The sequence below is a fragment of the Rhinoderma darwinii genome, chromosome 4, assembly GCF_050947455.1.
Source record: "Rhinoderma darwinii isolate aRhiDar2 chromosome 4, aRhiDar2.hap1, whole genome shotgun sequence".
In the NCBI taxonomy this organism is placed as follows: Eukaryota; Metazoa; Chordata; class Amphibia; order Anura; family Rhinodermatidae; genus Rhinoderma; species Rhinoderma darwinii.
Window position 1 is genome coordinate 226,232,297 of NC_134690.1, and position 72,089 is coordinate 226,304,385.

A 72,089-nucleotide genomic window follows, 5' to 3' on the forward strand; every position below is an offset into this window, starting at 1 on the left:
AAAAAACACGCCGTTTTGCGTGCGCAAAAGGCACTTAACAGCTCCGTGTGTCATCAGTGTATGATGCGCGGCTGCGTGATTTTCGCGCAGCCGCCATCATTATGACACTCCGTTTGGATGTTTGTAAACAGAAAAGCACGTGGCTGCAGAATCACATGGCCTATAACGTCATTCTAGGAGGTCGGACTACGCAGAGAAGATGGGAGGGGGGTTAAGTATCAGCACTCTTTTCCGTAGGAAAATCCGCTTGGAAAAAGGCACCACAGTGTAGTGCGATTTTTCAGACGGAAAGTACTGCGGTTTCTAAGGTACGTAATTTTTACGCAGTGTATCCGACCCGTGGGAAGCCAGCCTAAGGGTATGTTCACACAGTGCCCTATGAGTCGCAGGGAATTCTGGCTGAATTGTGTTGCAGTTTTTCGACCGGAATGTCCATTGCGGAAAAATGCACCTAAACAAAAAACCAACATTCATACTTACATAGCCATGGCAATGCGTCCCTCCGCCGTCCTGCAGCCGGCCTCATGGGATGACGTTTCATCACATGTGAACCCTGCAGCCTGTAATTGGATGCAGTGGTCACATGGGATGAAACGTCATCCCAAGGGGCCGGCCTGGACGAAGAAACACAGACTTTTGGGTAAGTATAAGATTTTTTTTTCTTTTCTAAGTTGCGTTTTTTTGTGGCGGAATAGCTGCTTTTCCACCGCAAAAAAAAAAGGAACATCTGCTATTTGTTGCAGGTTTTAGAAAGGGGGGTAATTAGAAAGGCCTATGAGGGAGCGAGGGATGCAGATAGGCAGAGCCTTTTAGTCCCTAGACAACGTCAAGAGGAAAGGGTCACTAGGCTCATAGGTACTTTTGACTCCAAACAATCTGAGATCATGGAAATCCTCAAGAGGTATTGGCGTATCATAGGAGCCGATGCGGACTTGGCGGATCAGATGCGGACTTGGCGGATCAGATAACACAATGGCCTTCAGTCACGTTCCGTAGAGGTAAAAACATCAGGGATAGGGTGATGCAGAGTTGTTTTGATCCAATAATACAAAAGGGTACTTGGTTAGACAGGCAGATACCGGGTACACACAGATGTGGTAGTTGTAGAGCCTGTGATTTCATTCAAAGTGGAAAAAAATTCAAAAGTGTTACCACCAAGGTTGAGTATGATATCCGAGATTTTGTGAACTGCAAAACGGCTGGAGTTGTCTATTTAATCACATGTCCGTGCCCACTGAATTACGTGGGCAAGACGATACGGCAGTTTCGGCGCCGGATTAGGGAACATGTTGGAGATGTTACAAATGAAAGAGATACTTCCATATCAAAACATGTGCATGCAAAACATCAAGGCAGGGCAGAATGTTTAAAATTTCAGGCAATTGAATTGGTACGTCCTCCTAAACGGGGAGGGGATTGGGATAACCCCATTCTGCGTAAAGAGGCCAAATGGATCTACAGAATGGCTTGCGTACATCCTGAAGGTTTAAACGAGCAAACAAATTATACCTGTTTTATTTAATATACAATCCATATCAAGTCATAGGGCTTTTTTGGTGTATTTTCAGGGTAGGTGCTCCTATCGTGGTAGTCCAATTGCGGTCCTGAGCTGATCCGCAACATATATCCAACCTAATAGTGTTATACTCCATCCTTGAATAGCATGAGGCTTTGTGTAGCAAACAGATACTTCTACAGCCTCCCATTGAGTTAGCATGGTCTGTGTTGTTTACATTGTTACTTCCGGGTATGTCAGCTGACAGCCGGGAGTCACATGGTTGAGCATCATGGATGTGCGGGCCAGTGTGATTGGCTGTTTGATGTATGCTGCCGGAGCCAGGGGGCGGAGTATTCAGTTCATAGTGACTCAGAGTCCCAGAGTGAAGCATGCCGCTGACATCTATGCGTGCATGCTTCCGTGTTGTGCAGTAGAATACCTGCTGCTGAAGATATATCGCTGGCATCCTGGCCAGACTGACAGACCCCTGATGATAAGTATAGAAACGCGTAGGGTCGGGTGAAGTGAGGGAATTTTGCGTAGGGGGCTGTGGCATTGTTGTGCATCTGTACATTGGGAGAATCTGGTGCGGTTAACGCAGGCTCCTGTGTGAACGAGGGTCCAAACCACTGCTTTACCAATGTTATACGCTGATTCCATATTTTGATATCTCTGTTTACATACCCAGTCACAAAGGGTTCGCAAACGAACTAGGACTGGGAGTATTGTGTTTAATACGTTTTTAAATACACGGTTGGGCTTTTCACAGTGGTGATTGTACCCCTATTTTTAGATAGCTATGAAATAAAAATTATACATTTTACTCATTTATCACTTCAGTGAATTTTCAAAGGTTTTACCTCCCCAATGTATTCAATGGGGAAAACCTGCAACAAATAAGCAGTGATTACACAAATACAATTGACATGCTGCGGATTAAAGAACTGCACCGCAGGTCAATTTCTGAGCGTTTTTTCCGCAGCGTGTGGATGGGATTTGTTCAAATCTCACCCACTCTGCTGCTACTGTATTATGCTGCAGATTTTCCGCAATAAAATCTGTGAACTTACCCTTCAGTAAATAATGAATTATTTTTAAGTATTATTTATATTTAAGGGGTTGTAACAGAATCAAAAATAATCACCTATCCATAGGATAGGTGATTATTTTCTGATCACTGGGAGCCCCACTGCTGGGACCTCCACCAAACGCAAGGAAGGGGTCCGGAACCCCGTTTCTCCTGACTGCTCGACTGAAGTGAGGAGGACATTGACCATGTGCACTGCTGCTCCATTCAAAGCCTATGGGAATGATGGAAACTCCTTTATCTGTCATTCTCAAAGATATTGAATATAGCAGCAGAGGTGTGCTAGTCCATCGCTCCATTTAAGCTTCTCCTCATTGCAGGGGTGCAGTGAGTAGAAACGGGTAGTTCGGGACACCCCTCTTGTGATTGGTGGGGGTTCAAGCAGCGGGGCTTCTAGTGATCCGGCAATTATTACCTCTACTGTGGATAAGTGATAATTTTTGATTCTGGGAATACCCCTTTAACTTTTGAAATGCAATAAATCTTTTGACACATTGATGAAGTAATTTAACTTACATGCTAATGTGAAACCAAATTTATCAACAGTTAAAAGGGTTTTCCCACAATCAACAATTATCACCTATCCTCACCATCGTGACCACGTTGAGGAGGAGCCGCCTGTATGGGGCAGTAGTTGAGTATGCGCACTAGCACTCCTTACAAACACTGTAGAAGTTACAGAAAAAGCAGAGTGAGAGCACTCTAATACTGACCATAGATATTAAATAATGTCTGTGGTACCAGTCCATATCTATGGTTTCAGACTAAATACCTCTTAGGGACTGTTCACATTTTCTGTTCCAAAGTGGTCTGGTCACATGAAGTTTTGCTAAAGGGGTTATCTGGGTTTTTAAAATTGATGGGCTCTCCTTAGTATAGGCCATCAATATAAGATTGATGAGGGTTCGATTCTGGGCACCCCCCAATCAGCTGTTTAAAGGGGGTGCTGTGCTTGTACGAGTGTTGCAGCCTGCTTACTGTTTACATGGTTTCCTTCTCGTTCGTACTTTGCACGCACCTTTACATCTGTAGCGGCTGTGCAAGGTATTGCACCACTGTTGTGCAATATTTTGCATAGCCGCTACAAATATAACGGCACGTGCAAAGTACGAACGAGTTGTAGTTTTCAATGACACCTTTCAAAACGATATTGTGGAATGTGAAAAAAAAAACAATTGCCCCATTGTTTTTAGGGTTTTGTTTTAACGACTTTCACCTTGCAGTAAAAATGTATAGTTTTTTGTTTTGTTTTTAAAAAAATGATGTTTTACTGCTTTTACAAAATAAAAACTAATTGTTAAGAAAAAAGTTTGTGTTGCCATATTTGCAAAGGCATAATTTTTTTATTTTTACATATTTGGAGCTGTTTGTTTTTCGCAGGGCGAGCTGTTTTCGGCTTTGTTCACATCTGCGTCCAGTTCTGACGTTCCGTCGGAGCTTCCCGTCAGAACGGGACTATGACTGAAACAAACGGAAACCATAGGTTTCCGTTTGCATCACCGTTGATTTCAATGGTGAGAGATCCGGTGCCAATGGTTTCCGTTTGTCACCATTGTGTAAGGGTTCCGTCGTTTTGACAGAATTAATAGCGTAGTCGACTACGGTATTGATTCCGTCAAAACAACGGAACACTTGCACAACTGAGAGAAACGGAAACCATTGTTTTGAACTTTCAATATATATATTATATATATATTATATATATATATATATATAAACAAAGAGAAAAAGCAGCACCGTTCCTTCCGTGGGGGGTGCAAAAGATTCCCGTTCGGACACTTGACCAGTGTCTCAGTAATCAATAACCTCCAAAATACGAGACAGCACTCCGATATTTGTGAAAAATAGGATCACTTTAATGCGACGTTTCAGCCCTGCTCCATGGGGCCTTTCTCATGGGGCCCCATGGAGCAGGGCTGAAACGTCGCATTAAAGTGATCCTATTTTTCACAAATATCGGAGTGCTGTCTCGTATTTTGGAGGTTATATATATATATATATATATATATATATATATATATATATATATATAAAATCTCCAAAAAAATGAAGACCAAAAAAAATGAAGAGGCAGCACTCCAAGGAGATTGGTGAAAAAAAGTGGTGTGTTTATTCACCCCAGGCAGGTAACGTTTCGATCCGTCTCTGTGGGATCTTTGTCGGCTTGACCAATTTCCTTGGAGTGCTGCCTCTTCATTTTTTTGGGATTTCATTAACAAGGGTTCCTAGCCTTAACCTAGGAGGCCTGCACCCACTGCTGTCGCTGTGCTGCTTTTTTCTTATACATTGTAATTAATCTTTAGTAGAGAATTTGCCTAATTTAATCCTACATCTGGCAGTGATTATTCTTTGTACTTCTGATTTTCGCCTTGGGAAAGTAGTTTTGTTAAATGATTTACCTGAATCTATGGATACAGTGATATACCTGAATATTCTTCTAATGCTGTGATGTAGATTTTCACTCGCACATGCTTTTATCTACAAATCCTGCAAACTGGGAATCACATGAATCTTGTACAGAGACAGAGTCCTGATTTGTGATAATTCTTTGACCTCCCCCATTAAAACTGGTTAACTAGAACTAATTGGCTGCTCCCGAGGAGCAATTAGTGGATTTATTAATCTAAGTATGACAGGTGTGAAAATCAGTTAGTGGTCTTTATCTAACCCAATCACCAGTATGTATATCTGATGAGTTGTTTGGGATTACCATATCTCTTAGTACATCACTAGAATGTCATCAACATATCCTGTACATTTTAACTGCCTAGTACACAACTTTTAAATTACATAAATGTATGTATAATACAATGTTGTTAACAAGTTGGTTCATTTCACTAATAAGTTAGTCATTTATTTCTTATAAGATATATTTGACAAATTAATATTATTATTATTATGTGTTGAATATGTGGATTCAATGTTTGCATGTAGTCAATATTTATTACACATTATAAGCTTGCACAAACAAAATCTCTTTTACGCATTAATCGTCTGCCATAGTTACATTTCATCGATTTGTGGCACCTAAATTCAATTTAGATGTTATGGCAGCCAATTCGACTGGGATGTAATGACGGCCAAAATGCTTGCAATTTGGCTATCCCACAAACAGATACAATTAGGGGTGGCTTTACACATTTTGATAATGCATAGAATTCTACAATGTTTTCTAAATTTGGACAGTTGATTATTTTAGTCTCAATGTGTAAATACAACTACATTAGATAGTCTAAATAGCGATCGCAAATCTTCAGGAGTGCTAAAAAATTTGAGCCCAAGATCGGCAAATCACTGTGTGTAAATGCAATCGCTCAATGGTCTTGCAGAGCACCATTTTGACTTTTCTCAGTGCCTCTTTACCATGTCAATACGATTTCAACTTCATCGCAATATCAAATAATCACCACATGTAAAAACGTGCTGTATACTTCCTTCATGATCAGGAGCTAAAGTCGAAAAAGCGCTTGTATCGCTAAATCCTACACCCCATCAACCCTTTCCCTCTAAATGACGAAACTGGTGCAGGTGTCAGATGTGTATCACAGTTGGCATGCTGCTCCAATTGGCAGGAATAGAGATTGCTCTGTTCCTGTCCATTTAACTAGTTAAATGCTGCGGTCAATAGCGACCGTGGCATTTAAACCATTAGAAGGAGTGTGGCCCCATCTGACAGCACATTGGCCCCCACGGTGCAATTGCGGGGCGCCGATGGTTGTCGTGGCAGCCCGGGGGCCTAATGAAGTCCCACAGGACTGCTTCTGCTAAGCCTTGCCTCCGGCATCAGTATTGCAGTGTATTATACCAGCGATTGACTAATAAAAAGTGTAAAAAAGATAAATACATTTTTCAGGAATGTGAAAAAAATAAAAAATATATTAAAAGTAAAAAAAAAAAACTTTTCCCATTTTTCCGGAAGCACATGCAAAAAAATAAAAAAAATATATATTGCAGCGTCTGTAAAACGATTACAATATACCATTATTTAACTCGCACAGAAAACGGCGTAATTTTTTTTTTTTTTTAAAACACCAGAATTGTTGTTTTTTGGTCACCTTAGTGCTAAAAAAAAAAATAATAAAAGGCAAAAAATAAGCCCTCATACTGCTCAATCGATGAAAAAATTCAAACGTTACAGCTCTCAGAATGTGGTGACAAAACTTTTTTTTTAACAAATAGGTTTTTCTTTTTAAAAGTAGTAAAATATAAAAAAAAAACAATATATATTTTGTATCACCAAAATCGTATTGAGCCACGGAACAAAGTTGAGTTGTCATTTTTACAGCACGGTGAAAGCTGTAAAAATAAAACTCGAACAACAATGGACAACTTCCTAGGCTGGATTCTACTTTCCAGCAATCCTCCTCAGTCGTCCAACCAGAGGATCTTGTGCAGAGTAACCAGGCCAAGTTGTCTACCCAGGAGAAACAGCGCAGATGCACTTCTGGACTTTGTTTGTATTGCGGCCTCGGAGTCCATATTGTGGGCCTGTGTCCCCAGAGGCCAGAGAGACCCCATTGCATAGGATTGGTTGGAGAGACAACCCTAAGTGGAACAGTACCTAATAGAGAATTCTGCTCCAAGTTTACTATTCTTGTGACCCTAGTATCCGGCGAGAGGATGCATCGGGTTTCTGCATATCTTGACTCTGGGTCTGCGGCAAACTTCATTCAAGAGGAGCTAGTGAATCATCTTCAGTTGCCCACAGTTCCCCTGGAGACGTCTTTGGCTGTTGCCTCGGTGAATGGACTGCCTCTGCCTGATCCTATCGTTTCTAAAACCAAGCCGTCGAAACTCCAGGTTGGAGTCCTTCATTCTGAACTGATTTCTTTCCTTGTTTTGCCCAAGGCCATCAATCCTGTTCTGCTGGGCCTGACTTGGCTTCGACTACATGCCCCAGTCCTGGACTGGAATTCTGGAGAGGTTCTCCAATGGGGCTCCAGGTGCCTTGGTCGTTGTCGGTTTCAGATCCATCCTGTCCAGCCTCCTCTGCCTCAGTCATTGGTGGGACTGCCCCCCCAGTTTACTCAGTTTGCAGATGTTTTCAGCAAATGGGAGGCTGAGACGCTGCCTCCACATCGGACTTATGACTGCCCCATTGAACTGGTTCCTAATGCCTCTCTCCCCCGTGGCCGAATATATCCTCTCTCCTTGCCAGAGTCTCTATCCATGTCAGCCTATATCAAGGAAAATTTGAGAGGTGTTTCATACGAAAGTCTTCCTCCCCGGCCGGGGGTGGATTCTGCGTAGTTAAAAAGGACGGATCCCTTTGACCCTGCATTGACTACCGTTGTCTCAACCAGATCACGGTCAAGAACAAATACCTGTTGCCCCTAATATCCGAGCTGTTTGATCGCATACGAGGAGCCAACATTTTTTCTAAGCTAGACCTGCATGGGGCTTATAACCTAGTCCGGATTCGCCGGGGTGACGAATGGAAGAAGGCATTGAACACCCGGGACGGGCACTACGAATACCTAGTTATGCCGTTCTGACTGTGTAACGCTCCTGCAGTGTTTCAGTAGTTCGTTAATGATATCTTCCGAGATCTCCTCTATGTCTGTGTTGTTGTTTATCTCGATGATATTTTGATTTTCTCCCCAGATTCGACGACTCATCAGAGGCATGTCCGTCAAGTTCTACTACGATTAAGGGAGAATCGTTTATACGCCAAGATGGAGAAGTGTGTCTTTGAGAGGAGTTCTCTGCCCTTCCTGGGCTACATCATCTCGGCTCAAGGTCTCAAGATGGATCCTGAGAAAGTGAGAGCTGTCCTGGAGTGGCCACGTCCTCAAGGCCTAAGGGCCATACAGCGGTTCCTGGGATTTGCCAATTTCTACTGGCAGTTTATTCCAAACTTCTCATCTGTGACGGCTCCCATCTCTACCCTTACCAAGAAGGGTGTGAACGCCAAGGTGTGGAATCCAGAGGCAGAGTCCACATTTATTAGCCTCAAGAGAGCATTCACTTCAGCTTCGATCCTCCATCATCCTGACGTATTTCGGCAGTTCTCACTGGAAGTGTATGCTTCCTCTGTTGGAGCTGGTGCACTTCTGTTCCAGAGGAGCTCCAAAGGAAAGGCAGTAGTATGTGGCTACTATTCTAGACTTTTTTCTTCTGCTGAGCGCAATTACTCTATTGGAGATCGGGAGCTACTGGCCATCAAATTGGCTCTGGAGGAATGGAGACATCTTCTAGAGGGCGCAGCTCACCCCATCCTGATCTTCACCGACCACAAGAACCTTACCTACCTTCAGTCTGCTCAACGACTGAATCCCTGTCAAGCCAGGTGGTCGCTGTTCTTCACCCGTTTCCAGTTTGTGCTCTACTACCGTCCCGCGGACAAGAATATGAGGGTCGATGCCCTGTCCAGATTGTTTGAGACAGAAGACACGGTGGAGTCCCTTCAGACTATCATAGACCCATCCTGCATTGTCACTGCTAATCCTCTGCAGGTTAGAGACATCCCACTGGGGAGGACTTTTGTTTGGTTGGCAGACAGGAGAAGAATTCTCCGCTGTGGACACAGTTTTAAAATAGTTGGGCATGCTGGTGTCCGTAAAACCCGAGACCTGATTGCTCGTCACTTCTGGTGGCCCACGCTACCTAAAGATGTTCTGGACTTTGTCTCTTCATACACGGTGTGTGCTTCCAACAAAGTTACTCACTCCAAGCCTGCTTCAACCTCTGCCTGAACCCAACGCCACCTGGAAGCACATTGCAATGGACTTTGTCACAGACCTTCCCCCCTCAGCAGGATGCAACACTGTCTGGGTGGTGGTGGACCGGTTCTCTAAGATGGCACATTTTATCCCGCTGAGCGGCCTACCTTCTGCTCCCCGACTGGCGAATCTCTTCATTCAACACATCTTTCGCTTGCATGGCTTGCCTCTTCACATTGTGTCCGACCGGGGGCTTCAGTTTACTTCAAAGTTCTGGAGAGCCCTCTGTAAACTCCTGGATGTGAGATTGGACTTTTCCTCAGCCTATCACCCCCAGTCCAAATGGCAAGTTGAGAGGATCAACCAGATCATGGAGAATTATCTCTGCCACTTCATCTCTTCACAGCACGATAACTGGGTACAGCTTCTTCCATGGGCCGAGTTCTCGTACAACAACCACACAAGCGAGTCCACCACTTCCACTCCATTTCACATTGTGTACAGTCAGCATCCTAGAGTCCCTCTTCCAGTGTTCGCTACACCTCAGGTACCCGCTGCTGACTCTGCATATGGGGAGTTTCTGCAAATCTGGCAACAGACCTGGTCCTCTATTTTGCTGGCAGTCGATCGCATGAAGCGTAAAGCAGATACAAGGAGAAGAGAGCCGCCTCAGTATCTTCCGGGTACCAAAGTCTGGCTGTCCTCTCGTAACATTAGTTTGAAGGTGCCATCATACAAGTTTGCTCCCAGGTTCCTCGGTCCTTTCGAGATTCTGCAACAGAAAAACCCTGTCTCCTGTAAGCTGCGGCTGCCTCCTACCCTCAGAATTCCTAACTCCTTCCATGTGTCCCTCCTGAAACCTGTGGTCCTGAACCGCTACAGCAAGACATCTAGTTCCACAGTTGCTCCCAGCGGTTCTTCTGATGTGTTCGAGGTGAGGGAGATCCTGGACTCCAAAAGAGTAGGAGGAAGGACTTTCTATTTGGTGGACTGGAGAGGGTTTGGTCCGGAGGAGAGGTCCTGGGAGCCAGAGGAGAACCTCAGTGCTCCTGCTCTTATTAAAAAGTTCCTCTCTCGCTCTGGTCCCAAGAAGAGGGGGCGTAAGAGGGGGGGATAATGTAGCATCCATGGCCATGGGCCGTCGGATTTACTCACCTCCTGACGCCTGCAGCCATGGATCCGTGAGCGCTGGTCCCCATCTCCTTCCTAGGAGACGCCAGCGCTTACTTCCGCTCCGGTCTGCTGTGTCCCGTAGGGTGTGCGCGCACGCTCGTGCCCAGCCTTAAAGGGCCAGCGCACGCACAAGTGGACATCATCATCATCAACTGCCCATGATTTCCTGGTCTATAAGAAGGCCCCAGCCCTTCTGATCCTTGCCTGAGCGTTGTTAGTTATCCCAAGTCTGTCTTGCAAATGGTCCCTTAGTGTTTCCCGTTCCAGTTGTTACCCGTGCCTTGTTACCTGTTCCTGTATCCCGTGCTGTTCTTGTTCCTGTGCCTACTAGTGTCGGAGTCGTGTCATATCCTGTGTCATTTGCCACGTCCAGAGGGATTCGCCACGTCTGGCACAACCTGCGGCAGCTGTGTCACCCGCCACGTTTGGCGTTAGCTGCTGCACCCATCTCCATCAGTGCCAGAGCTGCGGCCACTGTCTGGACTATCCAGGTACCTTTGTGCAGGACATTGTATTGCTGGGGTTCCCTGTAGTTTGGCCAGCTGCCTCCCCGCTACGGCGGTACGGCCTAGTGGGTCCACAAACCCGCGACGTGACAATATATATATACTGTATGTGTACTGTACATTGATCAGTCATAACATTAAAACGACTTGCCTAATATTGTGTAGATCTCACTTGTGCCACCAAAACAGTTCTGATCCATTGAGGCATAAACTTCACAAAACATCTGAAGGTGTCCTGTGGTATCTGGCACCAAGACTTTAGCAGCAGATAATTTAAGTCCTGTATGTTGTGAGGTGGGGCTTCCATGGATCGTACTTGTTTTTCCAGAACATCACACAGATGATTGATCGGACTGAAATCTGGGGAATTTTGAAGCCAATTCAACACCTTGAACTATTTGTCATGTTCCTCAAACTATTTCCGAACCATTTTTGCAGTGTGGCAGGGTGCATTATCCTGCTGACTCAAAAACTGCAGAGTTCCAAACCTCCTCTGGCCGTACAATTACGTCCTGGTGTGGGGGTGATGTTTGGAGCGCTCTCACGCGCTGTGCTCGATTCATATGAAGCAGGTGTCAGTTGTGTTTCACTAACGGCCAGAAACAGCTGTTCCTGGCCGTTTAACACCTCAAATGCTGCAGTCAGTCACGACTGCAGCATCGGAGACGCAAAAAAGAGGTCCCGGCTCCCTCCGACAGCTCATCGGCACCCCCACAACCCGATCAGGGGGTTGCGATGGTTGTCATGGCAGCACAGGGGCCTAATGAAGGCCCCCAGGACTACCTTCACTCTGCTTTTACCGATCGCTGGTTCAAGTCCCCTAGGGGACTAATGAAATGTGTAAAAAAAAATAATTAAATAAAGTTTTTAGTAGTGTAAAAAAAATAATAAAATATTAAAAATTCAAAAAAAAAACCTTTTCCCATTTTTCCTCTAAAGTAATGTAAAAAATAAAAAAAGCAAACAAAATTGGTATCTCTGCGTACGCAAATGTCTGAATTATTACAATATAGCGTTATTTTAACAGGCATGGTTAACGCCGTAAAATATAAAACATTTAAACCGCCAAAACCGTTTTTTGGTTAACTTAGCTCTCAAAAAAATTAATAAAAAATTAGCAAAAAGTTGTATTTACCAAAAAATGGTACAAATAAAAACTACAACTCGTCCAACAAAAAATAAGCTCTCACACCGCTCAATCAACCAAAAAATCATAAAGTTATGGCTCTCAGAATGTGGAGAAACAAAACAATTTTTTTTAACAAAAAGTTTTTTTCATTTTAAAGTAGTAAAATAGAAAAAAATATATAAATTTGGTATCACTGTAATTTTTATTAAGCCAGAGTAAAGTTAAATTGTTCTTTTTACCGCACGGTGAAAGACGTAAAAACGAAACCCAAAAAACAATGGAGGAATCGCAGTTTTTTCCAATTTTAGCCCGCAAATAATTTTTTTAGTTTCCCTGTACATTATATGGTACTTTAAATGGTACCAATAGAAACTACAACTCCTCTCGCAAAAAATAAGCCCTAACAGGACTCTATAGACAGAAAAACAAAAAAGTTATGGCTCTTGAAAGGTGGGGAGTGAAAAATTAAAAATCAAAAAATGGCTCAGTCCCAAAGGGTTAACATCCGCACAAAAACTGTACGCCGGGAACTTCATGGCATGGGTTTCCATGCACGAGCAGCTGATGGAAGCCTTAGGGTATGTGCACACAACCTCTTTTCAGATATAATGGAGGCGTTTTACGCCTCGAATTACACCTGAAAAGACGGCTCCAATACGTCGGCAAACATCTGCCCATTGCTTGCAATGGGTCTTACAATGTTCTGTGCTGTCAAGATACGGCGTGTAAAATGACGGCTCGTCAAAAGAAGTGCAGGACACTTCTTGGGACGCTTTTGGAGCCGTTTTCTCATAGACTCTATTGAAAACAGCTCCAAAAACTGCCGTAAAAAACGCTGCGAAAACGCTGCAAAAACGCGAGTTGTTCAAAAAACTTCTGAAAATCAGGAGCTGTTTTCCCTTGAAAACAGCTCCGTATTTTCAGACGTATTTTGTTAATCGTGTGAACATACCCTTACATCACCAAGTACAATGCCAAGCATCAGATGGAGTGGTCTAAAGCAGGCCACCACTGATCTCTGGAACAGTGGTAATTTGTTCTGTGTAGTGACGAATCACGCTTCCCTATCTGGCAGTCTGATGGACAAGTCTGGGTTTGGCGAATGCCAGGAGGATGTTACCTGTATCACTGCATTGTGCCTACTGTAAAGTTTGGTGGACGAGAGATAATGCTATGGGGAGGACTTTTCTGCGTCTGGCAGACAGAAGAAGAATCCTCCACAGCTCTAAACTGGCAGGTAACGCGGGTGTCCGTAAGACCCGAGACCTGATTGCCCGTCAGTTCTGGTGGCCCATGCTGCCCAAAGACATTATGGACTAGTCTCCTCCTGCACTGTGTGTACAGCAAACAAAGTTGCTCACTCCAAACCGACTGGTCTGCTCCAGCCGCTGCCTGTGCCCAGTGCTCCCTGGCAGAATATTGCAATGGACTTTGTGACGGATCTCCCTCCCTCTTCTGGATGCAGTACGGCCTGGGTGGTGGTGGACCGATCCTCAAAGATGGCTCATTTTGTTCTGCTGACCGGCCTACCTTCTGCTTCTCGACTGGCCAACCTCTTCATCCAACACATATTCCGCCTACCTCTGCATATCATGTCTGATCGGGGGGTTCAGTTCACCTCAAAGTTCTGGATGGCTCTCTGTAAACTCCTCGATATCAAGTTGGACTTTTCCTCAGCCTACCTTCCCCAGTCCAATGGCCAAGTTGAGAGGATCAATCATGTCATGGAGAACTACTTACGACACTTCATCTCCAGGCAGCACGATGACTGGGTGCAGCTTCTTCTTTGGGCCGAGTTCTCCTATAACAACCACACAAGTGAGTCGACCGCCTTCCCACCATTCTTTATAGTCTATGGCCAACATCCACGTATTCCTCTCCCTGTGTCTGCTTCGTCCCAGGTGCCTGCAGCTGATTCTGCATTCCAGGACTTTCTACGGATCTCGCAGCAAACCCGGTCCTCTATTCTGCTGGAGGTCGATCCCTAACTCCTTTCACGTGTCTCTTCTGAAACCTGTGGTCCTGAACTGCTACTCTAAGACTCTTAGCCCTGCAGTTGCCCCCAGCGGTTCTGCCAAGATATTTGAGATTAAGGAGATCCTGGACACCCAAAAAGTAAGAGGAAGAACATTTTATTTAGTAGATTGGAGGGGGTTTGGTCCAGAGGAGAGGTCCTGGGAGCCAGAGGAGAATCTCAATGCTCCTACCCTCATTAAGAAGTTTCTCTCTAGTTTTGGCTCCAAGAAGAGGGGGCATAAGAGGGGGATACTGTAATGTTCACGGTCGCTGACCACAAATTCTTCTCATCCTGCCGACGCCTTTCTCTCCAGAGATGCCAGCACATGCGGCCGTCCTGTCCCGCAGTAACCACTAGGGTGCGCGCGCGAGCTCAGTCCAGCCTTCAAGAGACAGAGCGCACACATGTGTGAGATTAAGCGGATTGCTCCCAGATCACTGTGGACTATAAGAAGGGCCCTGCCCCTTCCTTCATTGCCTGAGCGTTGTTTGTACCTTCCCGTGTCAGTCTTTGCAAATGGTCCCTTGAATGTTCTCCATTTCCGTGTTCCCATACCTGCTACCTGTATCCTGTGCTACCGTGTTCCTGTGCTGTATAGAGTTGGAGTCGTGTCGCCTGCTACACCCGCTGTTTCACCGCACCTGTTGTCTGCCTACTGCCAGAGTTCCATCCAAGCCTAAACCATCGCTACTGTCTGTATTGCCACAGGTACCTTTATTCAAACTAAAGACATTGAATTGTACCATTTGGCCAGCTGCTATACCGGTATGGCCCAGTGGGTCCACATAGCCACAGATCGTGACAACCTGGCTTCCTCCCCTTTTTCTTTGCTTGTGAATTTCCTGGTTTCCCTGTGTTTGATCAAGCTACTGACTATACCCGGTACCTTTGGCTTTTGACTTCCTGGAACTGAACGTTGGCTTGTTTCTGGATTACCCCTTGCTTTCTGATTTGGACTTTCTGTTCGCGGCTGGTTCTGACCTCTGCTTTTCCTGACATCCCCTAGCTTTGTGGCTTAGATTCTCTGTTTACGCTCTGGCTGTCTTGTTACCTGTTCTGGTATAGCCTGCATTGCACCTCTTATCCAACACTGAACTCTGAAAAAACAACCTGGGTTCTATGCAGCAAAAACCAACCTGCCTTGTGGTAGGCTCTGGTGAACACCGTAGAGTGGCCTTAGACACTGTTAATCAGAGTTCTGACAGATTTGGGGTTGCGGATTTAGTTGCACGCTCACTCCCGACAGTCTCCAGCAGCTTTTGCGGAGTCACTCATCTAGCAATTCCATAAACTCCCACCCTGGGAATGGCTCAACTAGCGATTCCATAACAGATAGTAACAGTACGTTTTACTGGTAGGGTTACATCATCTTTAAGATCTATATGGACTGACATTTGACAAGTGTACCACACACATAACAGCATTTTTATTGTATTTATTATTTTTTGCATTTTTAAAAACATTAGGTTTTCATTAGCATTCATCCATTATCTGTGCAGTTGAGCTCACCAGGTCATAGTCCTCCTGCTGGAGAACTACTACTTCATGAGGACTGTTATGTTATCCTGATGATGTGTAGATATCACCAAAGATATGCTGTCTACCCTAATTTTGAGAGGTGCTGAAGAAATGCTGTTCACCCGTATAGTATGTGGCCAACAGTTGAAGTCAAAATTGCAGGCAGCTGTTTGAGATGTATGTCTCTGTAGCTTTAGAACTAGACAAGGAGATTTGTATTTCCTGTTTTAATTAAAGAGGACTTTCTCAGTACAAGAATAAAAGAGGATTCTTGTCCCTAAAGGCAAGCATCTGTTTTGCATAAAGCATAAGTGTATTATAAGTGTGAGAAATTGCTCAAGGATGGCAGTATGATTCAGGACACTGCGTGTTCCTGCTTCACAGAGGACGTAAGCCTGTTTTCCACATCGGACTTATGGATCTCACGAATGTTTGTACTCTACCAGAAACAATATGTTAATCTCCAGGGGATTGTTTACATAAGGCTACATAATGTAGCATTTTATCAAATGTTGTTTGCTTTCTTTAAGTCACTGCTCAGTATATTTATGACTGCAAAATGTCACTGCGCAATTCAAAAATAACATATTGCAACTGCTGAGATAAAAACTGAACCATTTTGCCAAAGTGAAAACCTCATGGTGAAAGTTCAGTATAAAGGAAACATATATATCTGAGATATTTGACACCTAGTCAGTACGGACTGATAAATACTATGAAAAATAAAAAGGTAAAGATTCTCCCTAAATCAGAATAGACATTTAAAACAATATGAAATGATTGTCCTAATGGAAATAAGTTTGTATTGTATGAAACAGTACATTACCCTATTGTTGGATGATAGTTTACTCCACAATGGAGTACATGTTTCAAGCATGAATAATAAAGCTAGCTATACCCATTAGATATATGTCAGTGGATCTGGTGATAATCTGAGTCCACTTTACGGCTGTCTTTACACCACATTACGACTTTTTCTGCCGTAACAAATCTACGGCAAAATCTGCATGTGTTGCATGCAGATTTTGCAGCTGATTTGCCACAGGTTTTACCCTATGCATTGTAAAGGGTAAAACCCACAGTGAAAATCTGTGACAAATTCGCACCAGAATTTTAAAATGCTTTTAAAAACGCTGTTCACACCTCTGTTTTTGTTCATTTCCATAAAATATTTATCAACAAAATACATAGAACCGGATATAAAAGGATCGCAATTATTTGAACAAGTTTATGTTTGGAACTTGTGTCACAAGAGGCATTTGTCATCGTCCCTTGAGAATCTTTTGATTAGAATAAAAAATGCGGCAATTAAAATTTTCCTGTACATTGCAAAAACATGCCAGTTTTTTCATCTTTTGCGTCTTGTTATATTAAAGTCAATGGGATAACAGATGAGAAGACTTCATCTTACTGGCTGAAGTGATTAGTAATCGAATGACAAATTAAGACAATTGATTTCTCATCAACGTCTTCAAAATGGATCTATAAAAACTGATGACAACTGATAATTTATTTATATAGCACCAACATATTCCAGAGAGCTGTACACAGATCATAACTCACATTAACGCCTGTGGACAGTGGGGTTCAATCTGATTTCTCTATTTTAGACACACATGCACTGGGTAAGCTCTACTAAGCAAAATACGCATATCTAGTCGTAGAATGCGGCAGATTTATCAACGATGTGTGCCCTTTTAATACATTTCATTCAGTTTCTGCCTGTCTGGTCTAGTGTCATCCTGTTTGCCCCACTATTTTTTTTTTCTATAGGAACCAAATTAAGCTACCAGTTATACCAGCATTTTTTTCTATCTATACGGACACACTCTATAATATCCACACATCCTTATACTGTGACTATATATTACTTATATACAATCCCACCTTTGTTATTTGGCCTATTATGTGGTTTTACCTATTTTAATTCATAGATGAGATTTGCCCCCACATTCCAGCCAATATAACAGAGATGCGAGTGCTCGTGTTCTCATTGACAGTGATGTATGCTTATGTCAGCACTCTGATATACTTAGGCCAAGCCATAGAAAGGTGAAAACGAGGATAATAGCTACCACTGTCTGCATTTGGAAAGTCAGAGGAAATAACAGCAAGAGAATGCAAATGAAGATGGATGATTTAAAAAGGGATGGAAGTGATATGTCCTGAGGAGTGGCAGATATGGACGAATGGCTCCTATTCTGCCTGAACTGTTTTTTCTCCTTATGCTGTTTTGAAAGGGCAAGGTTTCAGAAAAGTACTTCCTGGCGGTGACCGCCGCGCACAACTTTGTAAACTGCAGCGTAGGGTCAGATACAGGTCAGCATAGGCAAGCTCACCTATGTAATAAATAACTAAGCCTAGATTCGGGATTTTACAATCACGTTGAGTTATATCTTGTAAGGCATAATCTTATAAAATAAGCATCTGACCATGAGACTATAGGATTATTATCTCCTTTATTGTACTTTGTCATGCAGTATATGTTAACAGCGTTGTGTTAAAGTGGCCATAGACAGGCAGATCCCTCATCCAACTAGCATTTTAATTTTATTTTTTTAAGCTGGTCATTAAAGGGGGTGGAACAAATCTCCATTGTTCTGAACTTTGTGTTTCAGTACATAGAATTTACCGTTGCAGTCAAAACTTCAATAATGATGACTTTACAATTATTTAAAGTGTGTAAATAGTTTTATCAAAATATAGGAAAAGTCATAACTATAACTAACTTATTTTTAAAACACAAAAGAAAATGTGCTCTACCCATGCACAAGTAATATGACATTTTAAAGACATTGAGATAGGTATATCAATGCAAATGTGCCATTTTATGAAGCGCCTGCTCCACAATTCTTTCCAAAATGTGCAACGTTACTAAATTTTGATGAATGTATGAGACTTATTTACTAACTATTTCTGACACTTTCTAATTAGAAAAAAGGCATAGAATGATAGCGCATGGTTCACTAGCATGCACTACATTCAGGCGTGTGTCATGTTGGGGACAATGGAATACACAGCACTGCTTTCCCACACTAGCACACCCTCGACACCAACCAGTGACTTTGAAACTAATGTATAGTGTAACATCTAGCATTTATTTTTGTTATTATTTAAATTAAATATAATTTTTTTTGCTATTGTCCTGGAGAACAGAAGTTAAAGGGGTTTTCCCATCAGAGAGATTTATGACATATCCACAGGATATGTCATAAATGTCAGATAGATGCTTGTCCCACCTCTGGGACCCACAACTATCTCTAGAACGGGGCCCCCTAAACGCTGTTCTACCTCTCTGTGTTGCAGCTGAAGCGTGTGATTTCAGACTATAAAGAAGAAAACAGTGTGGCATAGAACTGAATGGTAGTTACAGAAACAGCATAGCTCGCATGCTACGCTGCTTCTGTAACTGTCATTCACTACTATGCGAGCTACGCTATTTCCGTAATTTATGGTCGGAAATCACACGCTTCAGCCGCAACACAGAGCGGTAGAACGGGGTTTAGAGATAGGTGCGGGTCCCAGAAGTGGGACCTGCATCTATCTGACGTTTATGCCTTCCCCGGCGGATCTGTCATAAATGTCCCTAATGGGAAAACTCCTTTAATCCAAAGTGTTTTCAATATTCTCCACTGATACATTGTACAATAATAGCTCTTAAGTTTAGCCAGACCAAATTGCAGACTACATTAAAGCTGTGTGCAAACATATGCTGCTTCTGTGGACAATTTGTCTATCTTAGATCCCAAAATTGCATTTGTGTGTAGAATGTCTGTGACAGATGTCATACTCTATGCAGGTATTGAGGAACCACACCAGTTGATTTCAATGGTGTAAGGTTTTTGGCTCATCTGCAAGGGGTTAGACATATCTAGTCATTTGTAAAACATGTTCTAAACATTATGAAATTATTGTTCATTTTCTATAACAATTTCATATCCTAAATTTTAAATAGCAAACCTCTTACAACTACTTATTGTGTATAGTACACTATTTTATATGCTTCTCTTACAATGGGGTTTCAATCAATCATGAGTTAAAACTAATTATAACTGAAAGAACCTCAGGGAAACATTGTCTTTTCTGCTGGTCATCCGCTCCACCAATTCTCACATGTACAAGGGTAATAGAAAATACTTAGGCTTCCTTCACATCTGCATCAGGGATCCATTCTGGCGTTACGTCAGAGATTTCCATCAGAACGGAACCCTGACTGAAACAAACGGAAACCATAGGTTTCCGTTTGCATCACCATTGATTTCAATGGTGACGGATCTGATGCAAATGGTTTCCGTTTGTCTAAGATGTACAAGGGTCCCGTTGTTTTGACAGAATCAATAGCACAGTCAACTATGGTATTCATTCTGTAAAAAAGATGGAACTCTTGCACAACTGAGAAAAACGGAAACCATTTGCACTGGATCCGTCACTATTGAAATCAAACCTATGGTTTCCGTATGTTTCAATCAGGGTTCCGTTCTAACGGAAGCTCCGACGGAACCCCAGAACAGAGCCCTGACGCAGATGTGAAGGAAGCCTTAGTTGCTCCAGCAGTAAAGATCAGCAACAATGCTTACCTGCAAATCACTGGAGCATAAGAGCTAATGACACTAGTATTGACAGAACTTCTGCATATTAGAAGACAACCAGCTTATCTGCACTTGAGTGTGCAAAACCAATGTGATCATCTTCCCTGGTTGCAGAATATATTCATTAGCAACTCTAAAGGACTTTGTAATGCAGATATATAATTTTCACCAGGTTGCCTTCAGGCCTCATGTGCATGGAAAAATATTACAGAGCCGTGCTGTCATATGACTCCCCGTACTTTCCACAGGAAGCAACGTAACAAAGTTAGATAGGCTGAAAAAAGACATAGGTCCATCATGTTCGACCTTTCTCTATCATGGTATCCATAAAATAACATGTGATGGAATATGCCACCGTTTTTTTTCTCACGGATTCCGTATGTCTAATAAAAAAATTATAATTTGTCATAAAGGGTAGAAAAAGTTTTTTCTTCATCTGGTCAGTTTATAGAAAGATTCAATTTACCATCTTCAACATTGGCAAATAGTTTCTATTTTGATAACATGGCTGTAGTTCGTCAGCCTGTAGAATAAATAACATGGAAAGTATCTAAAATACTGATATTTTTATCTATTGGGAACACAGAAACTTACATTTTTGCAATGAAAAGTCTACCTCTCAGCTGATCCTGTTTGTAAGCACTCAAGTGCATTGACTAACTGTTGGTCACAAGGCCTGCAATTGTAATATATACCTGGCTTTTTTCCTTTGTTCCGGAAGCATTAGTGCAACTTTACTGAAATTGTAATTAAGATAACTGTGAAAGACTGAGAAAAACGTAGGATATCTTTAATTAAAAATAGCTTTAAGCGCGTAAAGTTCAAACATCAAAGCATCTCACATGGGGTATGATGCCCGGTCTCTAATTTTACCTAATATCCAGCATCTGGTGCAGGCTGGCTTGTGGTACGGCAGAGACTAGGAGGAAGTACATTACTCATAGATGAAAGGAGGAAAATCACTGTCTTCTCTAAAAATAGCTTTTTTTGCCAGCCCATATCAGTTGGACATATGATTAAACAGTAGTTGTCTGAGATCAGTAAGGAGACAATAATTAAGCACAACTGTTTCCTCTCCAAGGCCAGACCCAGGTGGTGAAAGTTAAGCATTCTGTCACTCAGATAAGGTACTGAAAGCCGCTTTCCTGTATGTCCTCTTTGACTCTTCTTCGAAACCTAGCTCTCTTGGAGTGCTGAGCTGTGGACAGACACAAGCCAGGCCTGCTCAACACATAGGGTAGGGAAGAAAGGTTTCCTCCACTGCAATGGTAATAACGGGTGGGCAGTTTCACACAAGTGGCTTGAGTTAGGAAAATTATCGGACACTTATTTAAATAACAATTGGTTTAAGAAATGAAGCAAAATAACAAATTACAATTAAAGAGACCCCCCTACCTGTTATCTAAAAAATAATGAAATATGCAGATGAACAATATGTGACTGTGCTTCTACCTTATTACTTAGTTGTTGTTATTATTATTAACATACTTCATTTAATTGGTTAGTTTATTTAAAACAATTTAAGTGGTTATTTTTTTATTACTATTATTATTGTTATAAGATTTTAGTAAATCTCTCCAGTCCAAATTAAAAATATTACTATACATTGCAAATGTAAAGTCAACATAACTAGTGCCATCTTCCCGATCAATCCTGCTGCCGTTCCTGTCCCTCCTTTTTATCTTCCAAAATGGCCGAATTGGTCTCAGACTTGTCTATGAATAGCGTTCTTCAGAAGTCTGAGACACCCCCCCCCCTTTCACTGCCCTCCGATGAGCCAGTGCTGACGATTAAATCATAGGCGCTGGTTCATCAGAGGAAAGTAGAGGGGGGGGGTGTGTCCCACACTCCTAACGAAGCTGCACGTTTGGAAAGATGAAGATGGGGGACCGGAATGCAAGAAAGGAACAGGATCATTCAAGAGTAGGGCAACAGGTATGTTGACTATACATTTGCAATGTATAATCAAATTTGTACTTTTGATAGGTACGTCGCTTTAACCCCTTGCTGCCACAGCCATTTTTATTTTAATTTTCTTCTCCCTGAATTCCAAGAGACATAACTTTTTATTTTTCTGTTGACATAGCCATATGAGGGCTTTTTTTTTTTTGTGACAAGTTGTAATTTTTAATGCCACTTTTTATAGTACCATATAATGTACTAAAAAACATTGAAACAATATTTTGTGGGGTGGAACAGAAAATAACAGCAATTCCTTCATTAGTTTTTGGGTTTCCTTTTTACAGCATTCACCGGGCGGCAAAAATACCATGTTAACTTCAATCTACAGGTCAATACGATTAGGGCAATACCAAAGTTATAGTTACTGTATATATAGTGATATAGTTTTACTACTTTGACAGAGAAAAAACAATTTGTTAACAAAAAAAAAAAGGGTTGTGTCGCTATAATTACTAAACAGGTCAGCATAGTTTGATAACAGATCCATTTTGGCAGTTTTCAAATATAACATGCGTTTTTCATGGCAGTTTTAGTGCCGTTTTTGTTGGCATTTGCCTATGGCATGCTGCACTTGGATTGCCTCAAAAACACCAGAAACCAAAACTCAGCTGTGTGTAGTGAATTTGAGATTTTACTATCGACATCTGGCCGCACTTAAAACAGCAAAAAACACCACACAAAAATGCAGCAAGACGCTGAGTGTGAATCCACCCTTTCAGTTTACATTTTGTTAAGCAATCAATGGGCAGCATTGTTATTACTAACAATAATTTTTTTTCATACTAATTAGCAGAAAAATAACTATTAAAGGGTAGTAAGGAAGCTTAAAATGTGACTGATGTTTTTCTGAGGCACCCAGACTAGTGTTCTGGTGTGACCACAAACTTGTCCTGCATAGCAGGTAAGGAAATACGATGGTAAACTCTTGTTCTGTGAGGGTGTGTGGTTCGGTTAGTGTCTCACTTTTACACATAAGCTCAGAGTAAAGATGTCAAAAAAGCACAAAGCTTGAGGTGAAGTGGTCAGGAAATGTATATAAAGACATAGAGTGTGTCTCATAGTATAGCAACAAAAGCTTAGAGTAAATGGGTCAGTTGTGTGTCTTCTAGATGGCGCACCTCACAATGTTGCGAAGTTTCTTTCTATTCTCTACAATAGTGTAGAAGTAAACAACAGTTAATAAAACAGGTATAGTTCTGCACAACTATTAATGGATTTGGCATAAGATTGACTCAATAAGCCATGTGATATGAAAATGGGATAAAGGCAGTTTCAGAGTTTCTATATTTTAGTCTGTGGCTTCCAAAAATTAAAGAGCTATCCTAATAATCCTAATGGATTGACTTCCAAAATTCTTTGGATTTGACAGTCTGGTCTCTCCCTTTGGCTTAGCTGAATCCCTGCAGATAGATTTTCAGGGTTATATGCTATAATTCCACTGAGGCCAGCTGTAAACTTGTGGCTGGATTTTAATGCACCATTTTATGGAGGATCCTTCGTTGAAAAGGTTGAGACACACTTATGTCAAAAGCTGAGCAAGCAGGCAGCCCTTTTAAATTAGTGGCTTGTGCAGCTTGGTTTAGAAACGGCCTCCTTGCTAACAATGCTTTGTCTGTGGTATCAGCTTGCTCCTCATTTAGAAAGGCAAGTAAAGAGTGATTCTGTGTTTTGTCATTAATGGCATCGCAATCGGGCAGGGGGTTTTGTTCTTAAATGGGGGCTTTGTCTTATCCCTGCTGCGTAAGCCCCAACCAAGCACTCCTCACCTGTCATAACTGTCATACATTTAATTCATCATGCTGCTTAGTCAAAAGCCATGCGCTGATACTATCAGAACAGGAGTAGGAGGTGGTCGGAGATTCTTATAACTTTGGAGATCAAAAGGAGATTATGAGGAAAATAAGATTTTAATGAAGAAAGGGCTGTGAAGAATTTGCTGCTGTTCTCTTCTATTGTATTGCAGAAAAGTTCTCAATTTGGTTGACTTTATAATTTGAATGATTTTGCATAGCTAAAATCTTGGCTATACCTGAACGTTTATTGTTAAATGTAATTTGTGTTATTTATCTTTTTGCATATATAATATCGATTGTTACATGAATAATACAGCAGAGGATGATGATATAATACTAAGTATTTTCCAGTTGTCAAGCTTCACCAAGTGAAACAGAAATCCTGCTGCTATTAATATATCTGACACTTTATTTCATCTGTGTTCTAATAACAATGCGCTCTACTTTTAATGTACAGCAAAGCAAATGGGGGCCTAACAATAAAACAAAGAGTGATAACTATTGTACAGATGATGAGTACTGTGTACAATGCACTACCCACTCACTCAACGTGTGAGGTCTCCGGAATATTGTTATGACTATATCAGGCTAGTTTCACTGGCTTAACTAATGCTACCCACCCCCTAACAGCCAGCATGCCATGCTGCTGGGCATGGCACAGTGTTTTGACAGTATTTATTAGTCAAGCCATATGGATGCCCATGATTTGTGCCAACAATACTCTCAAAACCCCAGGAGGGAATGCTTTAAAATCTGCTCTAATACGGCTGCTGTATTTTGGCTAATTGTAAGCCTAATTACAAGGTTTTAGATTTATAAAGAAAACACTACATGATAAGAACTGAGCATATGTTATTACATGTATGGAATGCACTACTTGTATATGGAACCACTTCCTTGTCTATGAATTTTATGTTTCTGCCTGTAAACTAGCAGATATTCTTTCACTGATAGTGAGCTGCTTTCTCAACCTTCAGTAGGCAGACATATAGATTACTACAACCTGTCCACAAGGGATTGTTCTCTAATTAACACTGCAGAACATCAGCTACATTAGGGTTCGTTCACATCTGCGCCAGGGTCCCGTTCCGATGTTTCGTCAGAGCCTTCTGTCGGAACGGGACCTTGATTGACACAAACGGAAACCATAGGTTTCCGTCACCATTGATTTCGATGGTGACGGATCCGGTGCCCATCCATTTGTCTCCGTTGTGCAAGTGTTTCGTCGTTTTGACGGAATCAATAGCGTAGTCGACTAACCTATGGTTTCTGTTTGTGTCAGTCGGGTCCCGTTTCAACGGAAAGGGACCCTGGCGCAGATGTGAACGAAGCCTTACTTTAGCACATTTGGGAATTTAACCTTTACTAACAATGGTTCTCCAAAATTTAAAGCAGGGCACACAGGAAATATGTTAGCAGGTTATATGCTTCGAGTGACAGGGCTGATGTCATAATGTTCATGGTTAATTCAGTGAAAGAGTTTGAAAAAGGCCTGAACGCCTTTCTTGAGTGTAATAATAATATTACAAGGTATGGTTATTAGATTCATGGAGATGGGTCGTTGATACAGAGATTTATTCTAAATGTGTATTTGGAGTCGGAAGGAATTTTTCTCCTAAGATGAGGAAAATTGGCTTCTGCCTCTTGGGGGTTTTAATTAACATTAATGATGATTTTGACATTAATGGTCATTTTACACTTTTCAGCAGCCATTATTTGGCAGGTTCTTTTTGTCTAACTTTAGGTAAGTATTGTATTAGGTGGTATTTTATTAGAAATGTATTTAATATTCCTGTATACGTGCATTTCCTGTATACATGGGTCTGCTCAGAATCATTCACAAATATTTAATTAAAATGGTGATGAAAAAAGAATCCTTTAAATAGTTCAATATAAAATAAATATTTAAATGTATAGCACTATAATTTCTATAAAAAGTCAGTTCAACATATATTTGCAGGTAAAAGGGTAGAGACTTGGTGATTTCCTTAAGGCTTTGAAGAGGTACGTATTCTCAATGTAAATAAGTGTGGAAGTTTCCACAGCAGCAAAATAAACTGCACCAGAACTGGCAAACTAGGTGAGAATTTACCTCCCCTCTCGGTTAATGGGGTGTAAATGTCTTCATGCGTCCTAATGTGGTGTTAACATGAATCACTCATTACACAGCACTGATTGACTAATAAATACATTCAATTTACTTACTGTTTGACAACTGCATCCATTAACTTTGCATACAATACACATCACACTAATGTGTTTATGTGTATAGAGAAGCTTAAAGGGGGTGCCCGTGATATATAAATAGGATCTATTCGTTTTAGCATTTAAAGTGCTATAATTTTCCAATGCAGTCTGTGTATGAAAGCAGTCCCCTATAGGAGATTTGGTGAACTGGACTGTATGGACAAGCTGCAGATATATCATAGGATGGGCTGTGGCTCAGTGGGTAGTAATGTAGCTTTTAACACTGGTGTCTTAAGTTTGAAACTGATTGAAGACACATTTGCACGGAATTTCTATTTTCTCTCTGGGCTTATGTGAGTTTCCTCTAGATCAGGAGTGCACAACCTTTTCTGGTTTAAGGGTCATATTTTCAGAATGTACCACTCCAAAGACCTGCAATAAAACTTAAAACGTACTTAATCTTAGACATTTATGGTATAGCGACAGTACATGCCATGAATTTCTGTTAGGTAGGGGTTCCACTTCACCATGTTTGGCACCCGCTACTCCACGGAGGACTAGGCGAGGTGGCCATGCATACAAGCTACACAGTGTCCCCCAGTAATGTCAGCCACACAGTGGCCCCTCAGTAATGCGAACCACACCACGATAACAAAGCCAGCCAGTGTTCCCAGCCACTCAGTACGCCTAAACAGTACTAGAAACACAATGTCCTGCATTACTGCCGGACGCACAGTGCACCATTAGTACTTACCTGTCCCTGCTCCCACACTGCATGCCACTCCTCTTGTCTCTGACATTGAAGATATATGTAAGCATCTATATCATTGCAAGACCTGCAATGATATCTAAGCTGAAGAGAGAACGGAGCTGTGGTGTTGGAAGGATGTGGGTATCTTATGATAGTCTTTCTGAACTATTGGGACAAAGCAAGCCTTTCTGTGTCCCAATGGTTTGGGGGCCACACAGAAAGGCATCATGAGCTGCATGTGGCCCGGGCCGCAGATTGTGTGTGCCCCTTTTCTAGATACTCCCTATGTGTGTGTGAGCTAGGGACATTAGCTTGAGAGTCTGACTGGGCACAGATATTGTTGTGAGTGATTACAATCTGTGTATAGTGCTCAAGAATTTGAAAGCACTATATAAATAATAAGAAATATATATTATGTAGTTAAATAGATAAAAAATATGAATAATTCCCAGACAACCCTATGAAGGCATACAGACATCATAAGAGGGGTCTCCTACTCAGGAGAGATCACGCTCTGGAAGAATAAATTAAGGACTCTGGAGGACTCATTTTAGCCTCCTAAACAATATTTATAAATAAAAGAGGAGCATCTTCTGAACCGCTGCCTGTGGCTGCAATACAGGGATTAAGTATGATATTGATAATGATGCATCTGTCAAAAACATCACAGACACAGATCAACTATGCAAAACAAGTGATGTTTTTCAGTGTGCATGTAAATGCAATGGATATATTTTGTGATATTAAATGGTTGCATAACTATGGGCGGGAATCCTATGATTATAATTTAAGTCTAGTGGACCCCTGATCCAGTTTAATACAACACGTCCACTGTTAATAAAGCTGAGGGAGTAAAAGAGTGGAGAGAGTTGCTAAGAGTCTCTAACGACGCGTGCCAAACACGTGGAAGGTAAATCCCCTAATTCAGTCTATTCTTCCAGCATTCTCTGGCTAGCAGCCAAGCTAAATATTTCTGCTGGAAAAAATGCACTCTTGTGAACTGAGCTCTTCACAACTGCAGCTGAGACAGAGGGGGCTTTCCTACCAAGCAGAGCACTTCTGTGTAATCTTGTGTGTCCTGGGCATATTCAATCTGTGTCTGAACACACAGGAGGTAGATGTAGCTTCTCCAGATAAAAAAAAAATTCTCACAACATGCACTAAATTTTGTTTTATTAAACTGAGATTTTCTATTGGCTATGTTATTTTGGCTTTGTTGGCTATCATGCTGTTCATATATCTCTCAAATATATTAGCTATTTAAGCCGCGAAGATGTAGAGATTACAAAATTTGTAGCTGTCCAGAATAAAATACCTTTCCGGAATGTACTTAGCATTGTTTTATTTTATTGTCATTTTAGTTGTGTTTCAGTAGAAGATAAATACTTGTGTGAGACGTAATTGGATTATTTTAATGACCCTAGAATAAAAATAAAAAAACAAATTGGCAAAATGGTTTTGCCCTCCACGTGTGTCATTTTCTGCTGGGATTTCCTGGCTTGCTGCCACCTTGAATCTGCTGAACGTTCTTTAGATAAATCAATTAGAGGGGCTTTAATATTTGGGTGATTGGAACACAACATATGGGCTACCTTGGCTTGTGTCGTGTGCTGCATTCACTTAATTGAAAAGATTAATAGAGGTGTTTTTTTTAATAGGGGTCTCTATTACGACTGAATGTTGAAGGGTACAATCATTTAAAGGTGCATTTTGTTCAGAATATATTGGTTATTAATTAGGAGACATAGATATTTCTGATCTTTTATATGTATTTATAATGAGAGGAGTTCATTTGGTCAGCTGTAGAGTGTCTTGAGCTGGTTAGAGATTCATCATTGAACCCGCAGCTTTACCCCAGACTTCCTTGTGAACATGTATGTTTGAATTGGCCAGCTCTGCATGCTATTTTAATAAATGAATAATCAGCTCCCCCCTAATACCGTGTTTCCCCGATAGTAAGACACCCCCGATTGTAAGACGTATCGGGGGTTTCAGGGGGGTCGGCTAATATAAGCCGTACCCCGAAAGTAAGACATATGTCTTACTTTCGGGGAAACACGGGGGTATTTCTGATGCGCGGCTGCGTGATTTTCGCGCAGCCGCCATCATAGAGATGAGTCTAGTCGACGCCCGTCACTGTCCAAGGTGCTGAAAGAGCTAACTCTTTCAGCACCCTCGACAGTGAATGCCGTGAAAAAAAGAAAAAGTTCGTACTTACCGAGAACTTCCCGGCCGTTGCCTTGGTGACGCGTCCTTGGTGACGCGCCTCTCGACATCGGGCCCCACCTCCCTGGATGACGCGCCAGTCCATGTGACTGCTGCAGGCTGTGCTTGGCCTGTGATTGGCTGGAGCTGTCACTTGGCCTGAATCGTCATCCCGGGAGGTCAGACTGGAGGAAGACGCCGGGAGTTATCGGTACGTCAGAACTTCTTTTTTTTTTTGACAGGTTCATGTTTATTGGGATCGGAAGTCACTGTCCATGGTGCTGAAACAGTTTAACTCTTTCAGCACCATGAACAGTGACTATCTAGAAAATCGAGCAACGCAACGCAATATAAGACATACCCCGAAAGTAAGACATAGTGGGGATTTTGGGGATAAAAAGAAAGTAAGACACTGTCTTACTTTCGGGGAAACACGGTATGTGAATGGCCAGCTTTACTTACCTTGAGTGCTTCCTGATGGTGGCTCACGTTTCCTTTATCAATCTGTATTGGAACTACAGCCACTGAATAGGAATCGTTCCTGCAATAATGGTTAGGCAATCATGAACATGAGCAAATAGCAGTTGCCAGTTTGTGTATGTACCACAATGGAATCTCTGATTTGAAGTCATAGGGGGAGATGTATTAAAATTAGCTTGAGGGGTTGTCCAGTTTCAGCAAATGAATGCTATTTTATTGTATAATTAAAAGTTATAAAATTTTCCAATATACATTCTGTATTAATTCCTTACAGTTTTCAAGAACTCTGCTTTTTGTTATTCAGTGGAAACACTCATTGTTTACTGCCAATGGATAAAATTCTGTCCATGGTCATGTGATGGACACACAGGTGTACGGCTCATTAAAGTACAGTTATCAGAGCTGTGTCTTGTAATTATCCCACCACCTGTGTGTACATCACATGACCATGGACAGAAATTCATGCGCTGGAAGTAAACAATGAATGTTCCTACTGAACAACAACAAGCCGAGATCTTAAAAACCGTGAGAAATGAATACAGAAAGTATATTGGAAAATTGGATAACTTTTAATTATACAAAAAATATCATTAATTTGTTGAGAATGGGCAACAGCTTACATAAACAATTTGTTGCAGTAAGATGCGACACATTTATTAAGAGGCAAACACCTCTTAATAAATGTGTTGCGAAATTTCAGCTGGCCGTACGCCACAATGGTGGAGTAATGACCACTGCCATGTGGCATCCATTCCCCCTTACCAACGGACATAAAATAAAAATTAAGTATACTCACCGCTCCTCTTCTCCCATCCATGGCCCCTAAGCATGCTGCGGTTAATACAAGGTCCTGACACCGAGCAGCCTCATGGCCTTATATGCGGCGCAGCACTAAATGTCAACAGTGCTGCGCCATATACAACGTCCTGATGCTGCCCCACATCTGTACATTTTATGAGCCGCAGCATGTTAAGGGAGCTGAGGGGACCCGGAGGGATGTAGAGAAGCGGTGAGATGAGTATACATATATATACATATATATATAGTTTTGTTTTTTTAATTGGCCGATGAGGGGGTGAGGGGGGAGGTAGATGTAGTCCTACACTCCATAGATTTTCAATATAATTTTCACCAGTTCTCTGGCATAAATTATAATAAATATGTCGGGCCACTGTGGTCCCACTGCTTTTGAAAAGGCAACACAAATTCTGACTTTTGGACTCTTTTGCAACTTTTGTACACCAGAAAATTGGCGTTCAAAGGTATATATATTCCCCCATAGTCTCATGACTAGTACATATACATAGAAAATACTTAGCATCCTTAAAATAAGATTGCTGCACATTATAACATGGAAAAAAAATATGTTACGTCTTCTTTAATGCTGTACAATTTAATTATTCTCTGCAGCAGTTAGTACTAATATTACCCCAGGGGAATATGTATGAATCAGGAAGGAAAATTTGATGTCACAAGTTATTCCTGTTGATAGTTAAATGGAAAATTGATGTAAAACACACATTCTATATCTGGAGTTATACGTGTATTATTTAGGGATGTTTATTAATCAACCATCTATAGTTATATGTACATAACTGATATTACAAGAATATATTAAGTGCAAAGGATGCAGATTTGGAATCAAATATATACACATGAGCCTAGTCGTTTCATCAAACCAGCTGATAAAGTGCACATAAAATCCATTTTACTTGGTACAACTTGATGCGGTTTATTTGTTAAGTAGAACATTTAAGAAGCAAGCTATTGCTGGAATGCCAACAGGTGGCACACCGAAGTGTTCGGCTGTCAGCGCACAAGAGAAAGGGAGGGCAACTTCTGGTACATAGAGGAGTCATAAATAAAAGAAGTTAACAGCACTAAGTAAATAGATGAAAATATATTTTCAGGAAGTTACATAGTTATGCAAAGCACTCCTTATATATGTTTCCAGATTAATTTGCGCACAATTAAAATGTACAAATTACAAATCATATGTGGAGAATAAACCTAAGACCGTTAAAAGATTATAATCAGTCAAAGTTTTCTGCGTTAAATGTCATGATATACTGAGTATATACAATATTTAAGACTTATTCTTATTGAAAGAAATTCTGCATCCCTTGCTTAAAGTTACTTAGTGAATTCAGTGCAACCCATAGATGTCTGTGTCTATCTAAATAGAAACGTGCCAATTTTGATTATTTTATATGGTACAATGGATTTAGACTATTAAAATATTAATGAATTATATATTAAATACGTTTTATTGGATTATAAAGAGGCGGAACGAAGCAGTACTATATATAGCGTTGACTGTAAGAATATAATATATATCTAAATAGAAATAATAAAATTCCTTTAATCTGGCAGTAATGTGACTTGGATTTTTATATAATCAGGCTCAGCAGACAGTGATAACAAATATTCTATATAATATCTAAGCTATGGTTACATGTAGCAATAATTGTTATTATTTGTTTGTTTCAGAATGATTGTAACTATAACAGTCCAGTCTAATGGCACAAAAAGATGAACAATAAACAATAAAATTCATTGCTCAAAATTGTTATCATTAGCAGTATCGGTAAATGTCAATTATATGTCACTGCGATCAAACTGCCGTTTTAAAATAGCGACAAATATGTGATGATTGTACTGCAGAAAATATCCATCAATTATTCATAACAATTTTTCACACTACTGATCAACAATCGTTTGTTGTGAACTGAAAACGATTCCAAACCATCAAAATTTCTATACATAATGCAACAGATCAAAATGCATTAATTGATAGAATATGTGGTTTGTGGCTCAAGTATCTGACATGAACAAACATCTATGTCATGCGTCTAGAATTAAGGGATATTAAACTAAAGACAAAAAAAAAGAATGATTAAGGTCTTACAGAATCTTTACATTAAAAAAAAACCATGTTTAATAACTTTGAAATTCTTAACAAGTTAGTTATTATGAATTAAAAGTGTTAGGAATGTTTGATTATAACAATAAAAAAAATGGTATACCAAAAATATTCCCTAATATCATACTGTAAATGAGCACTTTTAGTTTCCTGTCATTAGATGTATTTGATATTAATATCTTTCATTTAAAATGGCATATAACAATGAAACAACTATTGACCATGTTTTCCAATTAGGACCACTGGTCTACTCCCTCTCCTCAAGCAAACAATCCATAAACCAGATTCATACTCCAAGCTGGGCTTCTATTGTGCTTTTTTTTCTCCTTGCCTTTTCTTCCGGATTTCACTCCGCCTAAGCAAACTGTCTTGCACATCTTAAAACAATTTGGCATTCGGAATTATCAGCCTGGCCAAAAAGAGTTTGTTTTGTTAATTGCTCTTGTTAAGCCTAATTACTAAATGGGGGAGGAGTTGATGCGAGGGGAGGGAGAAGCTTGTAGTAAGGGAAAACTTTAAAATCCTTGAAGCAGTCTGGGAGAGGGTTAGAGTTAAAGAGCCAGTGAGAGTGTGTATACAGCAGACAGTGAACGCGTGTGGGTTAGTCACAGATGTTACGCATGGACTAAAACTGGAATGCACATACTCCACACTGAATACCTGCTGTATGGAAATAACCCAAGGTATACCCTAACATTTCTTCATTCTATATAGATATATATATGTGTGTGTGGTATTTTATTAATAGAAGTGATAATGAGATTTTTAGGTAAAAAATGTTACAATTCTAAATTTGAATTTATAATCCTTAAAAAAAAATGTATGATATTTTTGTGGTAAAGGCAATCCTATGAGAAATGTTATTAGATTTTGATTCGGTAAAATCACTTTTATGATTATAGCAGTTGGGGGTGTTGAAATAAAAGGTGTGGGGCTCCTGCTGGTTTTCTTTGTTTACTAGAGACACTTTTGAGTAGCAGTGTTTACTTTTGTCAATGTTATTTATACTAGTTAATGTACTGTACTAGATAAATCGACTTCCTGGGCTCAGCATTTTAGCCTGGACCCCCGACTTGACAAATGGTTTCAATTTGACACCGTTTTATCAGTTAAGCTTCTGCTGGGTGCTGCTTGCTTCTGCTTTATCACAAAAAAGTGAGTTATCTGAGATACATTGTTAACAGTCTGACAATGGCAGAGATTGATGTGACATACAGTGAGCCAGCTATACAAAACATGCTTCTTATATACACTTGGATACTGAGCAGTCTTGGAGGGAGTCGCTGTCTTATGGCATTCCAAATATTGCTGCCAAAAGAATTAGTGTTAGGAAAAGCTCCTGGTATCAGCAATTTGTCTTCTTTTTGCCTTTTTAGCTGTATACACTGTGTTGATCACTTCCTTTATTATATATTTACACTTTATTGAGTCGTTGTTATAGATAGATAGATAGATAGATAGATAGATATGAGATAGATAGATATGAGATAGATAGATAGATAGATAGATAGATAGATAGATAGATAGATAGATAGATAGATAGATGGATATAGATCAGCTCTTTGAGTCTTGGACAATTTATTGAATGCATTTAAAAAAAGGGTCAATTGATATCATTCTTCCTGTTGACATTTTTTAAGTTTGATGACTAAATCTTTAGCTTGTCAGCCTGCGTCTGTCTTGTTCTCTGAGCTTAATGAAAAGTACATTTTAATCACTGGTGAGCCAAATTGAGCATGATTAGCTGTTATTACAGATTAGTGGACAGTATTGTCTGGTGCTGCACAGTATTGATCTGGATGTGTCGTGGCAATGGTTTTCACCACACTTCTGGCTGCCTTTTTTTGATGTAACAGTGAACTCTGAAAGGAGGGGGTTGGTTGCAGGCAGGCAAAAGTCCAGATGGGGCAGAAGACGGGTCCTGAAAAGACCGTGTCAGGAAGTAGGTCAGGTACTCGGAGAGATTATATGATCCACGCATCATCCCCGTGTGGCAGGAGGCAAGACAAGCAGCACACAATTATGAGGAATTAGAACAGCAACAAGTAGTGGAGATTTATCAGCATTAATTGTCTATTGTCAGGACAGGGCCTTTCTTGCAGATCACGACTGCTGCCAACCTCTTAATACCTCTAATGGACTCTCCATTGTAGGATTAGCTCTTCTAAGAACAATGTCTTTCTTCAAGAAGAGTTGCTTGGGGAGTTAAAACAGCCACTACTGTGCCGTGTCCTTTTCTTTTTGCTCTTCATTTTAAGAGAGGGAGTTAAGAGAGGACTCGGTGTTGCTCTTCTGTCAGCAACTGTATTCCTTGAGGGGACTGGGAGATAACTATTGAACATTAACCGCATTACTCCACCTTCCTCAGTGAGATCCATCAGGAAACAATAGGCTGTTTGATAGTGGTCGAGATAAGCAAGGGCATTATCTTAAGGACTATTTTTTTCCCTAAATTTTACACAGCAAATATCAAGAGAAAGATAGGCTTCTATGTGTAAATGCAAGGGAATACACTGAATTGAATTTCTAGCATAGGAACCAGGTACAAATACGTACAAATATATATATATATATATATATATATATATATATATATATAAAAACACATACATACATACATACCTGTGGTGCTAAGTCATTCTTTTAAAATCACACAGATGATGGATGTCTATGTTTAAATATATATATATTTATTTACATATGTGTGTGTGTGTGTGTGTGTGTGTATATATATATATATATATATATATATATATATATATATATATATATATATATCTAAAATGAATAAAGAGTAAAGAAGCACAGCAACAGCAGTGGGTGCGAGTCCCCTATATATGGCCGCATTTATTAAATAAAATGTGCAACAAAGTGTGTTTGAAAAATTTGCCATATTTATGAAAATGTATGTATTCCATCTTTAATCTTGTTTTGTCACGTTTCCTATTTACTCGCGCCATTTTTAATCAATATAATGGTGTTTATCTATGATAGCCAAGAGGCGATTGTGTCTAGTATGTCCGTAGACGCGACAAATGTATAATAGTTTTATTCTTAGTACACTATCGATAACTGTTTCTATGTCGATGTAGATAATAGATATATATTACTTATTCTATACGAAAAAGGAAAGCTAAGCAGCACGTTGTCCGCGACAGCATAGGTGCAAGCCCTGGGACCCCACTCCGCGTCCTCTCAATCCATACGAAGACAAAAAACAGGCAGCACTCCAATCAAGTATATACGTAGACATATATACCCAAAGTTTACTTCTTTGGGAAATTCTTTAGATCAGCCCTGAATATACCGGTCACAACCAGATACAATTATGAAAGTAGCAGAAGACTGCATGCACCGCATAAGAACTGCTGATTAATGAGGTAATTGAGGTTTTTTTTGGGACACAAGGAAGGAAGAAATTGAGTAAAAAGCTCTGTCATGATTTTCGAATCAGATTCCAGTCAGTGACAAAAGCACGTAGACAACGAATGACGGATAGTGGGCAAGCCAAATTATATCCCCAACACAAACTACGCAGGAGCCATTTGTGCTTATCCCATACAATAAGTAGTCATGTAAAGTTATAGTATGACTGACTGAATACTGCCTGCATTGAATTTTGCCGCCTGAATTTGGTTTTGCTGTGGTTTTCCTCTCAGTGAAGCCGAGACTCTGCTGCATGCTGAGGAGTTCGCGCTTTCTTGTGTGTGGTAAACTATCACCTCGGAGCAGCTCCAGCACAACTAATACACAGTTTTCTATTCTAAACCGTCATTTAACATAAGAAAACAGCTATTTGTGTATGGAGCCCTCCTCCTCCCCCTCACGTTTTCTTTTTATTCCACATGGCGTTATTTTGCTAAAAGGTGAATAAGAATCGTCAGAGGAGACATCTACATCTCAAAGTGACTGACTCCATTCTCTGTGCAGCTAGAGCCACCTTCAGTCAGCTCGCATTGTCTCACTGCACTATTGTGTGAGGCAGCACCTGATTAACCCCTCCGCTCCCTTTACTACCGTCGTGCTTCCTGACTGACTACGAGAAGTAGTGTGTCGCTGTTTATGTCACGCTTGTAAATCCTGGCTAAGAACGTCTCCCTCACAGAGGCGTTGTAGTTTCATGGACCGTGTGATGTCATATACCTGTGTCTCTGTCTGCTGATACTCGCAGTCATTCTGCTGTGCAGAAAGGATTCCAGGTAGCCCCACCCTCCATGTGACAGCACCGTGTAAATTACTCTGACTTGTAATAGGAAACCTGAAACAGGAAGAGAAGGGAACCAGTCAGTCAGTGAGTGAGTGTGGTCACACAGTCATCATAAGCCGTGGAGTAGTACAGGGCAGCCCTGCAGTGTGTCTGAGGCAGCGCTTGTCTGGCAGTATGAGAGCGGTGGAGCTGCCGAGAGCACAGCTCAAGGTGTGGAGTCTCTGGATGTCTCTATGATACACTGACTGGAAGCCACTGTGCACTATGACTCCGGGAGATAACCGCCTCCAATGATCTATTACTACTCGGGGAAGTGTGTGGACTCTGCCGGGGTAAGACTGCTGTCTATGAGTGTGGTGCTGCTTAGAGAGAATCCTAAGGACCAAGTCCGCAAAATATGGATTATATTATATGTGGCACTGTATAGAGCTCTACTGCGCTCACACCAGCCACTGTGTGGGGACAAACTGGGGAACTCTCATGAAACTTGGGGTGAACATAGATGTTACTATAGATCGATGATAGATCGGTAGATGATAGACCGGTAGATGATAGATCGATAGATGATAGATCGGTAGATGATAGATTGATAGATCGGTAGATGATAGATCGATAGATGATAGATCGATAGATGATAGATCGGTAGATGATAGATCGATAGATGATAGATCGGTAGATGATAGATTGATAGATCGGTAGATGATAGATCGATAGATTGATAGATCGATAGATGATAGATCGGTAGATGATAGATCGATAGATGATAGATAGATGATAGATCGGTAGATGATAGATCGATAGATTGATAGATCGGTAGATGATAGATGATAGATCGATAGATGATAGATCGGTAGATGATAGATCGATAGATGATAGATAGATGATAGATCGGTAGATGATAGATTGATAGATCGGTAGATGATAGATCGATAGATGATAGATCGATAGATGATAGATCGGTAGATGATAGATCGATAGATGATAGATAGAGAGAGTTGGATATGAGATAGATCGATAGATTACATTAGATAGATAGATAGATAGATAGATAGATAGATAGATATTCAGTTTGGCTTTATGTTTTATACTGAAATGGTCTTGAATAATATCTTGAAAAACTGAATACAAATGATATATCTAGAATGTGGACAAACGATAATTGTGTAAGCCGATAAGTAAATGTATAAGGTGTCTGTGAGTACGCATATAATGACTATAAGTTGTTTTCTGAGAGTGAAGGAGTTAACAAGACTCCCCCCCCCCCCCCCCCCCCCCCCCCCCCCAAGTCGTCCAGGAGACTTGGTTGCAGCAGGGGATGCTGGCAGGATGTTTAAGCTTTTTTTTTTCTATTTTCTTTAACTTCAACAGGATGACAAAAAAAAATACGTCAGAGGGGTTAGATTGTTTTGAAAGTTGTTTGTGATCTGGAAGCCGGTGGGAAAGTTCAGGCTTCCCCATTCGGAAGAGTCGGCTGAGTTCCTCTCCTTGTAGCGTGCAAGTTCCATTTTTAGCTTCATTCAGACGTAGACAGCAGCTTCTTCCTCTTCCTTTCCTTGTTTGTGACACTTTCTAAGGCAGTGCTTCCAGGTGGACAGAGTCATTTAGCAGTCAGTACCCTTCGCATACTTACAAGGAGCATGTGAGACAGTGAGAAGCCATCCCCACCATTAGTAGTAGCACAGGTAGGTAATACATCTCATGGCTCCTCAATATATGCTTAGTACAGATGTGTTGATTTCAAATAATCAGGAATTTATCGAATTTGCATCCTTTTTTATATTATTTTTAATTTATTGATGACTAATCGGTGTTTAGAAAAGCACACAATGAAGGACTATGTTAACTTAGATGGTCTTTTTCCACTTCTCCAGGCTGCCACACAAGAAACAAGAGTTACAAGTCTTGAATCACCCCCGTCCAGAGGGGACATAGCAGACCATGAAAATGGATGTGGAAGGAGCTGATATGACGCTTTGGCCAGAGGCCGAGTTTGAGGAAAAGTGCACATACATAGTGAAGGATCACCCATGGGACAGCAGCTCAGATGGAAGTAACGTTGTCCAAGCACAAGCTTCTCTCCCCAGGAACTTACTTTTTAATCACGCTCCAGGCTCTAAAGAGGTTAGTATATGTTACTTTATATTAACTTTCAAGAAACTTCTGAAAAGACTTGGGTTCCTGTAGAAAATTCCCTTTTATTGAATAGTTGGATCTATAGTTGGTGCTATGGTTTTCCCAAGTTTCTTGGCCTCGAATAGCTGTATTATGATTTGGCATCAAAGCCTTGTTTGTTTCCACTACATGAAAACTTTATTAGCACAAAGAATAGTGACCTCTTAAAATAACCTTTTAGTGATGAGGTATGAAGCCTAGAAGGAAACGTTGTCTGGTGTCACCCCAGGTGCCTTCATAGATTCCCGTCTACATTTTGAACCTTTTCTCATGTCACTTAGAGCGGTCTCAGCGGGTGCATTCTTTACGTTCTTGTTTTTATACGGGTGGCGAAGTGAGCAACGGCTGTTTAAATGTTTTATAGAAATGATCGTTAGGTGTACGGCTGAAATGATCAGCTGTGTTGTAATCTTAAACACCTTCCTTTGTGCTACTGCATTCCGCAGGTTTCCGGCAGAGCAGCTTCTTAGGATGTTGTCCTGCATGTACTGTAGCAGATCTAATAAAGACATAGCTTTAATATGATGTATTGCTACTAAAGCTGACATCATATTAACGCATATTTTTTTATACAGTCATAATATTTGACAGCTTTGCGTTTAGTGTTTCATAAATCAGTGCTTTCTAATATGATCTATTGCTCATACTGTCTCCTAATTCACACTGGGGTCACTGAATTGACATCAGTACGTATAGTATGTACATATGTTCACGTATAGTATATTCTGAATGCATAGTGGTCGAAAGGGCTATTGTGTATATATATATATATTTTTTTAAATATTATTTAAAGGCAACAATTTTTTGGACTATTTCACTTTAATACGTAAAAATATGAATCTAGCATATCTTGTTGATTCATGTCTATGTTCTATACTATATACTTAGTATGTTTGTATTCCTTATTATGGGATATGCTATCCCAGTGGATGGACGGCAGCATTATAAGACAATAGATTCTTGTTTTATTATGATTAGTGATATTATTTGCCTTTATTCCTTCCTCCCATATCTTTTGGATGTTTGTTAGGAGAAGGTGGGTTACTGTTTTTTGTCTCCTCTGCCGCTGGTTATCAGGCAGCACTCCATGGTTCAGAATAATGACAAAGATTGATTTTTTAAATTGGTAGAGAGGTCATTGATGCTTGTAAAGAAATGGAGTAAGCAAGGAGGGGTGAGATTAAGAATGGACTTGCTAAAAGCCCTCTGCTCCCTCTTCTGAAGTGTTTATAGAAAAGGCCTTGCCCCGGCAATGAATCATAAGGACCTCTGGGCCAGTTCCAGTGGCAGATTCATCCTAGTTTAGATTAGAAGTTATATAATGGATTTCTAAGCACTTAACAGAGCCACGCAAGTAGGGAGCGCGGACCAGGATTATTCTGTGTACAACTTTCAGATATTGTTTGAATGGGATTAGCAGCCAGGTAGTTTCTATCATGTTGCAGATCTGTGGCAGAATGGTAGACAGCCCAAATCATATCATTTGACAGCAATTAATATTGGGATATATTGCTTAATTCACAATAAAGGGGTTGATTTCAGATGTGTAAAGTGGTGTCTTAGATCCAGTCATCTAAGGATTGCTGTGTCAGTGAAACTTCATCACCAGATGTTTTTGTCTTGACTCTTTCAAGTAAGGGGGTTTTCAAGAATGTCTTCCATGTGTACTGCGCTTATCAGGACCACAGTATAAAAAGGGCTTACATGAAAGTGTTTGTGGGGACGTTTGAAACCAATCTGTTCATGAACTAAAAGTGGCAGGTGGGAATTGGTCAGACATCTGCCTGTAACATTATTCTTCATATTAAAACCATCTATAGAGGCTTGACCTACACTAATACAATATCCCATGATTATATTCATTTCTATTCTTTGTTTCTTTTGTCTGGAAGATAGTACGCTTTAACACTTGGCAAAATGTGCAGATTCTAGAACTCTATTTCTAATATGAGTAAACACCCGTAAATATGTCAAGTTTCAATACAAAAACACGTGACCGTATTCAGTTCACTGGATTTTTTTTCCTGTCTCTATCGCCCTCTGTTGACATAGGTGACAAATAGCCTTATTCTGTAGATTTCTTTTTCAGTACATTGGACAGAAATTACCCCAGTCCTGTAAAAATGTCCCTGACTAATCTGATATCTGCTAATAAACTATATTGCTGAATACTTAATATTTTAACCTGAAAGACTGTTTCTGACTAGATTTTGTTCCCTTTTTGGACAGGTGATCGGTGTTTTAAGCAAGGAGTATATTCCAAAAGGAACCCGTTTTGGACCATTTGTAGGAGAGGTCTACACAAACGATACCGTTCCCAAAAATACCAACAGAAAATACTTTTGGAGGGTGAGCTTCTAATTTATAATAAAGACATGTTTTTTTTTTTATAAAAAAAAATGTTTGATTGTTTCTTTTACTGTAGTTTTCCTTTTTCCCTTTAGTCCGCTTGTTATGTGTAATATACGCTACATCCGGACCACAGGGTTTGATAGTAATGTCTGCTAGGAAAAAGTATTTTTCATGTCGTGTAGAGAAAGAGAGGATGTTTGGGGTTGAGCAAACCCCTAAAGTGACATTATTTCTTGTAAGTGAACTGTGAGTCAGCACCCTCGCTGTGCTGTGTAATAGCACGCTTTTAGCTAGTTTCTTTCTCTGTAAACGTGTGCATTTGGTATGTTTTTCACTTAGCTTTTACTAGTTCAAGCCTTCTTTCTAATGAATACCAACAGTAGTCATTACCCTACAAAATAAAATGCCGCTTGAGAAACTTTAATGATATTCAGGGGATCTCATGCTGACTATCTAAACTCCGAACATTCATACACAATGGATATATTCCATCAGCTATTTCTAATCAATCAGTCTCGAGGACAATGCTTTGTGTACATACATGTATGTACATTTAGAAAGATGAATCTATTATTCTAGTGGAACATTCTGTTAAACAGACCAAAGCAAAAAGTCTGAAACCTCAGAGCGCAAGTATTTCAAAACTCCAGACAACTCTTAATATGCACTGCATTTTGGATCTTCTTTCTAAGAAAAACAGGAGCTCTTTGGGGTCTATTGACCAGAACACAAAGCATTGTGTGTTTTAGCATTAGTCTTTCCTGTAGTCTCACTTTCATAAGCGGAACAACATGTTAAAAGAAGCATAAAAAGTTTTGTCTCGTGGCATTTTTTTGTCTAATTATACAATCTTTACTCTCTATTGTATTTTTATTTTTAACCACGGATTGAGAAATTGACACCTCCCTCCCTGTCCTGTAAATACACTGGGCAAATCATCACAAGACAGTGCTTGTATAGCATTAGGAAAAGCGAGTGCCCTGGCAAAAAAAACGAGCGACAAGATTGGCCCTGTTCCAACAGTAGTCATTGTTTTGCCCGGTGAAGTTCACCTTTGCTCCACCCAGTGTTCTGACAAAATGACTACATTCCACGTATTTATATGATTAAGTGTTAGCCCTGTGAGATGGAGAGGAAATTTGGGATGGCCAGGGAAACTGCAAGTGCAAAAGCCTGTTTAGCTTGAAGTCATGTTAATGAGACTGAACTGACTCAGTACCTTTTAGTGTGTGCGTAATCCTAGATAAAGTTAGAACAATTAAATCATTGTGGCTATTAAAGGAAGGCAGGACGTTTATAGTATAATAACTGCGAGGACATTACTGCCATGCTTGTCTTTCTGTAACTCACATTCATAATACTTGATCATTTGTCATTCACCATTTCAATTGAAGTAAAGTTCAATGTTTGCCCCAGAGCAAGGATCTGAATATATTCCCTTACTGTTTCTAATATATTCTTGCTGTATTTCTAGATCTATTCAAATGGCGAATTTAACCATTTTATTGATGGCTATAATGAAGAAAACAGTAACTGGATGCGCTATGTAAATCCGGCACACTCCAATCAAGAACAGAATCTGGCAGCCTGCCAAAATGGCATGAGTATCTATTTCTACACCATCAAGCCTATTCCTGCCAATCAGGAACTACTTGTGTGGTACTGCCGGGACTTTGCCAATAGACTCGACTATCCTTCCTCTGGAGAGCTGGTGATGAATCTTAGTAAGTTGATTGAAGTATAAATGGAAGGATGCTTGGAATGTTTGTAGTACTGCCTGTACTATTTAGTGATGCAACCGATCATTAAATGGGCGCAACAGCCAAACAGTTTCTGACAGGGAACAGAATGACGTCTAGAACCTTTCTAATAATATCTCCTGATCTCATAGATATGGGCAGCCTGAAAATGTCCTGATCATTCTCTGAAACATGACAAACTATCTTATTCAGGAAATACTGTATTTTTGGATTTATTTTTTATTGTTATTATTTCAAATAACATTCTAAATAACATCACATTCAATATGTGGATCACTAAACTAGTTCATTTTTTTCACACATTAAACGACACCACATAAACCAGTGTTTTTCGCATGTATTTCTTTTTAAGCCAACCATTTGAAGAAATTTCTGTAGAATATGTTGTTCACTTCCTTTCAGATTTCATCTCTTTCCCTATGCGATATATCACTCCATCTCACATTTACTATAATTTTCTGGCTTTTTTTTTTAACATGTGGTTTATTTGAAGCTGTATATTGCAGTCTTAAGCTCACAGATTATTTTTTAAAGATATAGAGGAATATAAAGCTATATTTATGAACCTGTCCTTTTAGTGAACAGCTTTATATTTCTTGGTAAATCAGACATTTTACTTCGCAATTTCTATAGTTCTGGCTGGATTAAATAGGGTAACATTTGTATTAAAGCGGCAAGCTAAAGGTTTATTGCAAAGGTTTGCATGAAAGATGCATAAACTTAGCCTTTAAATACACAGTTGCCTCAGCACTGTGAGAGTTCTGCAGTCTATTCTCAAACACCAAAAACAAGACATGACAACTGTCTACTGATTGCAGATGCATTACGTGAAGCTCCTGGGCCTTCCACCTACCATGTGCCATTTATAATACAGGTGTCTACATTCGGGACTGCCACCCATGCACTCTATGTAATTACGCCCCTAGCCGAACGCTATTGACAGCTATTTCCCCTGATTCCCCCAATGATGGAAGAGGGATAAGCAACTGACAGACACCTCTAGCGCTGCTTATGTCACCATAGGTATGAGATTGTCAGCAGAGGGTATTTTACCTGGTTAGCTCTGAAAGCATGTAGGTCCTCTACTTTAGCCCACTTAGGGCGGGTTCACACATGGCGGAATTGCACTTAAATTCCGCTGCGGACACTCCGCAGCGTTAATCCGCAGCGGAGCCGTTTCTACATTGACTTTCACTTTAATTTAGCAGTGTTCGTTTACACGATGCGTACAATTCCGCTGCGGAGCATAGGCTGCGGAGCGGAATTTGGTGTCCGCAGCATGCTCTGTCTGTTGCGGAGCAGTGGCGGACTCATGGCGGAATTTCTCCATTGACTTCAATGGAGATTCAAAGTTCCGCAATGAAGTCCGCAGCTGTCATGCACATGTCATGTGTGCTGCGGATGCGTCTTGCTTTTTTTACTTGACATTTCTTCATTCTGGCTGGACCTATGTATTTCTAGGTCTACAGCCAGACTGAGGAAGTCAATGGGGCTCCCGTAATGACGGGAGCGTTGCTAGGAGACGTCAGTAAATAGTCACTGTCCAGGGTGCTGAAAGAGTTACGCGATCGGCAGTAACTGTTTCTGCACCCGGGACAGTGACTACCGATCCCAATATACATGTATCTGTAAAAAAAAATGAAGTTCGTACTTACCGAGAACTCCCTGTTTCTGTCTCCAGTCCGGCCTCCCAGGATGACGTTTCAGTGTAAGTGACGGCTGCAGCCAATCACAGGCCAAGCACAGGCTGCAGCGGTCACATGGACTGGCGCGTCATCCAGGGAGGTCGGGCTGGATGCCGAAGGAGGGACGCGTCATAAAGACAACGGGCGGTAAGTATGAATTTCTTTTACTTTCACTAGGGAAAGTGCTGTCCCTTCTCTCTATCCTGCACTGATAGGGAGAAGGGAAGCACTTTTCCCGCAGTCCGCAGCAGCTAGTCCGCATCAATTTTCTGCACATTTTGTGCAGATCCGCAGCCGTAATCCGCAACCCGGATTAGGTGCGGCATTGATGCGGACAGTTGCGGAGGAATTCCGCCATGTGTGGCCATGCCCTTAGTTTATTTTTTGCAGTTCTCTTTAAAAGCCACACATTTGAACTTTCTCTCTGTCATGCCAAGTGAAAGACAGATCAACATGATAAGCAGTATTTATTTTTAACAAGTGGTCTCAGTTTATCTTTTGTGAATGCCCTCAATCAATCCCTTATATCAACACATTTCTAGTGTCCTCAGGAACTTGTTCAGGAACTAGTACAAATGGCTCCAGCGGCATCCCGTAACTACATGCAAATTCTTACTCTTTATAACAATTGGTGTTTCCATAGAATGGTAATGTCGTTCAATAGAAAGGATTGGTAGGCCAAATATGTCTACAAGCTGATTGTAATTCTTATTACTATTAGGTAATGCAGCAATGCATTATTATATTTCTGTATCATTTTACAATTGTTTTTTTTTTTACCAATTTAGGTTATACTAACACTTTAAATATTTATCTTTTTTCAGAGCAAAGTTTGATCATCACAGAGGAACAAATTTCACGGAAAGAAATGACACTTCAAAAAAATACACCTAAGAAAGAGCACAGTGTTAAGGAGATTCTGAAAACCACGAATCATTCAAAACCCAAAGACATCCTTCTGAATACTATTGATGTTGTAACCCCTGACAAAGAAGCCATACAGCCACTTAAAAATTCCAGCCCTGACAGACCGATTTTCCCAAGAGTTGTGTATCCATTCCGCTCACACATTCATGAAGATTATTTAAAGGCCACAGTTGGGTATGGCTTTGAGAGACCAAATTATATGATGCATTCACCAATTCAGCCATCAACACCACCAAGTCCTTCAGCAAGAAGTAGCCCAGACCAGAGTTTTAAAAGCTCAAGTCCACACAGTAGCCCAGGATCTGCACTATCCCCTCACCAAACATCACAAGAGCACAGGGAATTGTACCCCTTTCTGAATAGACCATACAGCACTGAAGGACTGGCATCCTTTCCCAGTTATGCACCTCCTTCAAGCCATCTACCTCCAACCTTTATATCTTCATACTATCCTCCCTACCACAAGTTCTTATTACCGCCTCTTGGTCTCGGATGCAATAGCCTTAACACGCTAAATAACATCAATGCCATGAATAATTTCAATATTATCCCACGAATGTATCCATTTTACAGCAGTATGCTTGGAGGCGGCAGCCTCTCTCACCACATGCTAAACCCTGCAGCTATTCCTGGATCCCTCCCTCATGAAGGAGGACGCAGACTGCTACAGCCTGACCAGCCTCGAGACTTTCTCATTCCTGCACCCAATAGTGCCTTTTCCATCACAGGCGCTGCTGCTAGTATGAAAGATAAGCAGATCAGTCCAACAAGTGGATCCCCCACTGCTGGCACAGCAGCAAGTTCTGAGCATGTAATGCAACCTATATCTACCTCAGCAGTGATGACCACCAACAGTGACGAAGCCATCAATTTGATCAAAAACAAAAGGAACATGACTGGATATAAGACTCTTCCTTATCCGCTCAAAAAACAAAATGGGAAAATCAAATATGAGTGTAACATTTGCTCAAAGACCTTTGGACAACTGTCAAATCTTAAGGTAAGAGAATATACATATTTCTATAAGTTTTAGTGTATAAAAGGCACTTATGCCTTATTGCCATTTTCAATATAAGTAAATTAATAATTATTACCGTTATAGGTCCATCTACGAGTTCACAGTGGTGAGCGGCCATTCAAATGTCAGACTTGTAACAAAGGATTCACCCAGCTGGCACATCTACAAAAGCACTTTTTGGTACACACTGGGGAGAAACCTCATGAATGTCAGGTGTGTATATTAAAATATATGCAAATATTAGAATAAATCTATATAAATATTAGAAAGTGTAATTGTTTAAACATTATTACTATGGTAGAATGCATTTTTGTGGCTTTGCATACAATTAATGACCTAATTACATTTTTCTTTAGGTATGTCATAAGCGGTTCAGCAGCACAAGCAACCTAAAAACTCATCTACGACTGCACTCTGGAGAGAAGCCCTACCAATGCAAGCTCTGCCCAGCCAAGTTCACCCAATTTGTTCACCTCAAACTCCATAAACGTCTTCACACGCGGGAACGTCCACATAAATGTGTTCACTGCCACAAAAGTTACATTCACATGTGCAGTCTTCAAGTACACATGAAGGGAAACTGTCCAGTGTCTCCAAGACCTGGACTCACCAGAGAAGACCTGAGTGTCATCAATGAGGAGATTGAAAAATTTGACATCAGTGACAGTGCAGACAGACTAGATGAAAGTGACATGTCACCTGCAGCGGAGAAAGAAATAATGACTCTTCTCCAAAGAGAAATAGAAGGTGCAAGTATGAAGGTATCGGTGTCAAGGAGTATGGGAAATGGGTTAATTCCATCAGGGTGCAACTTTTATGAACAATCTGACTCTGTTATAAAGCTGCCTCATAGCTCTCCGCTATCTCTGTTACCAGTTAAGGTAAAAAAGGAAACCATAGACCAAATGGACTCTTAATGGACTCACGGAACAAGTGTTATTTATCGGAAGTTGAGGTAATTGCGGCCCATCCTTGTACATACTTAAAAAGAAGCAGCATAGTCTTAGCTTATGAAAGGTAGAATTCTTCTAGAAGACCAACCGAGAACTTCAAGAAGGAACTCCGAGATAAGCGTTTTCTCAGGGCAAGGAAAGAGGCAGGGATATGGGTATAGCCTACTCACTTAATATTATTATAATTATTATTGTTGTTATTAATGTTGTTAAAAAGACAATCATTTATTTCTAATTATGTGTCACTGAAAAGTACTTCATAATTTATTAAGCAATTTATCATTACAAAAGCAATAATTTGAAAATGTTTACAATGACAGGAAAAATCATTGTCATTTTGAATATATATATTTCTGTATATATTTTAATGTGGCCATTAATGTAGATCATTTCTGCAGTGTCTTTGTTTGTTTTTGGTTTTTTTAAGTTAAAAGAAAGCATTTTTCTTTATTTTTAAAACACATTAGCTCTCCATACCAATGATCAATATTTTGTTGCCAAAGCTGGACATGACATTATGGAATTGTATATTTATTTCACTGCAAGTAAATTGTAGTGTTGTACTTTTTTTTAAACTTTTTTTGAACACTCTTCCTTTTGAGAGCATCAGAAAACTGCACATGAGATGTTCTTGTAACAATGTCCTGCATGTTCTAAGTCTGTATTGCAAATTAACCGTACAGAATACTTGTTTCAATTTTCCAAACTGTATGATTTTGGTTAATACATATTTCTATACTGTGTTATGTAACGTTATCGGCAGAATAGACAAGTGCAGGATTGGCTACATCCTCATGGTCCAGTAGTAGACACGGGTAATAAGGTGTTTTTTTTCTGTTACTGGCACCCATCTCATTTATTTTTCTGTGAGTCATTTCCTTGAGTATTTTGTGTCTTGTACATTTATTTGTTGTGGTTAATTTAAGTGAAAAGGGCATTGCAAAGTTGTTCGACAATTTACCTCATTGACTGTGTCCAGTGGTGCAGAAAAAATTGCTGGCTGAACCAAAAGCTTTGTGACTTTCAAGGAGAAACCAAATATATGCAGTCTAAAAACTGCACTTACACTTTGTACTGTTGCTTTGCTTGCTGACTCCAAAGATATTGCAGTTGTACGGCTGGATATTGGGGTATGCACTCTGGTTTGGTTTACCTACTCTATCCTGAAATGGATATACTTCAAGCCATTTAACCCTTTCACTTAGTTACCACTCAGTGGTCCTTATCAAAGTTTACAAATGTCACTGGAGTTCCCCCTGCTGGTGACATAGTGACATCACTTTAAACAGATTCCCAGAGATATCCAGTCCTATAGTCTAGCATCCAAATGTGGCGAAGCACACCTTTAGCATGCATAAACCTAAGATGTACACAAAGCAGTGGCACTCATTTATAAACCATTTCTGGCATTGTATAGTCTGAAAAGGACTGATCCTTACTCCGTCCATTAATACAATGCCAAAATATCAAGCAAAGGTACCAAAAAAAAAAATACAGCTTTACTAGATTCTAGCTTGTTACACTGTACAAGCAAAAATCTGAAAAAATGTAGCAAGATCTAAAGTATTAATGTAATATATACCAAAGTATCACTACTGTCTCTGGACACACACACTTCCCTTACTTATTGCCAGTAGTGCTTTTCTGTATTCACTTCAAAGACTTAATGTTTGACTGTTTCAAAATGTTACTTTTTTTTAAAAATAGGATTTTATTACATGTGAATGTAGCAAACAGTGGTTTCTCGATTTTTGTTTCTTTTTTTTTCTAAGAGAAAATCTGACCAAAGTTAACAGGCTTTTTACTTTGCTAGAACAACAAATTTCTTATGTTTACATTTGGGTTTACATTGTTATTTATGTGCAAATTGTCAAAAGATGTAAATTAAAACTAAATGTGCGTTTCTTTATACATTTGGCTTGTTTTGTCTTATTTCTAGAGGGGCATAGAACAGAGTATAACATTTGGTCACCCAGCATAATGGGTTTTTAGCCTTCTAAAACAATGTTGTAAAATACTAAGTACATGTGAGAGGATTCATGTAAGTAAAAAGCCAATGGTACAAATATGAATCCTGATATATTATAAACACATCTGTGAAGAAACAGACCCATTCACATCACACAAACCTCTTTTTAAGCATTGTTATAGAGAGCATTTCTAGACCATCTGTTGTCCTTATGTTCTACTCTCTTTCACCCCAAAGATGGTTTATGTCCCTAGTGCCAAAAAAAATCCACAGGAGAAAACCAGTGTGTATATATATATATATATATATATATATATATATATATATATATATATATATATATATATATATATATATATATATTGTGATAACTTGGGGCAAGTTATCTCACAGGATCGTCATCTCCAGGGTCAAGATGGTTGGCACACTAGAAAATTTTCACTCCCACACAGTGGACTCGGTTTGAAACTGGCCGCAACCAGCTTTATTGTCTTCATACATGAAAAGCAGTTTTACAAAACCGCACAAAATAAACCCTAGGCCGTCCAGCCTCTAACTAAACATATAGCTTTCCTAGCTATGAGGGTGAAAGGCATACTGCCCAGCACCTCACAACAGGCTGGCAATGCCCGTCTTCCTCTGACTGGGAGCCCTATGTGAATAGATCACACCATTTTTAAAGGAACCCTCTCAGCTGGCAGCTAATGAGATTCCTACGGCTATGTTCACACGGAGTATTTTGCCGAGTTTTTTGACGCGGAAACCGCGTCACAAAACTCGTAAAAACGGCCCGAAGATGCCTCCCATTGATTTCAATGGGAGGCGTCGGCGTCTTGTTCCCGCGAGCAGTAAAACTGCCTCGCGGGAAAAAGAAGCGACATGCCCTATCTTCGGGCGTTTCCGCCTCTGACCTCCCATTGACTTCAATGGGAGGCAGAGAAAGCGTATTTCGCGAAAAACTCAGGGAAAATCGGCGTGCAGGGAGAGGAAAATCTGCCTCAAACTTCCAAACTGAATTTTGAGGCAGATATTCCTGCTGCAAAAATACTCCGTGTGAACATAGCCTAAGACAGCCCAAACCCTGGATTGACCTAAGACAGAGTGGAACTTCTCTTCCACTCCAGCAACCCATAGCTTTTCCAGGTTTTATACACTAAGGCGGGATTCACACGACCGGGTCCCGCCCGAGCCCAAGTAAATCGGCCATTTTTCCCGGCTGGTTTGCATTATTTTTGCATCCGGGCCGGGCAGATCTGGACAGTGACATCAGCGGCAACTCCTGAAGGGGAATCCCCATGTGTTCGGGGATTCCGCTTCAGGAGTTTCCCCTAATGTCACTGCCCAGATATGGACAGAGACATCAAGCGCTCTTTCCAGGAGCGGAATCCCCGAACACACGGGGATTCCGCTCCTTCAGGGAGCTAAAATGGAGCTAGCACATAGCAGAGCGGGGAGATACCTCCCTGCTCTGCTATAGTGGCGTCGCTACAGTAGTAGTAGCCGCAGCAGCTGCTAGCGGCGCCATGGAAGGTGTCGCCGGGCCAGGGCGCTTTTAAAACAAGCAGGGGAAGGGAGCCAGCGCAGTGCTTCCTCCACCTGCTGTACACCCCGGCCCTGCCACACAGTCTACAGCCATTCGTCCGAATGGCATAAACTCCTCCTCACATGCACTCTGCGCTGTGAGGAGGAGGAGATAGAGTGCAAGAGACGGAAAACCCGGCCATCACTCGGGACACATTCCGGTGATGGCCGTGTATTACCCGGCCCCATAGACTTCTATGGGAGCCGGGTACCCGGCCGAAAATAGAGCATGTCCTATTTTTTGACGGCCGGTTTTCCCGGCCGTCAAAAAATCGGGCGTGTGAATAGCCCCATTAGGGGTCTATTATTCCTAATGCAGCCGGGTGCCGGCCGATTTATGAACGGCCGGCACCCGGCCGGGAAACCCTGTCGTGTGAATGAGGCCTTAGGAGAAAAGGACACTTTCTCTTGTAGCATTCCTTTTGATTATTACATTCTGGGCCCAAATCATGCCCCTTAGTAGCCACACTGCTACAATATATATATATATATATATATATATATATATATATGGACAAAAGTATTTCGGACACATGCGCAGTAGTGCCGATTACAACGGCGGACATATAGTTTATACTGTGCATGCCCTGACTAAGATGCAGGAACGTGTTCACTACACTACGGGACTCGCCGAGTATTCTGCCTGGCCCATGTCAATCACATCCAGCAGGGGGGGATGGGGAGTTGAACAGGGAAATGACGCGCTAGCATTTTGGTGCAAAGTAGACACCCTCGTTGCACCGAAATGCTAATTTGCATAAACTTAATAAAAGTGTTTTTAATGCAAAGCAGGCACCCTGGGGAACAAGGGAAACACATTTTAAATCAGATTAGCATGAACTATATTAGCATACTGCTAGTTCAAAACTAAGTTCTGGTGACAGACACCCTTTAAATTATTAGTGGTTTCCCATCCCTTGGTTGAACTTGATGGACATGTGTCTTTTTTTCAACCGTACGAACTATGTAACTATGTTTCCAGGGAAAAAAATCTGCTGTGCGTAAATATAAACAACCTGTCTCTGTTGGTTAACCCCTTAAAGTCCAAGCCATTTTTTCGTTTTATTATTTTCACTCGCCGTCTTCCTAGATCCATGTTGTTTTTTTTTTACGTCAATAGAGTGGTGTGTGAAGGATTACTTTTTGTGGGAGGAGTTGTGGTTTTTATCGGCACCATTTAAAGTACCATATAATGGGTGAATTGGAAAAAACTGTTTCCTCCATGGTTTTTTGGGTTTAGTTTACGTACATATTTATCTTATCTTATGGTAAAAGTAGATTTAACCCCTTAACGACATCCAACATATGGGTACGTCGCTTCGTTAAGGACTTAACGCAACACAACGTATGGGTACGTAGTGTTGCTGTGCGGGCTCAGAAGCAATTGCAATTTTCACTGTGCACCATACGCTGTGCAATAATTTCTCATGAAAAAAAACCTGTAGGGTCAAAATGCTCACTACACCCCTTAAAATGTCTTAAGGGGTGTAGTTTCCAAAATAGGTGTCACTACTGGGGGTTTGTTTTACTATTTGACCTCAGAGCCCTGCAATTGTGGGCCAATGGTGAAAATGATCTAAATAGACCTCAAATGTGCATGGTGCTCTTCACTTCTGAGTCCTGTCAAATGTCCAGGCAAATGATAAATGCCTTGAGGGGTGTAGTTTCTAAAATGGGGTCACTTCTTGGGGGCTACCCCTGTACTTTGGTACCTTTTAGGGTTTTGCAAATGCAACATGGCGTCCAAAAACCAAGCAAGCAATATCTGCATGCCAAATAGCGCTCCTGCCTTTCTGACCCCTGCCGTGTGTCCAAACAGTAGTTTATGACCCCATATGGGGTATTGCCGTAATCGGGAGAAATTGTTATTTAAATGTTAGGGTGCTTTTTCTCCTTTATTTCTTGTAAAAATTGAAAATGTCCACGTTTTATCAGAAGAAAAGTAATTTTTAATTCCACCGCATGATTCCACTAAATTCAGCAAAAAAACTGTGCAGTCAAAATGCTCACTATACCCCTCGATAAATTCCTTCAGGGGTGTAGTTTCCCAAATGGGGTCACTTTTGGGTGGTTTCCACTGTTTTGTCCAGTCAGGGCCTTTGCAAATGTGACATGGCAGCCGAAAACCAATCCAGCTAAATTTGTGCTCCAAAGGCCAAATGGTTTTCCTTCCCTTCTGAGCCCTGCCGTGGGTCCAAACAGCAGTTTATTACCACATCTGGGGTATTTGATTACCCAGGAGAAACTGCTCTACAAATGTTGGGGCGCTTTTTCTGCTTTAGTTCTTGCGGAAATGAAAAAAAATTAGCTAAACATACATTAGATTGAAAAAAATGTAGATTTTCATTTTCACGGCCTACTTCCAATAATTTCTGCAAAAAACCTGTGGGGTCAAAATGCTAACTATACCCTTAGATAAGTTCCTTAAGGGGTGTAGTTTCCTAAATGGGATTACATTTGGGGTGTTCCACTGTTTTGGCATCAAAAGAGCTCTTCAAACCTGACATGGTGCTTAAAATTTATTCTAATAAAAACGAGGCCCCTAAATCCACTAGGTGCTCCTTTGGTTCTGAGGCCAGTGTTTCAGTCCACTAGCACTCTAGGGCCACATGTGAGATATTTCTAAAAACTGCAGAACCTGGGCAATAAATATTGAGTAACATTTCTTTGGTAAAACCTTCTGTGTTACAGAAAAAAATGGATTAAAGCTGATTCTCTGCAAAAAAAATGAAATTTGTAAATTTCACCTCCACTTCCTGTGAAGCACCTAAAGGGTTAAGAAACTTTCTAAAAGCTGTTTTAAATACTTTGAGTGTTTAGGTTTTTAAAATGGGGTGATTTATGGGGGGGTTCTAATATATAAGGCCCTCAAAGTCACTTTAGGACTGAACTTGTCCCTAAAAAAATAGCCTTTTGAAATTTTCATGAAATTGTGAGGAATTGCTTCTAAAGTTCTAAGCCTTGTAACGTCCTTGAAAAAGAAAAGAATGTTTAAAAAATGACGCCAACATAATGTAGATATATGGGAAATGTTAACTAGTAACTATTTTGTGTGGTATAACTATCTATCTTACAATCAGATACATTTAAATTTAGAAAATGCAATTTTTTTTTTTTTACAAATAAACACTGAATGTATCGACCAAATTTTACCACTAACTTACAGTCCAATGTGTCATGAGAAAACAGTCTCAGAATCGCTTGGATAGGTGAAATAATTCCGGAGTTATTACCACATATAGTGACACATTTCCGTTTTGAAAAAATAGCCTGGTCCATAAGGCGAAAACAGGCTCTGTCCTTAAGGGGTTAACATCCTTAAAATAAGGTAAATATATACAGCCCCAGAACCAAGCTCAGTACATAAATATACAGCCCCAGAACCAAGCTCAGTACATATATACAGTGCCAGAACCAAGCTCAATACACAAATATACAGCAACATAACCAAGATCAGTACATATATATACAGCCTCCGAACCAAGCTCAGTACATATATACAATGCCAGAACCAAGCTCATTACATATATACAACACCGGAACAAACCTCAGTACATATATACAGCACCAGCATAAATACAGCTCAGTACAGAGATCATTTGCAAATTCAGTTTAACCCCTGCCATATAAGTTTGTAAGACATAAAATGACAGCTCCCAGTATTGCCTGAACAATGGTTAGGATATGCTGGGGGTTATTTCCAAAAAAGAATGCTAGCATCTGTCACCTCGCTACTACAGTACTGATTAGTCACAGGGAGAATAAACTGTGAGTGACTCACAGTTTACGCCTCAGATTATTTTTCGTTCTTTTTCTCTTTTCTTCTCCATCTGGTCCAGACCTCTATGATGACTTCTCCCGGTCACAGCCCATTTCTGCAGTTTGCTGCTAAGATGTATTCGGCTCCTCACTTTTCCAATATTTTCGCACCTACAAACGAAGATAAAATTCTCATGGTGCCACACTCTATGCCCCTGAATGTAATAACATAACACACTGCACCCCTATATATAATAGCACCATTCTCAGTCCCGATGAAGTAAGTTGTGTCAAACACTGTAAATTAAAACACCACAAGCTAATACTAATTAACTAATAATGTCCCCTGTAAATAGCGCCAGTCACAACGCCCCCTGTACATAGCGCCAGTCACAATGCCCCCTGTAGATAGCACCAATCACAATGCCCTCTGTGGATTCTCACCTGTCCCCATTCCTGCGCCGTACTCAGCGACACAGTACTGGTCAGACACCAGGGAGCGTCATCCGTGGAAAGGCGCAGTTGGCTTGATGATGTCATCGCATCATTGTTAAAGCGCCGAATGGCGAGGCAGGAACTAATAGTTCCTGTCTCGCCAACGCTATAGTAATCAATTGTATCCGCGTCCTAAGGACACGGATACAATTGGGTGAGAGGTCCTGTTTCACCCCGATTCTCTGGACCAGCTGTAATTTTAACAACCGGTTCTGGAGAATCGGGACAAACTGGGCCAGATTGCCCTCATTAAAATCCGCCTCTGAGTGCATGGCCAGGTGCTTGATTTTTTACACTTGTGGCAATGGGATTGAATGAAAATCAAAGATTAAGAGGGGTGTCCCAATACTTTGTCCATATAATATATACATATATATATATATATATATATATATATATATATATATATGCACACACAATTTTAAAGGTGTAATGTGGGGACCAGAAGTCTAGTAGGACAGTCTTTCTTCATGATGACAGGACTCTTTCCGTCATGTGACCGGCCACTCTGTACTCTATGTACAAGCAGTAGCAGTAGTAGCCAGTCACACGAAGAAGAGTCGTGTCGTGATGAAGTAAGTCTGTGCAACTAGACTTCTGCTCCCCCCGCCAGCGCTATAAAAATCTATTAAAATCTCATAATCAGCATGACAGAGTACCGCAATGTATATTAGCGAGTGTACTCACATACTGCAATGAGTACAATGCTAATGCTTTTCAGTCCCCACATAACCCCTTTAAGCCTTCTTCTACAATATTCTTGGAAATTGTAATCTATTTTCCCAAAAGCATGCCTTTTGTGAGGTTGAATACCTAGAAACCATATTAATAATCCATATTTAAAGGGGTTGTCTGGGCACGGACAACTGATTAACTATCCACAGGATAGGTCATCAGTATATGATCGGTTGGGGTTTGACACCCGGACCCCGAACTGATCAGCTGCTCCGGTAGCCTCTGGCCACCGGATGTCCATGCCGGAAGCAGATGGCTCCAGTCCAGAATAGCGGCCAAGCTGCAGTACTGTAGTTTTGCACCTATTTAAGTGAATAGAAGCAGAGATGCAGTTCTACAGCATGGCTGCTATGCAGCGTACGGAGCCGTCTGTTTGCGGCTCTGAACTCTCCATACACTGCATAACATCAAGTTTAACATTTCCCAGACCTATCTGTTTGAGGGAGGCAAAACAACCCATTTCCATCCAATTGTAGGCAATTTTGACTCACAGGGGGGGGGGGGGGGGGAGAGAAAAATTTTTTCCCACACGCCAGTTATATTCATTTTCCTGGATTCATCAAACATAACTTATCACAATATTACTTATAACCCTTAATACGATCTGTCATTAGATAAATATCTAGCACTTTTGTTATATGCTGCTATAATATATCAAGGGAGAGCATTTCAAAGTTTGACTGCTTTAACTGTAAAGCACCCTTTCCTATTTTAACGTTTAAAACGCCTTTCTGCCACACGTAAATAATGTGCCCTGGACCCTTTTACAGGTAATGTAATGTATAAATAATTGCCCACTTGCATTAACCTAGTATATATTGCCACATAAGGATTAATCTAGTTGCCAGCCTTTGAACCCTCTCCAGCTCTCCTACACCCTTTTTACAATGTGAAGTTCATTAACTAAACCCCATGTTCAATATGGAATATAGGAATTTATAGAGGGGCAATACTCCTTTTAAATCATGTGGGTGTTTTATCTCTTTTTATACACCCCAAAATCATGTTTGCTTTCACAGCTGCTGCTTGACATTGAGTAGTATTGCTGCTTAGCTTACTTGTAACCATTGTACCTAAGTCCTTCTCCTGCTCTGTTATCCCCAGTAGTATTCTATTTAATGTAAACATAGCCACACTATTACTGCAGCCTAGATGCAATAAACTAACATTAATCATCAGTTAGTCAATATCCGGCTCATTTTTTTTTAAATGAAAATGCTTTTTTCACAATCAGTCGTCATCAAACATACTTATCACTGCGACGCAGCGCAGGCCAAGAAGCAGTAAATAATAACAATTGCCAAACATAGCATGACAGTATGACACACAGTACAGGCTAACCTAGACTATACATCACACCACAACGCTACACTAACATTCTTCCATTCACTAATATCAAAACAGTTCATAAGGTGCCAGGCCACATGGATTGCCCCAACAGTGCGGATTCCAGGAAATAATCCATAAAGTACAGAGTAGTACGACAGGCTGTTCCTGTAAACTATCCTTGAGTTCATGTTCCAAGACTTTCAACAGGCCCTGTGCAAAGGGGCACTCCCTGAAAATGTGCAAAGATGTTTCCTTCGTAAAGGGGCACCTGGGGCAGTACTGGGTCTTGCACAGGTTGCGGGCATGCATGAATGACCTATGGCCATCCATGAAATGTCCTTGTGCCCGTTGACCTGCCGGATGACACATTAGTCCAAAGTCTCTAACGTGTCCGCATGAAGCCCTGGAACAGACTCCGCCAAGTCCTTTGCTCTGATGTATAGGATTTTTAGGGTGAATACAAAGAGAGATAAAAACCCATGATTTAAATGTAATATTACCCCTCTATAAATCCCATGTAAGGCCACATCTAGAATATGGAATTCAGTTTTGGGATCCACATTGTAAAAAGGACATAGAAGAACTGGAGAGCGTTCAAAGGCGGGTAACTAGATTATTAAATGGGATGGGAGGTGTCACTTACAATGAAAGGCTAGAAAAATTGGGCTTGTTCAGCTTGGAATAAAGACGTCGTGGAGGTGATCTTATTAATATGTATATGTCTGGTCAATATAGAGAACTAGCACATGATCTGTTCCTTCTAAGAACTACAAAGGACAAGGGGACACCCATTGCGTGTGGAAGAAAGATGTTCCAGGCAATATAGAAAAGGGTTCTTTACAGTTAGAGTGCTCAAGCTATGGAATGCCCTACCCCAAGAGGTAGTGATGGCAGATACTATGTCAGTATTTAACAAAAGGCTAGATGATTATTTATTGAAGAATGGCATTGAAGGTTATAATTAATCAAGCAATAAATGACGGGTAATTTATTGAGAAAGGTTGAACTTTATGGACCTGTGTCTTTTTTCAACCTATGTAAATATGTAACTATGTGCTTGTGGATCATCTTTGGTTTCCACAAGTTAAGTCCCTCCAGTTGATGCTCCCTCACAAACCGGACAACATCTCCATAGAACCAAGGAGCGTGCCAGTTGTAAGTGAAGGAACTGTCCCACTTGTCCCAGCCAAATCCCCACTAGAGGGGAAGGAGGAAGAAACGGGACATGGCCTTGCCCGCAGAGCCATTTGCTGTTATTAGAGTCCTGCGAACACAGTCACATACAAAGGCAATCCGCAGCAGAGTGGGGATGTCGGGGTGTACCCTTCCCACCTTTGCGGGGCTCCATGTACATAATAGTCCGCTTCACTCTGTCCATTTTGGAGCCCCAGGTGAAGCGAAACACTGTCCTGGTAATGTCCCTCGAGACAGTGGCAAGAGAGGGCCATGCCTGTGTGGTGTATTGTAGCACAGGCAAGACTTCGTTATGCAGGACTAGTGCCTTGCCCTCAATGTGAGCTGTCTGAGGCTTCACAGTCCGATTCTTTAGCTCACTTTGGCCAAGGGTTCTTCCCAGGATTTAGGGCTACACCTTCCTTCCCAAAGCAGACTCCCAGAATTTTAATGAAGTCCATTTAATGGCAAATGGGAAGGGGGCAGAGGAAGACAGGTGCCAGTATCCGAAGAGCATAGCTTCTGACTTCCAACAGTTGACCTTTGGACTTGAAGCCTGTCCGAACTCCTCGCAGGTCTAGACTAGTGCAGTCACTGAATGCTGGTCAACACAGAAGGCGATTAAGTCATCCAAGTACAGCAAGCACTTGACCTCGAAGTGTCCTGGACCAGGTACGGTTATCCCTCTGATCTCTCCATTCTGCCGGATAGACTCAGCGAAGGGCTCTTTAACACAAACAAAAAGGGGTCAATCTTCCAGCCATTCACCAATACCGTGCTGTAAATGTCAGAATACATCAGGTTAACAAACAAACAGAACATCCTGCCCAGCCCCAGCCTACGCAGAACCATGTCCGACCCATATAAGATTCTTAAAACACGACTACGGATTTTAGCCAAGAGTCTCCTCCAAAAGGGGGGTTTTCGTCATTACGGAGCAGGGCGCTGGCTAGCTGGGTGAGACGCCTTTATTGTAGTGCTTGGTGAGTGCACTAGAGAGATGTTTCCTACTCCTGGAGGAAAGCTAATTTGCATACTTTTTTCCATGAAGCATAGCCTGCAAGACTCTATATCATCTACGTCTCTTCAATGGGAGCAATCACCCCCTGAGTGCGACATTAAAGGCTACTCAACGAGCCAGCACCCTGCTCTGTATTGCCAAAATACCTGGAACAGTTGTCTGTAGAAGGGCTTCTCTTCTTTTTGGAGGAGACTCTGGCTTGGCTAAAATCCCTAGTCTAGAATTTTAAGGCTCTTCTGTGAGTCGGACATTGAATTACAGAAAAGCTACCTACAATAGGTGGCACTAGAAAGATGTTTTCAAATTAGACCAATCACACTAAACAATTCCTGTTTGTACTTACACATACCGTCAGTGGCGTAGCTATAGGGGTCGCAGCGGTCGCCGTAGCCACACAGCGCGCTAATAATTAAATCTATTCTCTGTGCCGCGACGCTGGCACTTCCTGGTTACGGGCCAGGGCTCCTTAGACATCACGGACACATGGTACACTCAGTGTACCATGTGACCGTGATGTCATGTGAGGGGCGTTCCAGCCAGCGTGGAAGAACTTGTGCGGAAGATCCTGGAAGACTCCAGGTGAGCTGCAGAGGGGGCCCATAATGTACTGTATTGTGCTGTCTGTGTTTGCAGTGGGGAGAGGGGCCATTAAATTACCCTCCTCTCTACACCGCAAACTGCACAATACAATACACTACAAACTGTGGGGTTTCGCGAGTCACTTACTGAGGTCCCGGTTCCTGTTGAATTGAATGCTGGAGCAAGGAGCTGACGGCTCCTTCCTCCAGCATTCACTGAGCCATGAGCGGCTCGACTCAGACAGGCGCGATGTAGTGATGTCATCGCGTCAGTCTGCGCCGAGTCACTCATATCACAGGCCAAAGGAGGACAAGGATCCTCCACCCAGCGTGGGAAAGGGGGTAGGTAAGTAATTTCATTATTTTTCTATTATGTACATATGGGGGCATTATACTGTATGGGGGGGCTAATATGAGGGAGGCATTATACTGTATGGGGGCTGATATGAGGGTGGGCATTATACTGTATGGGGGCTGATATCGGGGTATTATACTGTAAGGGGGCATTATACTGTACGGGGTGCAGATATGGGGCATTAAACTGGGGGCATTATACTGTATGGGGGGCTGATATGGGAGGCATTATATTGTAATGGGGGCTGATATGGGGGCATTATACTGTATGGAGGCTGATGTGGGGGGAATTACACTGTATGGGCAGCTGATATGGGGCATTATACTGTATGGTGAGCTCATATGGGGGCATTATACTGTATGGGGGCTGATATGGGGGGCATTATACCGTATGGGGCGCTATGGGGGGCATTATACTGTATGGGGGCAGCTATGGGGTTCATTATAGTGTGGGGCAGCTATGGAGGCATTTTACTGTGTGGGGGCAGCTATAGGGGCATTATACTGTGTGAGGGCAGCTATGGGAGCATTATACTGTGTGGGGGCACCTATGAGAGCATTATACTGTGGAGGGGCAGCTATGGGGGCATTATACTGTGTGGGGCAGCTATGGGGGCATTTACTGTGTGGGGGCAGCTATGGGGTCATTTTTACTGTATGGGGCATTACACTGTGTGAGCGCAGCTATGGGAGCATTATACTGTGTGGGGGGCAGCTATGGGAGCATTATACAGTGGAGGGGCAGCTATGGGGGCATTACACTGTGTGAGGGCAGCTATGGGAGCATTATACTGTGGAGGGGCAGCTATGGGAAGAATTATACTGTGCAGGGGCAGCTATGGGAGCATTATACTGTGGAGGGGCAGCTATGGGGGCATTATACTGTGTGGAGGGTAGTTTTGGGAGCATTTTACTGTGGAGAGGAAGCAATGGGGAGCATTATACTGTGGGGGGCAGCTATGGGAGCATTATACTGTGGAGGGGCAGCTATGGGGAGCATTATACTGTGCAGGGGGCAGCTATGGGAGCATTATACTGTGGAGGGGCAGCTATGGGGGCATTATACTGTGTGGAGGGTAGTTTTGCGAGCATTTTACTGTGGAGAGGCAGCAATGGGGAGCATTATACTGTGGGGGGCAGCTATGGGAGCATTATACTGTGGAGGGGCAGCTATGGGGAGCATTATACTGTGTGGGGGCAGCTATGGGGGCATTATACTGTGTGGAGGGCAGTTATGAGAGCATTTTACTGTGGAGAGACAGCTATGGGGAGCAATATACTGTGTGGGGACAGCTATGGAGAGAATTATACTGTGGGGGCAGCTATGGGGAGCATTATACTGTGGGCAGCTATGGGGGGCATTATACTGTGTGGGGGCAGCTATGTGGGGCATTATACTGTGTGGGGGCAGCTATAGGGGGCATTATATTGTGTGGGGGGCATCCATGGTTGCTGTTGGACAAGGCGGCTGGGCATAGGCGCACGCAGGGGTCTCATGGTGTTAGGGAGGGGTAGGGGGGTCCAAGCTGAATTCTTGCACCAGGGCTCATGAACCTTTATCTACGCCCCTGCATGCCATTACTATCATAGCAGCTGTGGAAGATATTGCAGCGCTGTCCAATTCACTTGGGTGGGACAGCGCTGCAATACCTTTCACAGCTGCTACGAAAGTAACGGTGTGTGCAAGTATGAACAACTGAAACCCGAAGTAAACAATGAAGATAGAAAAAACAGAGGAAGTAATCCAGCGCTGAGTTCAGTTGTAAGTTAAAAAGGAAGCGTTGTTCCCATCTTTATTGGAGTAATACAATTAAAAATCGTAGGGAGACGCAGTCCCAGAAAAATTGTGAGTAGGCGGTGTGCCCTAGCCTACGCGTTTCGAGCAGCTCCTGTGCTCTTAGTCACTTCTTTGCCATGACTAAGAGCACAGGAGCTGCTCGAAACGCGTAGGCTAGGGCACACCGCCTACTCACAATTTTTCTGGGACTGCGTCTCCCTACGATTTTTAATTGTATTACTCCAATAAAGATGGGAACAACGCTTCCTTTTTAACTTACAACTGAACTCAGCGCTGGATTACTTCCTCTGTTTTTTCCATTATATACCGCCAGCCGTAGCGGGAATCCGAGCGGAGAGTCAGGAGACGCACTTAACTGGTGAGCTGGAGGTTTCCTCCCTTTATTTTTTCTAAACAATGAAGATGCTGCAGCCCCATCATACAGCTGACCAGCGGGGAAGCCGAGAGTCGGAACCCCATCAATCTAATTATTGATGACCTATCCTAAAGATAGGCCATCAATTTTGAAATCCTGGATAACCCCTTTAACATAAATAATTGCAATCAAAATATTGCTATAATTTAATATCAGTTTTAGCATCACGTTTAAATAGAATCACCCAAAATAAAATGTTTGCCCAAACCAAGGTGATAAAGGGAGGAGCTTTTTTATACCGTCTTGAAGCACCATTAATTTTTTCAAAGCACAGGCATGACCACGGCCATCTTTGTTGTCACATTTCAAATAAATCGAGGGTTGATTTGTATAAGCATTTGTCAGCATCCTGAACAACGTTAAACCACATGGAGAACTGGCTCAATAATATTCATATACTTAAATGGATATTCCAGTCCCTAAAAATTGATGGCCTATCCTCAGGATGTCATCAATAGCTGATTGCTCGGGGTCCGACTCCTGGTACCCCTGCTGATCAGTTGTTTTGAAAGGGGTTCAGCGCTCACGAAAAATGGGGGGTTCATGTCATTTTTTCCAATTATTTATTTAAAAAAGAAATAATTATTTTTTTTTTATTACGTGGGGTCCCCCCCTAATTTTTAGAACCAGCCACATACAGCACAGCAGCAGCAGCCTAGTATTACCAAGGTGGGAAGGGCCACTGTTTTTGGCATTTCCGAGCCTGATAATACCAGCCTGCTACTGCCCCAGTGCCGGACCATCGCTACAGATGGTCATCGTACCCGGCTCTTCCCAGTACCCCTGGTGGGGGTGGGTACCAGGGTAACAATGGGGGTTAGTGTTAGCCTCTGCACCGGCAAACACTAAGCCCCACCTTAGTAATGGACGCTGTTAATCAGCCAGCGGCGATTACTAAAGCGGTATTAATAAAGTTTAAAAGAAAATACAAAGACATAGATAAAATATTTTATTAAATTAAAAACCCCCTACACAACCCTCATTAACCATTTTATTGAAAATAAAAAAAGTTGTCATGGAAGTAGTCCTCGAATCCGACATAGTCCAATGACCAAACCGGTAAAGAAACACAAACACAGGAAAACCCCATTAGTAACACATGTGGTAGGCTAAGATACAGGGCCCATGTGTGATACTGTCTGTTAGACCATGTATCTAAGCCTACCACAAGGTATGCTTAGATACAGGGCCCCAGCAGACAGTAATCTTATACTGTATAAGATTTCTGTCTGCTGGGGTCCTGTATCTAAGAATACCATGTGGTAGGCTTAGATACAGGGTCCATGTGTTACATTGTCTGTTAGATCCTTTATCTAAGCCTACCACAAGGTAGGCTTAGATACAGGACCCCAGCAGACAGTAATCTTATACTGTATAAGATTACTGTCTGCTGGGGCCCTGTATCTAAGCCTAACATGTGGTACAAGGTCCATGTGTGATACTGTCTGTTAGACCCTGTATCTAAGCCTACCACAAGGTAGGCTTAGATCCAGGACCCTAGCAGACCGCAACTTTACACTTACCCTCTTCTTCAGCTCCCATTGCAGCGGATGTCCCAACATCATCTGGCGTCTTGATGTAATCTGCGGCGCACAGCGTCGTGACGTGATGAGAGAAGACGTCAGGACTTCCGCTGCACTCGGGAAGGAAGATGGGTATGTGTCATTACTATAGTAACAAGGGCCCGTGTATTTTATTATATAGGCCCCAGTTACCATAGTAACATTTATAGATGCGGTGCGACCGCTGTGACCCAGTCGCAATTGCAACCGCTGCGACCCGAATGTGGCAGTCGTCGGGGATCCGGGGTATCGGGCCAAAGATCCAGGGCTTGGGCCCCGAAGGCCCGGTGCTAGCAATGCCCCTGCCCCTGTCATTTACCAGGTATATTAGTCTGCTTCACTAGATACACCCTGTCTGAGCAATGTTGGAACAATCTAGAGTTTTTCTGTGAAGGTTCCTGTATGTACCTGATCCTGTCTGCTATTGCGATCAGTTATTAGCCTGCATCCAGTAATCCGGCACCAGCCTGCATCCTGTAATCCGGCACCAGCTTGCATCCTGTAACCAGCTACCTGCCTGTGACCCGCTACCTACCACCTGCCTGTGTCCTGTTATCCGCTGTCAGCCGCTATTCTTACTGGTGGAGTAGCCCAGTGTGTCCATAACCCGTTGGTCGTTACACAATGTGTGATTTTAAATTTTGAACAAGACTTCCAGTGACTGTAACAAGACAATGGGGGGATTTTATTAATATGCCAGTCTTAATCTAAAGAGCACTTGAGTAAGATGCACCAAAATTATTAAGAGGAGCATGACTATGTGCGCCAAAAAGTAAAATCTATGCCAGCTCTCGTAGATTTTCACAATACTTTTGTAATGTAAGGATAGGGAGACAGACAGATGAGCCCTAATATACCCGCCACTCAGTCCCTGCCTACTTGCACAGTCCGTCCTAGGCGACGGCGTACAACTGGGCGACGGTCCCTACGCTCAATATGTGCACGACAGACAAACAAGAAATGGGTAAACAAAAGCAAGGGAAGTGGGGCAGTTGCCCACGGCCACACCATGAGCAACAGAGTACTGAACGAGCCGAGTCAAACCAGGAGTGTACGTGGTAACAAATGCAGAGCAGGAGAATAGTCAGTCAAGCAGGGACAATATGAAGCAGAGGTCAATGGTAACAGCAGGAACAGCAGAGCCAGGAAACAAGAGAATCACAGGCAAAGGACAAGCAGCAAATGAAGGTATAAGTAGACCAAGGGCGGGAGCTAGAACCGTCTGGCCAGGCTGCGATAGGCTCTCCCACTCCTCAGCCTACCCAGCCTGAGTGGTAGCAGATCGAGTCACTCTAGCAGACCTAGGAACAGATGCAGACTGATTTACCACGGGCATCGACACAGAAGCTGTGACAGGCAAATCCTTTACAACTTTATGCCAATTTCAGTGTAAACTATAGTAAATTTGTTGGGCCACTGAAGGCTCCGCGCCTCCTGCTAAGCTCTGCCCATTTTTTTGTAAAATGGCATGAGCAGCGCAAATACCACAAAAGTTAAAAAAATGTTGTTCAAATTGCGACTTTTGCAGCATTTGTGCTTTTTCTACGCAAGAAAACTAATGTAGAACGATTGATAAATTCCCCTTAATATGTGCCACAAGATGTATTAAGTGTTATGTTTGCTTGAGAAATTCCTGTTTTTTGTTAACTGAATCTGAGCAAAACGACTCAAGGACTTGGGATTCATCTACAGTATGTCCGCAGACACTGTAGACCCTTCCAGGAGCTTTTGCATAGTAATGTTGCAGTTTAGCAGTTCATTGTCTCTGGACTGTGACAATTAGAAGCAACTCACAGTGTAGCAGATGGAGGTAGCAGGGTCTAGTCCTTAGTGTAAGGCCACACAGTGCGTCGTTGGCGCGGTTTTGTTGCGGTTCTGTTGGGTTTGAAAACCGCATGCGGTCAATTGCATGCGTTTTTTGTCTCAGTAATGCTGCAGTTATGTTGCGTTTTTTTACGCACCTAGTTTATGGTCATAGTTATCACTGGTATTGAAGTTTGTTAGGTGCTCCCTGTATATAGTTCATTACAATGCAATGCAGAACTGTTAGCAAAAACGCAAGCAGTTCAGCAACAACTTTGGCAGCGCGGTCATTAACTGCATGCGGTTGGACATTATGAAGATGCGTTCAACCAAGCACAAAAAACACATTGTAATATAATAGCAGTAGTCTGTCCATAACAAAAATGTCCCCATTGACTTCTATTGAAAAATGACTTGCTGCGATTTAAAAATGCAACATAAACGCAACGTGGCTGCACCGTGTGGCCTTACCCTAAGGAACACAGAACCAAACAGCCCATCAAGTTCCATTTCTACTTCTGAGTTATGTGGAGGAGAAGTCTATATATATTCAGGAGCACTGGGAAGTTTTCTCTTTTGTTGAGAGTTACATATTATATTATTCATAAAAATGTTTTTCTTATTTTGTTGCAATATAGCACAGTAAAAGTAAGACTTTGAATATCATTATAGAAATTAAACTTTCTGGGCTCCGAGCAGCTTCCCTATTACATTTTTGTGCCCTATTATAAGCATTGTGCAAAAAATAATATTGAAAACCGTAAAAAATGTATACATTTTATCAATCTGAAACATCATAATTGCATTTATACTCTACCAAATGAAGGAATTAACATGAATTTGTCTGATGGCCTTAAAATTCCCTTTAAAATAAAAATTTTGGCAACTGTAATCACTGACCAAACCGGTCACATGCCGATACAGCTGCTGGTGCTTTTTTGATATTTTACCACATATGCAGGTGCCAAAATAATTTTTCTTTTTCGATTATAGTCTATATTGCACTTTTAAAATCATATGGTATTGCGGATGTTTATATTTTATACTTTGAAGTATTCTGAAACGGTTACCACTGTTGTAAACCAAAAGCATATTGTCCAAAACTCCAAAGAGGAAATAGTTAATTGTTCACAGAATGGTAAAAAATAAAACTTTACACAACATCTCTAATGGATTTAACATTGGAAACTCAATATAGATCTCATTTTTAAACTTTGTTTATTTAAAATGTAGGAGTACTGAATGGGTACAGTATTTTATTTCTCTGCGATAGTAACACATCTAATCAGAAACATCAGTCATATGTGTATAACATTTTATTAGTCACTTCCTTAATGGAACAACAAGTCAAAGCTTGTTTCTACAGCAATATTCTCGTAATAGATTTTTGGGAAGCTGAATAGTGATTTCAGTCTGTTGCTGCCCTCCAGAAATTTGCTATTTTCTCCTGTTTGTGGCTTTTTCAAGTAATGTGCTATGACATTCTGATCCCAAGAACAAAGGAAAGAAGCTTATTTCCTGCATGTCCTGAGTTTTTAGTTTTATGGAATAGGAAAATTAGTTGAAAGGCTTTTAATGTATTGTTTTTAAAAATGAACTAACTTTTTAATGACTTGTTTCTATGTAAATTACCCTTCAGCGGAGGAAAGGGTCCCGGAAGTTCATTAGTGCTTCCCCTGGGGCTAAGCATATGTCAAAAGTGTGTCCTTTAAAGGGTAACTAAACGTTCAACAAACTTCTGACATGTCATAGTGACATGTCAGAAGTATTGATTGGCGGGGGTCTGAGCACTGAGACCCCCACCAGTCGCTAAAACGAAGCGGCACAAGGGCTCGTGTGAGCCGCTTAGTTTCTGTTCGGCTTTTTCCGGAAACCAATGTAGTGTATGGACTCAATAGAAAGTCTATGAGCATGTACTCCGATCTATCAGCTTTCCGGAAAAACCTGAACACATACTATACAGCTCAGCGCACATACGAGCGCTTGTGCGGCTTCGTTTTAGCGATTGGTGGGAGTCTCGGTGCTCGGACCCCCACCAATCCAAACTTCATAGTGACATGTCAGAAGTTTGTTGAACGTTTAGTTACCCTTTATCATATACGTGACAGGTTTATGTCAGGATACCATTTTTTTGGTCAATGGCAGACGTGAGCAGTTGTATGCTATGCACTTGCAGATGTGTTTCGCATATAATTAAGCATGGTTTTTTCATTGACTCTATAGAAAAACGGCTCCAAAAAGTGGCGTAAAAAAACACAGCGAAAAACGCGAGTTTGCTTAAAATATGGCTGAAAATCAGGAGCTGTTTTCCCTGGAAAACAGCTCTGTATTTTCAGATGTTTTTGGTTATGCGTGTGAAGATACACTAATTTTGTTAAGTCTCCCCATGTTTCAAGTTTACAAGGATCTAGCAGTTACAAGACTAGCAAACTATATACATTACAAATCTACATGTTACTAAAGGTACAGATTTAAATTAGGTCTCTGCACCAGCCACCCATTTGTTAGGACACTAAATGAGAAATAATTTTCAAGATTGAAAATAATGCATGTAAGTATTGTGAATTCTTACCTCCGTTTAATTAGCATGCAACTTTCACTATGACCACGACCAAATTATCTGGAGGGCACAAGCTCTGGGGCCTTCACTGATCACCCCCAATTGTCATTGGTAATTCAATCCTGCTGTGAAGAGGTGTGACTTGCGTGTGACTCTCTCTTCAAAGCACACAAACACAAAAATGGAGATGCGGGCGCTAAACTATACGCATGCATTTAATATTTATATCATTTTAAATTGAATTACTGCTATGTTTATTATACTTAGCACACATTTTGATCAAATTGCATGGGCAAACTGCCACGACAAAGCAAATTCATTCAGATGTATGTATGTAAGCATAGAAGCAGAAACCTTAGTGCCCGCAGGGGGCATCTCTATCTTTGTCTTTGTTTGCATTGCAGTAACAGCCGATTAACATGCCCATTTATTTCCCTTTGTTAGGAGGTGCTGACTCTTTCTTCAATTATAAGGGAGTTGTTGGCTAGGGTTAAGGCTCTTTTACACGGGTCAATTATTGGTCAAACGAGCGTTCACAGAACGCTCGTTCCTGATCATTGGCCTGTGTAAACAGGGCAACGATCAGCCAATGAATGAGCAAACGCTCATTCATCAGCTGATCGTAAAGTTTATGCAGCAATAAATATTATCGTTGTCGGCAGCACATCTACCTGTGTAAGCAGGGAGACGTGCTGCCGACATGATAGAAATGTGTGGGGATGAGCGATCTTAAAACACACTAAATGACCATAAATTTGTGGACACCCCTCCTAATTATTGAGTTCAGGTGTTTCAGCCACACCCATAGCAAACAGGTGCATAAAATCAAGCACACAGTCATTCAATCTTCATAGACAAACATTAATAGTAGTATAGGTTGTACTGAAGAGCTCAGTGACTTTCAACAATGCACTGTCATAGGATTCCACCTTTGCCACAAGATCTCCTGGTCAATTGTGTTATTATTTTGAAGCGGTAGCATCGGTAACAACAGTGGGTGGCGTGTAAAAATTGCCTATCTTCTGTTGCATCACTCACTACAGAAATCCAACCATCAGCACAATAACTATGTGTCGGGAGCCTCATGAAATGGGTTGCCATGGTCGAGCAGCTGCACACAAGCCTAAGATTGGCATGTGCAATGTCAAGTGGTGGCTGGAGGGGTGTAAATCATTCCACCAATGGACTCTGGGGCAATGTAAACATGTTCTCTGGCGTGATGAATCATGTTTCACTATCTGGCAGTCTGATATACGAATCTGGGTTTGGCGGAAGAACACTACCTATAACAATGTTTAGTGTGTACTGTAAAATGTTGTAGTGGAGGGATAGTGATCTGGGGCTGATTTCTAAGGTTTGGGCTAGATCCTTTATTTCCAGTGAATGGTAATGTTTATGCTACAGTATACAAAGACATTTTAGTCAATTGTATGTTCTCAACTTTGTGGCAACAGTTTGGGTAAGACCATTTCCTTTCAAGAATGACTGCACAATGTGAGGTCCATAAAGACATGTTTGACCAGTTTGGTGTGGAGGAACTCAAGCCCTGATCATCGAACTTCTTTGGGATAAACTGGGATGCTGAATGTGAACCAAACTTTTTCATCCAACATCAGTGTCTGACCTCACAAATGCTCTTTTGGCTGAATGGGCACAAATTCCCACAAACGCCGCCAAAATATTGTGGGAAAACTGCAACAGGGGGCCCAACTCCATACTAGGATGTTCAACAATCTCATACAGGTGTGATGGTCAGGTGTCCGCAAACTTTTAGTAATATTGTAGATTAGCTGAAAGGAGTTTTCAGGTTTGATGTACTGTAAGTACAGGTTATTTATAGTATAATATACTTTGTGTTTGAATTCCTCACCATTTTTAAAATCTCTGTTCGCTGTCAGTGAATGGATGTATTCAGATGCTGAAAACCTGGTCTGACTGTATCAACTGGCACAGGTTTACAGTGCAATACAAGAAGAGCTCTGATACACTTTGGATGTAAACAATAATGTGCCCATTCACTTGTATATATGTACAGAGCTTTGTTCTGGTGCTGTATATACATATGAGTTTGGTTTTGGTGCTGTATATATGTAATGAGTTTGGTTCTGGGGATGTATATATGTCCTGAGCTTGGTTCTTGGGATGTATTTATGTACTGAGCTTGTTTCTGGGGATGTATATATGTACTGAGGTTGGTTCTGGTGCGGTATTTATGTACTGAGGTTGGTTCTGGTGCTGTATATATGTATGAGCTTGGTTCTAGTGCTGTATATATGTATGGGCTTGGTTCTAATTCTGTATTTATGTACAGAGCTTGGTTCTAGTGCTGTATATATGTACTGAGCTTGGTTCTGGTGCTGTATATATGTCAGAGCTTGGTTATGGATCTGTAAATATAGAGGATATATTTATAATAACAAAATTGCAGGGCAGATGGAATTGTTCTCAATTCATTGTATATTTAATGGGCATCTGTCAGGTAGTTTTAACCCCTTGAACCGGCACCATGCGGTAATACATGGCCAGACAATATTTCCAAACATTCGCGTGTATGTTTTTTTCAGATGCAGCAAAATCTTTAAAATCCACTTTTAAAACGGCACACACTATATGCTAATTACTCATTAGAGGGTCATGGGGCGGTGCCGCTATCCTGAAGAGTCACATAGTCCTGACTCCAAACCCAACTTTCCATGTTTGAGTGACATCTCCCTGGCTGATACAACATTCTGAGTTGCACCATTGCCTTGTGGCACTATACACAAGGGGGGGCTGTGTGGCACTATACACAAGGGGGAGCTGTGTGGCACTATAGACAAGGGGGGGCTGTGTGGCACTATACACAAGGGGGAGCTGTGTGGCACTATACACAAGGGGGAGCTGTGTGGCACTATACACAAGGGGGATCTGTGTGGCACTATACACATGGGGAACTGTATGGCACTATTTACAAGGGGGAGGGCTGTAGCTCTATCTACAGGGGCTGAGTGTGGCGCAATCTACAGGGGTCTGTGTGCTGCACTATCTACTAAGGGGGGCTGTGCTGCACTATCTACTAAGGGGGGCTGTGGGGCATTATATACAAGGGAGGGGGACTGTGTTGCACTATATACAGAGGGGCTGTATGGCACTATCTACAAGGGGGAAGTGGGGGTTTCTATCTACAAATGGGGTGTGACACTGTCTATAGGCGGGGCTATATAGCACTGTCTACAGGGGGGCTGTATGGCACATTCTACAGAGGGCACTATTTATAAGGGGGGCTGCTTGTGTATTAGAAACTTGCATGGCTTTTCATGAATTTGCGTTACTTTGATATTCAAGTTTTCTTTTTGTTCCACTTTTTTATTCTGCTTTATAAACTCTATCCTTCCTCCTATCAAGGGCTCTATAAATAAAAAGA

General features: G+C 41.3%; 1 protein-coding gene and 1 long non-coding RNA gene across 4 annotated transcripts; one reads left to right on the forward strand and one right to left on the reverse strand.

The window, feature by feature from the left end:
- Positions 1 to 20,618: 20,618 nt before the first annotated feature.
- Positions 20,619 to 36,816, reverse strand: LOC142759723 (uncharacterized). The gene is made up of 3 exons (XR_012883184.1): positions 36,624 to 36,816; positions 29,540 to 29,618; positions 20,619 to 20,702 (listed from the first exon to the last, which is right to left on the reverse strand). It is a non-coding gene; the product is annotated as an uncharacterized LOC142759723 (long non-coding RNA).
- On the forward strand, positions 35,787 to 49,368 carry PRDM1 (PR/SET domain 1). 3 transcript variants are annotated; one of them, XM_075862222.1, is made up of 7 exons: positions 35,787 to 35,860; positions 38,559 to 38,808; positions 41,089 to 41,208; positions 42,686 to 42,935; positions 45,481 to 46,583; positions 46,686 to 46,814; positions 46,958 to 49,368. In XM_075862222.1, the coding sequence occupies exons 2-7, from the start codon at positions 38,626 to 38,628 to the stop codon at positions 47,516 to 47,518; spliced, it is 2,346 nt and encodes a 781-aa protein (XP_075718337.1). In that variant the 5' UTR covers positions 35,787 to 35,860; positions 38,559 to 38,625; the 3' UTR covers positions 47,519 to 49,368. The 3 variants fall into 3 exon arrangements, with proteins under 3 accessions (XP_075718337.1, XP_075718336.1, XP_075718339.1); XM_075862221.1 differs by lacking the exon at positions 35,787 to 35,860 and adding an exon at positions 35,917 to 37,019; XM_075862224.1 differs by lacking the exon at positions 35,787 to 35,860 and adding an exon at positions 38,061 to 38,369.
- Positions 49,369 to 72,089: the final 22,721 nt, after the last annotated feature.

Coding starts and splice junctions, on each gene's coding strand:
- PRDM1 (XM_075862222.1), top strand. CDS start 38,626: ATGAAAATGGATGTGGAAGGAGCTGATATGACGCTTTGGCCAGAGGCC. Junction 42,936..45,480: donor AGAGCTGGTGATGAATCTTA/GTAAGTTGATTG, acceptor ATCTTTTTTCAG/AGCAAAGTTTGATCATCACA. Junction 46,584..46,685: donor GACAACTGTCAAATCTTAAG/GTAAGAGAATAT, acceptor TTACCGTTATAG/GTCCATCTACGAGTTCACAG.